At 46.6% G+C, this 72,089-nt stretch overlaps 2 protein-coding genes and 1 long non-coding RNA gene across 5 annotated transcripts; 1 reads left to right on the top strand and 2 right to left on the bottom strand.

Moving 5' to 3' along the window:
* Positions 1 to 16,397: 16,397 nt before the first annotated feature.
* On the bottom strand, positions 16,398 to 41,336 carry LOC135394314 (uncharacterized). 3 transcript variants are annotated; one of them, XR_010422830.1, is made up of 4 exons: positions 41,256 to 41,314; positions 36,985 to 37,143; positions 22,507 to 22,762; positions 16,398 to 17,667 (listed from the first exon to the last, which is right to left on the bottom strand). XR_010422830.1 is itself a non-coding variant. In XM_064625003.1 (3 exons), exons 1-3 carry the CDS (start codon positions 41,287 to 41,289, stop codon positions 17,505 to 17,507), a joined length of 453 nt encoding a protein of 150 aa, XP_064481073.1. In that variant the 5' UTR covers positions 41,290 to 41,336; the 3' UTR covers positions 16,398 to 17,504. The 3 variants fall into 3 exon arrangements, 1 of the variants encoding a protein (XP_064481073.1); XR_010422831.1 differs by lacking the exon at positions 41,256 to 41,314 and adding an exon at positions 37,313 to 39,147; XM_064625003.1 differs by lacking the exon at positions 36,985 to 37,143 and having other exon boundaries at positions 41,256 to 41,336.
* On the bottom strand, positions 34,255 to 35,592 carry LOC135395477 (uncharacterized). The gene is made up of 3 exons (XR_010423109.1): positions 35,492 to 35,592; positions 34,863 to 34,923; positions 34,255 to 34,454 (listed from the first exon to the last, which is right to left on the bottom strand). It is a non-coding gene; the product is annotated as an uncharacterized LOC135395477 (long non-coding RNA).
* Positions 41,337 to 41,399: 63 nt separating the features above from the next.
* Positions 41,400 to 65,693, top strand: LOC135394313 (23 kDa integral membrane protein-like). Its single transcript, XM_064625001.1, has 7 exons — positions 41,400 to 41,579; positions 42,308 to 42,508; positions 43,698 to 43,778; positions 43,830 to 43,928; positions 51,834 to 51,941; positions 52,621 to 52,704; positions 65,318 to 65,693. Exons 1-7 carry the CDS (start codon positions 41,439 to 41,441, stop codon positions 65,384 to 65,386), a joined length of 783 nt encoding a protein of 260 aa, XP_064481071.1. The 5' UTR covers positions 41,400 to 41,438; the 3' UTR covers positions 65,387 to 65,693.
* Positions 65,694 to 72,089: the final 6,396 nt, after the last annotated feature.

Genomic DNA, 72,089 nt, shown 5'->3' with positions numbered 1-72,089 from the left:
TGTTTTAAGAAAACAATTTTTTTTAAGTTTCTCCCTAGGAACTCGGCGGCCCTGAGGCGGCAAACCGGCACCAATTACCGGCTTCGTCCTGGCTTAGCCGCGCTCGTGGCTTGGCTAACGCCAAATCGTCGATGCGATGGCGGAAACTAGTGGGCGAAGGTGAATGTTTTGGTGTGTCCGTGATAATTGCTGTCGTTAATAGCCTCAAAGATAGTTTGCCGGTCTTCTTAACAAGCCTTACAGGATGGCCATCGTTGTGCAACGACGTGCCATCGTGAGCGGACATTCTGTGCCCGCACTGGTGCTTCATGCTACCAACAAGACCTAACACCTAACCTGTGACGTACACTTACGCATTCTCAATAGCTTTAGCAGCGCACTATGCCGGACTTGCTGCGCGTGCAGAAAGCACCACCAAAGCTATTGAGAACGAGAACGTACTCGAAGACGAAGTATTCCTTAGTAAGAAACATGATAATACGGTGCGGTGGTCCCCGATAGCTCGTGACAGCTATTTCAGCACGATATAGCGGCCATGACGGAGTGTAAACACAAACTGGTTTGCCAGGCAGAGCTGGCTAGGTGTGGCTATCCAATCTACGCAGTTCCAAGTATGACGTCACAGTGGAACCGCCGCCCAGTAGTTTTTCTCAATTTCTCACGAAGGAGTATGGAAATTTGGAAAGCAATGTGCGTTTATGAATAAAGTTTGGGGACCACGGTTCTGAATAATCACAACGTCTTCATACTTTCGGAACAGTCAGCGGAGCTGCACGGCCTTGCACAATGCTGAGAACGAAAGTTTTGGTGAGTTAGGAAATAAAGGAAGTTTAAGCCACATGTCCGAAATTTATGCTAAATGATTGACATGTATTTACACTGCAAGAAACACGTCGTGGTAGTTTGCTCATCTTAATTCCCTTTACCATTAGAGCGCGCGTCAAAAGGTTGACCCGCACAGTGGGTCCCGTCGTCACATCGATCTCGAATGAAAATTTGATGAGTTTGCTCCTACACAGAGAACAAAGGACGCTTAAGCCCCAAGTTCGGAATTCATGTTAAGGATTGATAATCATCTTACATTGCAACCAAACACGCTCGGCACTGTGCAGAACGGGGATTCCTGTAACGAGTGACTAAGTCGGAGTGCAATGGAAATTCATTTGGCTATTCACACATTAAGTGCACAGGCGATCGCAGGAGCATTACCGCAACTATATCAGACCAAACAGCATGCAGTATGACATAGAGCCAAGTACGGCATTATTAAAGCCAAACTCTGACGCTCTCGCCCTGCCGTTGTTACTCTCATAGGTCCCACTACAAAAAAATAAAAATAAAAAATAAAAATTTAAAAAAAACTAAGCAGTCCGCGGATCGAACCACAGACCTCGAAAGCTATAACCACCATCCCCACCAGTGGGCCAACACCGCCCATTGCTATCACCTTGACGTGATACAGACGCTTAGGACGCTTCGCAGGCCACACTGAGCTTCTCAACACTTCTTTTGTCGTGGGAACAACATTGCAGCGGCCCACAGTTGCTCACAAAGCATAGCGTAAGAGGACAACTTCGCCTTTCATGTCTGACATGGGCATTTTCTGCAGAACCCATTGTTTTGGCCAAGTACGAGAAAAATAGCACACCAATGCATTCTGACACGAAGCCAATACGGCGAAAATAAGTCCTCCAGGAACAAAACTGTGACGTTCTTGCGCTTCCACTCCACTTCTCCGCCATCGAAGGACCTCTCACGGCAACACCCTTCTAACAAAACAGATGGAATGCATTGCTTCAATAGAGGGCAGCGAGTACGCCGATCAAGCCAACTTTAAGAAGCTGTGCCCTGCACTTCTGCGAATGCTTTGAGAAGTTATCATCAGTGTTTGCAGTATAATTACGTCAACACGCACGTTGTGTTGTCAGATGTTCTTAAACCGAATGGCAATTGTCGATAAACAAAAAGTCTACTGCTAAAATTTCTCAAATACAACCAAACGAATTCATCGAACCAGCGAGGTCTTAGTAATTAATATGACAAGAGATTACACTTCAAATTTCGTGTTCCACCCGCGCGGCGCATAATGTGCCAATCATGCTCTCAAACGCCTATCTAACTCAAGAACTGAAGTCAAAACAGTTACTAAATCTAAATATGCAGCGAAAAGTTCAACGATCGCGTTAAAGGTAACTTCCCTGCTACACACCGCTGCAACGCAGAGAAGCCACTTTGACTTGTTTCCGAAATTTGGCATCTGGGTCAAGTTTGCCGCACAAGGGAACCGCAGACGATTGAGTGACTCTGCACTTCTTCCAAATGTTGAATCTAGTGGTACCCAACAACGCATATCCAGGGAATATTATGGTGCATCCTACATTACCAGAGATATTAAGCCGATGAAATCGTCTCCTGCGTGAAAATACCCATACCTCCCATGTATTCACGGATCCGAAAAGCGGATGTCTGGGGAACCAAAGGTATTTCATGTATAAGTGATATTTTTTCGTTTGTATAAGCTTAGAATAGGTGTCGAAACGTGTATTCCTCGGAATATTACGATACCTTGGATAGAACAGCTGCTACAGCACTTTTCTATTGTCTTTGCGGCAAGTTTCACTCAATGGCCGCGAGAGGGCGCAAGGCGTCGCTGTCCACGAAAGCTGGGAATGGGGGGAAGAAGGAAGAGGAGGAGGAGGAGGAGACGTCGACCAGGTCGACTAAATGTATATATGTATATAAAGTATGTGGTATATACTGAACAAAAATTTCCCTGTCCTTCTTTGTCTTCTCTCTCTCTCGCGCGCGCGCGCGATGATCGTTCGTGAGAACCCAGCTCAATAGATGAATACGAAACCGTGCAACCTGAGCATGACAAGTGAATATGGGGGGACCAACCCACAAAATTCAGTCACTCAGTCAGTCAGCCATTTAGTCTACCTTCTAAAGCTCAACCCTCAACGTTGTTCCGAAATTCACGATGAGGCGCTTTGAAAGTGTAATACAGTTGTTGAGGGGATATGGAGCCGTCGACTGGTGAGTGCTCATCATAGAAAGCTTTGTTTATTTATTTATTGAACATTTGCATAGGGTACACCATCCTGAGTATCCTGTCGCTTTTTTTTTTTCAACTTATGGATAACAACGACGTTCCGAGGGCAGTCTTCGAGGACTTTTTAGAGTTGCTGGTTTTCCCCCTTGGACAACGTCATTGAGGAGGCCCTCACCACCATCCTCCTCGCCTACTACAGTGCGGAATGGGAGAGCAGTGGTCTGCATCGTGACCCTGCAGATCAGGAGCTTTTCGCCAGTGTCCAGAAGCCTGGTGGATGACCTCACCCGACCTTGATGTCGATGAGGGCCACAGCACAGGCGAAGCGGACCCCAATTCGTAATCCAGTTAAGCTCTTTATTTTATTTTTGACAAGAGAGAAGTGAGAATCACTCTCGTGATTCTAATTAGCAGGTTGATGGTCCATGACTCGGAGGATGATGCGGAGGACGTAGGACGAGGACGCTAGGTTGGGATACTCTTTAAAGAAAAGTTGTCTTCCTAACGGTGCTTTTGATTTCATCCTAGACCCTCCTTTATTTTCTTATCTTTTTTTTTTTTTTTTTTTTGCACGTGGTAACGTGCTTCGAAACAACGGTCAAACACAAGCAACGTGATAAAAAAGGAAGTCACTGAAAAGGTTAGTCAGCTGCTGGACACGAACCCTCATCTTCTGTGTTCCAGCCTCAGAACATCAATTGCCATCATGTACAAGCAACGAGCTTCGAAACAATGGTTACGGCGACAACAACAACAACAACAAGAACAATCAAGGTGCTTCGAAACGACGGTTACGACAGAAAAAAAAAAGGTGGAGCCTTGGAACGCAAGTGTCGATTTCACTCCGGCAAGACGGAGAGGGGAGAGAAAGAGGAGAGCGGTGTCAACTATAAAGAGACAGTCTTCGTAGGAATTATTGCAAGCCCGCAAGGGCCATCCCTCAAAGACGTGGACCGTTTCGTGGAAAAAAAATGTAAGCCGAATGTGTTTGATGATTGCCATGCTTGTTCTAAATTTTGTACTTTTAGGGATGATAGTCGCTGACACAATCTTTCATCAACGCACAAGTTCTACAGAGGCACCGTCAACTGTGTCCTGCCATCCTTTTCCCCAACAACCACAACATCAACAAAAACAACTACTACCTGAAGTATTTCTTATCCAGAAGGAAGAGTGAGTTACTTTTTTTTTTTTTTCTTTAGAGGGGGAATCTCGTGTTGATTTCGGTTTGGTCGCAGTGCCACGCTGCCTCGTGTGCCAGTACGACCCCCATCGACGCCATGCTCGTGGCCGTAGAAAGAGAACACGAGGCTAGAATACATGAATCTCGGTAATAGCCCGATAGTCATTTCAGATGATGATGATACGACGACGACGAAACTGTTATCAGTCCGTCTTTTGTAATGAATCAAACAGATGATGACAACGACGACGACCAGCAACCCATAGATGGGCACGACAATGCAGACGAACTACTCATGTGGGAAGGGGATCAGTCGTATCCAGATTTCCTTCCTCTGTCTGGGTGGGTGAGAGTTGAGACACCAGATGCAAGCCTAGAATTTCGATGGGAAGATGACCCCGTGGAGGGTCGCAGAATCGTAGAATTACGAGGACATGTAGTAGAGAACCATCCCTCCGTCACGGAGAGACGATTCCTTCCTTCTTTTGTGATAGATGAGGCATTCGACGGAACGGCTACTAGGTACACGCTTCTCTGCTCCCCCGCACGACGACAACGTCGACGATTTGCGACTCTATCTACCGAGCAGTACGCAACACGAGCAATACCCAGCATAGTTCCTGTACACTCTAAATCGTTTCACACCTTTAAGGTGTAAAATAGGTGTATTAACAAAGATCACACCCCTCTCACACCCTACAACTTTGTTTTGGAAGTTCCTGAGGGTGTAACAATGGTGTACTACATCTTCAGGTGAAATATGGTGATAAGTGTGTCGCCTGGGTGTATAAAGGGAGTATGTTTATTTTCGTTCACATGAACAAAAAGTAAATATATACAACAACAGGGAACGGGGAAGTTACATTACAAAAGTGGCATGGCGTGGATTTACAACACGTCTACCATCTGATATATGCAGATTTAGAAGATCTGTTGAGATAATGCTTAAATTCTTAAAACACGTTGCTCCTCATTGCAAGACAGAACAAATACATGATAGTGCTCATCATACTCAACTGCAGTTAATGTTTGTATGAGAAAAATGTATCAGTGTTAATAACATACAGGGTATTTAAAAAAACGTGTCACTCGGACTTAAAAAAAGGGGGCGACGGAAAAATACGGCGTAAACGGCATTTGTGTGGCAACTGAATTTGCCATCTTGCAAAAATATTTTCATTTGATTTAATTAAAATAAATTGAATTTCTTTAATTGAACTCCAAAATTTCCAAAGTCAACCTAGCGTTTTTCTTTTTTCTTTTTTTTTACAGAATTAGAGAGCCCCTAACGAACTTCGTCAGATCCACCAAGAAATCCGCTCGATATTGCAAATGGCACTGCCCAAAAAAAAAACCCGAAATTGAGGCTTCAAAATTTCGGGTATTCAACGGCGCACCAAATCAGTCGCAAAGATGCGCAGAGAGCAGCACATGCTTCTGCCCCCATGAAAGATAGCAGGTCAAAAAAAAAGAGGGCGGGAAAAAGAGGCGGAATCATTTTTGTTTGCCGCTTATCAACGTATGGTGCAATGTCAACAGCCTTGTTATCGGCACGTCTTGTGCTGCACGACGGTTCGGCGATAAATTGTACTAGCTTCGTGGGGGGCAGGAGCATGTCAGGCTCTCCGCGCGTCTTTGCGACTGATTTTGTGCGCCGTTGAATACCCGAAACTCTAAAGCCTCAATTTCGGGACTTTTTTGGGGCAGTGCCATTTGCAATATCGAGCGAATTTCTTGGTGGATCTGACTAAGTTCGCTATGGGCTCTCTAATTCCGTAAAAAAACGTTAGGTTGACTTGGGAAATTTTGGAGTTCAATTAAAGAAATTCAATTTCTTTTAATTAAAATCAAATGAAAATATTTTTGAAAGATGACAAATTCAGTTGCCATACAAATGCCGTTTACCCCGTATTTTTCCGTCGCCCCGTTTTTTTATGAAGTCCGAATGACACGTTTTTTGAAACACCCTGTATATGCCTGCAATTTCAACGAACACGGGTAAGTCCTCCTCGGAAAAGTTCTTTTGCAACAACACAGCCAACAGCAAATGTGTTATCATTATCAACTGCACTTTTCATATAGACTATAGATTCTGCGTGAATATCACGGTCATGAATGTAACTCTGAATTGCTTCTGGGCATGTTGAAGTAGTATCTCCTTGGAACCATCAGTAGATGTGGCATTTCTGATGAAGGGCTGCGACCACACATACATTTGATCAAATTGATGTCTTCTTGCTAATGAAAGGGTTATGTTCTAAAAATTTCGAGTGTTTCTAGCAACATCTTTAAAATACTAGTGTTTCCCTTCGAAACGCGTACACCATAGAGCTAGGAGAGGACCAAACATCCTGATGAGTCGCTGATAATGAACAATGTAATGCATTTTACAGGGGTTAGATATTTGTGGGTACCACACTGCAAAGCCTTGAAGAAACGAATAAATGCAACGTTCTAAGTAATGAACATGCATATGGGGGAGGTGTCAGCTCATGAGAATGTCTACAATTCCACGAAGAGCTATATACGGCTGCCACGCTTCATTGCCATGCACAGCTGCCATGCCATACATGATTGTCTGTTTGTCGTCTGTGCATGTTTACACACATATTGAATCACCTTGATGTGCATACATATATGGACCTCAATGTGATTATATGCAATATGCTGGTAATTGTGAACACACAGTTACCAGCATATTGCCACGAACCCAGCAGTTTTATTCAGCGTTACACCCTTTACACCTCAATTGCCATGAGGGTGTTAAAATACACCTTAAAAGGTGTGCGCCATGAACATTTTGATTTACACCCTTTAAGGTGTAAAACGATTTAGAGTGTAATCACGCGCGTCCTGGAAGCTTATCCCATGTCTTTCAAATTTTGTCTGTGCTCGAAGGCGCTCATGGTTAAGGACGGAGCCGACGGGTTAACTTCGCACCTTCTTCACGTAAACCTTCACATGAGAGTGGTTCATAACCGTCAAGAAATCGAAGGCGCGTTAAATGCTGCCATCACAGAGTCCTCGCAACGCGTCGAAAACTATTCGAGAGAAGGGTCGGGCTTCGCTTCCAAAGACGTTCAATGTGTCGACCTAAAAACAAATACGTTCGAAACCGAAGCGGATTGGGTGCACTATCGAAGGATCCTGACAAACGTCAAGCTACCGTGGAACCAGGAAAATTAGTGTTTCAAGGATAGCGTGCTGGCGCTCTTACATCCACTAAAAAATAACCCCAACGATTTCGTCAGATACAGAAAATATATGGACCCTACGAATCCGGAGAGACGCGTAACGTACTGGCTGCCCTGCTTCCCAGTCATTTACGAACACATTTCCCTGTGGGAGAGAAAAAAACAAAATCTCCGTGTACATCTGCGTGTTCGACGAGCAAACGTCGACGGTCAGAAAATTTAGCACTTTCATGGGACGAAGTGACTATGTTTATTGCGAGAAATGCATCAAGGGGCAGCTAACGAGAGAGGCGTTGGAGCGACACGAACGCCTATGCGGGGACGTAAATGAAACGATTTTGGAAATGCCAAAAACGGGAGAAAGCGTCTCCTTCACCAAGATACAGTACATGCATCCCTACCCCTATTTCGCGGTACTGGACACGGAAAGCGTTTTGGAAAAGGACGCGCTCGTTAAGGACGCCGTGAGTGTGCACAGGATGAGCTCATACTGCATCGTTCTAGTGAGAAGTTGCGATGGAAAAATAATGGACGCAGATGGGTATTTGGGACCTAACGCGGCAGAAAAATGCTTGCTCGCGCTCAAGGGATTTAGCGAACAAATCGATGGGTCGAACCGCCTCCCCTCTCCGTTGGTCATGAGTCCGGAAGACCACCTTTGTCACCAATGCGCAACACACTGTAAATATTGTGGGGTAGAATTTAACCGTCACACGCGGAAGGTCTCGCATCACGACCACACCCGCTTCGTAGAGCCCGGATCCTCGAATTTTGTCGCGACGCTGTGTGATACGTGTAACCTTACGTGTCGTAAGACCAAAGAACTCGTCGTGTGAGTGCACAACCTGCAATACGATTTCAGCTCCCTTCTCCGCCACATGCACTTCTAAATCTGGGTGAACCGTGGATCTTAGCTTCGAGTTCGGAAAAGATAAGAGGGTTCAACATTGGCGATCTCCATTTCCGCGATACCACACAGTTTTTCAACCTCTCCTTGTCGAACCTGGTGGAAACGCTACTTACGAGCGGTGGCGAAAACGCCTTCCTTTGTACGCGCCAAATGTTTGATGACCGTTTCCGCTGTCTCCTACGGAAAGGCGTTTATCCGTACACCTTCGTCGACAGTTTCGAAGCGTACAATTTGCCCGCGCTACCGCCAAAGGAAGCTTTCAGAAAATGACCTGAACGATGAAGATATCTCGGACGAGGACTATCAGTACGCCCGTGATATTTTTGAATATTTTGAATGTAGCAACCTTGGCGATTACACGCGTCTCTACGTCACGCTCGAGACCTGTCAGCTCTGCGACGTCGTGCTGTATTTCAGGAATATTACGCTAGAGAAGGATGGGATAGATATCTTACGCACCGTATCCCTCGCCAGTTACGCGTGGGGCAGCGCTGTGAAGTTCACCAAAGTCAAACGCGAGCTCATCGTGAGATGTACGAAACGATCGAAAAGGGGAGGGAGGGGGAATCAGGGGCGGCATTTGCAACAGCTTCCACAGATATTGTCGGGCTAATCACGAGGGATGCGACGATTACGACCCTGCTCATGACTTGACGATAATGACCCCATGACTTTCCATATTCCGACAGGTGGTTTTGAGTGGGTCGATCCTTCCAGCTGGGGCGATATCGATTTTCTCAAAATTCCTCACGATTCAGAAGTGGGCTACGTGTACGTGGTAGACCTGTCCTATCCCGAAGAACTGCACGCGCTCACGAGGGACTTCCCTCTGTCACACGAACACAGAACCGTGGACGAGGGTGAAGTATCCCCCTACCAAAGGAACTTGAAGGAGACATTGGCACTGAACGCGCCACCCACGAGGAAATTGTTACTGACATGTCACGACAAAGAAAGTTATGTCGTGCACTATTATCTGCTCGCTCTCTACGTGAGGTTGGGCATGAAAATAAAACACATTCACGCCATCCTCTCGTTCCGCCAAGACAATTTTTTGTCTGCCTCCGTGCATGGAAACCTCGCATTAAGGAATGCCTCAACCACGAAATTCGAGCGTTTACTGTATAAGACCATAACAAATAGCACGTTCGGGAAAACGATTCAAAATGTGAGACCCATAAAGCGCGCTCAGAAAAGCTAGTTCCGTCGACTTCAGGCATTTCCACACCCTGAGTGACAAGTGCATCTTGTACGAGATGAGGCAGCGTCGCATCAAATGCACGCATCCCCTTTACGTGGGCTTTGCCATTTTAGAGATATCCAAAGTCCGAATGTACAGCTTCATTTACGAGTCGCTCTTTTCTCGCTTAACCTGTCCAGTGCAGTTGATCTATGGAGATACGGACAGTATAATTTTTGCTCTCACGTGCGAGAGCCTCGTAGAGCAGCTGATGAATATTCAGCACGAGCTAGATCTCTCCTCCTATCCACCGGACCATCCACTTTTCAACGCCGAGCAGACGAACCAGATGGGGTACTTCAAAGACGAAACGGGAGGAGGAGTTATTCAGGAAGTCGTAGCCATCCGAGCCAAAATGTACAGCATTCTCTTGGCCGGAACACACAAACAGATTGCGAGAGCGAAAGGAGTTAAGAAAGACGTGGTGAGGAGACACTTATTACACGAAGTGTACCGAGATTCTCTATTCAATGAAAGGACAGTCTCTCGGAAGCAGTGCACCATCCAGAGCATAAAGCAAACAATGTACACCATTTCGAGAGTCAAGAAGAGCTTGGTCCCCTACGATGACAAGCGCTATCTGGTCGACGCCGTACGTTCCTTTCCTTACGGCAGCTGCGAATACGAGGCTAAATTCCGCTCTTTGTGTCTCAATGCATTGTAACAAAACACTAAAAACTAAACTAAACACGAAACTAAAGTGCAGCGATGGCTCCCCGCAATCCAACATCTTTCTGGCCCAGGATGGGGCTGTGATCAGCGTTCCCTGCTCGCGGTTCACGCGGCATTGGTGAGGGCAACTGTGCTTTACAGCCTTCCTATTCTGCACAGGATATCAACAACTTCATTAAATACGCTTCGGTCCCTGTTTGCTCGAAGCCTTCGTCGATGCCTCGGAGTTCCAAGAATGGCTGAAACACGACAAGTACTGGCTGAAGCTGGTGAGCTCCCGATTGAAGTTCTCCGTGAACGGGAAACGGCTCGGCACTACCTCCGTTTGCGTGCTCACATTCCCCGCCACCCGCTACTCAGGAAAATTCGATACCGCCCTGGAAGCGACTTCTATCGAGTAGCGCAGAGGACACGCCAGACTCTCACTGGCTTCATAACTAAGGACACTATACCGCCGGAAGCCCCCTGGTCTCTACCGGTACCGCCCACTTTTTACGCCTCCCAAACCTTCTGCAAAGAAGAGATCAGGTCCCCCCTCAAGTCCTCCGAGCCCATTTTCATGCTCTGGTAGACGAGAAGTTTTCTACGTTTACGGCAGCATATACTGATGGCGCATCCCGAAACAACAAGTCCGCCTCAGCCTTCGTCATTCCATCCGAAGGCGTAGTGCACGGAAGACGCCTTTCACATCCAACCTCCTCCACAGCTGCGGAACTCTATGCCATCCTTTTCTTTCTACAACACATCGCTGATTTTCCACCCCGGGAATGGGCAGTCTTTACAGACTCCAAATCTGCACTTCAAGCAATTGAAACTTCCGGCATACGAGGCCCATCCGCACCCCTAGTCACAGACGTGTTAATGGCTTACCACACTATCTACGCCGCAGGCCACAGGCTAGTTCTCCAGTGGGTTCCAGCCCATTGTGGTGTCGTGGGGAACGAGCAGGCCGACAGCGCCGCAGAAGCAGCACTCTCGTCTCGGAACCGGACCCGTATTGTTCTGCTCAGAGGAGACCGCCGTTCAATTCTGCGACGTCTAGTGACACCCCTGGCTTCCCACCAACGGACAACCGACATTCTTCCCCCCTCTATGTTGAACAGAGTTGATCCCACGCTCGCTTTCCGCATGCCACGAAACACATCTCGTCAGGATGCTGCATTAATCCACCGCATGCGCCTCGATGTGGCCTTTACAGCTCAGTGGCGTGGTAACTGAACATTTCCAGGTATTGGTCTGAATGATAACGCGCTGATAGCGCGCTCTCCCTTTATACGGCGCTTCCAAATAAAAAACGTAAAGAAATGGGCGTCAGAACGAAAGCCAAACTACCAGCACCACCACCGTGCTCGAAGCGCATGCGCAAGACGTGAAGGGCGACGAGACCAAAACCGAAACGTCCGACGGCAGACGTGGCGGCGCTGCGAGCGCGCGCGCGTGTGACGTATGCTCCGCGAAGAGCAGTGTTGCCAAATTTGGGGAAAGTCGCTAAATTTAGCGGATTTCAGGGTCTGTCTAGCGACAAAATTTTGTATTTGGGATTAGCGGATTTTTTGGTGACTTGCTGGTATGTTCAGCGACTTTTTAGCGACACGAATATTCCTTCACGAGGTCGGGAAGAATCGTGATTTTCCTGTCACATTTCGGTGGACGACAAGCTCTGTCGAAGGATAATATGAAATCGCGCCACCTTTTGCCGGCCGTAACTGCTCTAGGGCCAATCCCATGTCACGGTCACGGAGAGCTCCAGCGGCTCAGCGTAGTGCAGTTTCGTTGCTGCTCTTCGCAGTGCTAGTTTCTTTGAGCTGTTGCCAGTTTGCCCCCTTTTCTGACGAGCAGCGTGGACTAGACGCAAGTGCTTTCCAAAATGCCTCCTAAGTAAGACCAGAAGTATCGCAAGAGCTTGGTGATGCTGCCAGTATTCAAGGGATAGTTTTGTCCACTCAAAGTCTGTGACAAAAGGGCCCTGCGCATCTATTGCAAGTGTGAAATTTATGCGAGTTGTCAGACATAAAAAAGCATAGAAGGTCGCAAAAAGACGAGAAGGCATCGGAACCTTTTGCAAGCAATAAACAAACCACGTTCAGTGCCTCCGATGACAAAACCAGAAAACGTTTTGCAGGAGATATTCAAGGTTCCGAATTTCCTTTACTTTATGTCATTCTTATCCACTCAGACCCATTTTTTCATGTCCTCTCTTGGCCATCTAGCACACTCATTCGCTGAAACATCCTGGTTGATCTGTCACCACATTGTTTCGCAACGTGCAACGAACAAAAATGGCAGTAGCGGCAGCGACTTTTTTAGCGACTTTCAGTTTCGATTTTAGCGACTTTTAGCGATTTTTCGGGACGCCACTAGCGACTTCCTGCGAATGACATTTGGCAACACTAGCGAAGAGGGCGCCAGATTTAGTTTTCTGTTTGCCTCTCGTCGAATGCGGACGTCCGGAGCGTCGCTCGTATCGTGACCGTTGATGTGAATGGTGAACTCCACACCAATAACCACAGCAGGCGGGCATGACACTACAAAAATGCTACGCAAAGGCGCATGCAGAATATGCAGCTCAGTTGCGGACAGCAATGTTTTGAGCTTCGCAAGATGGCGGCCGGTGACCGTACGGTTGCACCCTCAATCCGCTATCCAGCCTATTACTATAGAGATCAGTGGTGCAGACCCAAGATCGTGTCACTTTCCTACGCATGGCTGACCAGTACCAAGTAGGACGAAACAGCTGTACTCGGCTGGGAGTGCACGATCAAATTGTAAACATATGCTCAACGTGCAGCTACAGAGCTTCGGCTATTTTCACTTTGTATATGTACTTTCTGGCTTGCACTGCGGCCTCCACAGGTGGCGCTGTCACCGTGGAACATTGACGTTTCGCCGAGACACACTGTTAGTGCCAACCCAAGATCGTGTCACTTCCCTACGCCGGGCTGACGAGCAAAAGGACGTAATTCTTTGGTGGATAAGGGAGTGAAAGAGCGTCCTTTTGCGCTTCACCGCGACCAACCGCGACAAAATATGTAAACCGAAACCAACTAATTACTGCAACAAATGACCCACTTCGGTGGCAGATTTTTCTCTAAAAGGTGTCCACTGAAGGTCCCAAAAGGGGTAGTACCCATTTTAATGCCGGTAGCGCCCTGCTTTAGAAGTTACGTTTTTTCACGAAACTCATTTGAATTTTTATTTAAATAATGAGCGCCCCCCACTCACTCACACGGTGCGCAGCTTGTAGGTGGTATCGGACAGATACTTGTAAAAGAGAAAGTTCTTCGATTGGTGCACCCGTTCACGAATTATTTAGCCCGGGGATTTAACTGAAACACCCTGTATATATATATACAGTCAACCCTCGATTTATGAACACCCTCGGTTCCCCGAAAAATCGTTCATAAATCGCGGGATTCATAAATCGAAAATTCAGTTAACTGAGTACTATTGAGCAAATGCAACAGTATTTCCGAGTTGGGATCGTGTTTATAATGCCATATATTGTGTAATTTTGCTTTTGACCATGCCTTCTGCTGTATCAATCTCACAAAGAACAGACGTTAGCACATTAACACTCTGTTTATTATACAATACTAAATTGTTTAATTTTGCTTTGGACCATGCCTTCCGCTGTGTCAATCTTGGAAATAAGAGATGTCACCACATTCGCACTGGACTGGTCTCGGATTTCCTCCGGGATTTTTAACCTCCGTTTATTAATCTCCGGGTGACAGCGACCACCTTATTCATCAACTGAGGTCAGGAACACTTGGTCGCACCTTGTGCGACACCGGAAAACCCGTTTGTTGTTCGGATTTCGAGGAGTTAAGAACCGAGGGTGCAATACCTGGAAAACTGTCCGTTCAGGCGTCATTCATAAGACCACGGAATTATCCCTTTGAAGGTTTCTGTTGACCTCGGAACGATCCGTTCATAAATTGAGGGCAAAAACGCTGGGCAACTCCTAGGTTCCCAGAAATTCCGTTCATTATTAGAATATCGAGGTTCATAAAACGAGGGGAAAATGAATGGGAAAAGTTTGGTTTCCCGTGCTCGTGTTCATAAAACGAGGGAATTCATAAATCGGAGGTTTATAAATCGAGGGTTGACTGTATATATATACCGGGGGTCTCAGTTAAATCCCCGGGCTAAATAATTTGCGAATCGGCCTTCTTGGCCCCGTCTTGCACCCCAACCAGTGGGCTGTCACTGCCGCTCTCCTCGGTTTTCTCCGAGTCTCAGGACTCGTGAACTGCATGTAACGTTGTGCTAGTGTTTATTCTCTTCTTTCTTTCTTTCTTTTTGTTTTCTTTCCTTTTCCTTTCTTTTTGTTTTTCTTTTCTTCCTTTCGATTCCCCCTTTTTCTTTTTTCTTCCCTTCCTTTGTTTCTATTCCCCTTTTTGTTTTTTCTTTCTCCTTCCTTTTCTTTTTCGTTTTCCCCCTTCCCCCCTTTTTTTTTTCAGAATAGCAAGCCGGCTCTTTGCCTGGCTAACCTTCCTTTTTTTTCTCAATAAACATATCCACCCCCCCCCCCCCCCGTTGTGCTGGCTCTTTGCATGGCTAACCTTTCCTTTTTTTTAAGTAAACATATCCCCCACCCCGATGTAAACCATAAAACCAGCAAAAGTTCACAGGCTATACCTCCTCGCTACACGGCATTGGCTCCACGAGGTATTCGATTGATAAGTGAAAAGCAGTGCCTTTAAAGTATAATCCTTGATACTATAACTGCTACTGCTAACAAACATATTGAAGAGGCTTACTTGAGCACGCTTTTTGAAATTCGAATACGATGTGTGGGATGTACCGAGTCATCTTGGTTTGGGAAGGCAAAGAAGACACTATACATTCTCGTCACGTTTACCGCCTTCTCTCGAATATCTCGTCCAACCCAGGCCACACTGACCTGATTATCATCTATAATCATTTTGTACTGACCTGATAATTTTATAATCCAACGAGTGATCCTCATTGGAGCCCACAAGTGTGGAGGTGGGAGAGAAAATACAACGACTAAGTTTTTTTCCCGGGATACGCTGCTATGCTAACGACACGCACAAGCTGCATATAATAAACCCAGGATCGCGTCGTCCATGTCAGCTGAACACACTTTCCAACAACACGGCGAATCACCAGAGAATGACAATGCCATCTCATGATCCGAGTTTAGGCGAGTTTAGTTACTCTAGTATATCTATTGGCAGCAGCTGGGAGATAGCACACACGAAAAAAAAAAAGGTTCAAGGTCTTTTTCGAAGAATGCTTTCATGGTGAATGGCAAGACCGGAAACCATTGCAGCATTCATCATGCCTATAGTCACTAGGTAGGGATACTGAGTATCGCATCCCTTTTCTGCGCATGAGCCGCTGTTCGGTGTCCGCGATTGGGCCGATTGTGTCACGTGGTTTCTTCTTCCAAGAACGCGCCGTCCATGTTGAGTCCCCTCCATCCAAAACTGGTTTCCTAAGTTGCGACCTGGCTCGACTGTATGGGGAAAGCAGCATGAACATGTAATGGCGTTCGTGAAGTGTACAAAACAAAAACTTCTGAGAAACTTCGAAGACCTCTTCTGCAAGGAGTAAAGCAGCCTTCCACGCGGGTGGGTATGGCCAACGTTCATGCCGACCTACGGAGCGTAACTCCTGTCTTTGTAGATTTATATTTGAACTTTGTTTCCTAGTAAACCTTATACATCAGAACTTGACTATCTCAAATGTGATACGGAGCAACGAAGGGACAAAACGCCGCTGTCTGCCCTCGCTGTGCCCGTCACGAACCAGCCACGGCAGGTGCGCGCAGAAAGCCCGAAAACGAACTTCAGACATTTCTGAAGCGAAATCTTTTTCACTACGCTGTGTGAGTGCCATCATGTGCGAGGAATATGAACCACGTCACGTGTTGGCGAATATGTGAAATACGCTACCGAAGTTGCGAGTTTTTGCGTTACCACCACTCACTAAACGCACGTTAAGAAGTATGTCCGACTTTTGCCAACTATCTCATTTATATGAATGTGTGGAAACCCGTGTTTCCGCAAGCCCGTCCGTTCCGTCGCCGAGGAAGACAAAGCCAGTGAAAAGTGCTAACAACAGAGAAAGGTTTATTTAATACTTTACTGTATTACATACAGTAACTAGCGGCCGAATCCTATCCAACAGGAACTCCCGCCGAACACACGCGCACGACCAGCGTTTTCCCCCTTTTAAGCGTTTTTGGCCCCGCCCCTCACACGTGTCGAAACACAAGGCCCCCTTGCGGGGAGCTTCCCGCGATTACACAACTCTCCCCCACCCCCCAACCCAAAAAAATGTCCACAGTAGTCCGCGGTTCAAAATTCTTCCAATATCTCAATTATGACGTCTTCCGGAGGGGCTTCCCGCCGAGGAGCCTCCCGTAACAATTCGGGGCGTAGGCGTCGTAGGGTCGCCAACGCTGCTGACACATCTCCGGCGCTGTAGACACTGGCAGATTAGGTTTCTTCGCGACGTCAGATTTGTGGTTATTGAATCGCGTTCTAAATGACGTAGCTGTCTGTCCGATATATTGGGCGTTGCATTCATTGCATTAAAGAAGATAGACAACATTGGAAGAATTACAGTTAAAGTCGCCATTAATGTTGACCCGATAATTAGAATTGGTACTTTCTGCAGAGTTAGCGGCTTGCATTGATTTACAAATTTGGCATCTACTTGCATTACAAGGGTGGCAACCAATGTTATTTTCTGGAAGTTTGTTAATTTTGGCATTTACTAGTCTGTCTTGGATGTTCCGCGCCCGGCGATAACTTACGCGCGGTGGCTGTGAGAATATTTCCTTCATCCGATCAGATTGTGAAAGAATTGTGTAGTGGCAGTTGAGTATCCGGGTAATGTTAGGAACGCTGACATTGAATGTGACAGTGAGATTTACTGCAGAATTTCCATTGGCTCGAGGAGATCTTTGGAGCAATTGTTGGCGATCTGTGGATCTTGCACTGGCTATAGCGTCTTTCACAAGTTTGTCCGGGTATTCACGATCAATGAAGGTTTGTTCTAGTCGTTGGAGATGGTTGTCTAGACCAGCAGTACGGGCGACGTCGACCCTAGTCCTGTGTAGCAGACCTCGACGATGAGTCGCCCTGTTTATCTCTGGAACGTTGCACTGAGGGCACAGCAATCTTTGTTCCTCCTCGGGCAGGGGAATCGGTGGATCGTGAGGGTTACGGTCGGACAACCTCAGTCCCCAAAAAGACATAGGCTTCGAAGCAGGATCTTCACCCCGGAGGGGGCGTGGCTGCGACGACCATCTGGAGCGAGCCACCCATCCAACAGGGCGGTCCTCCGCCACCACCGTCCACCACGAAGCCGAGAAGGCTGATCCTAGGCGATGCCAGCTGCATCTTGCGGGGGTTGATGGTTAGGCCCGCCTGCATCATCCTTGCAAGGACGATTGACAGGTGTTAGAAGTGTGCCTGAAAATTTCTGGAAAACACTACGACATCATCCATGTACGCCACTGCGAAATTATACTTCGCATCTGCCAATACGGTATCCATTAGCCGTTGGAAACTGACGGGAGAGTTAGACAGACCAAAAGGCATCCGTACAAACTTAAACAAACCCCTATGACACGTAAAGGCTGTGGGCAACTTGGATTTGCAAAAACCCTCTAAACAATTCAAAAGAGTGTTTAATGGGACTCTGACCAGAAGTTCGACAAATCTTTCGTTGGCATCTATTACGAAGGTATAATATGCCTCCAAGCCACACGCGAAATATTTTGGCTGTGCGCGGCGGCAAAGTTTGCCAAACGGGGAGCTGAAAACCGGCTTGGCTTTTCCTCCTCAACTCGCACAATCGGCGCCCAAATCTAGCTTCTTTGCAGTGGATATCCGCGCATTTCCGTGTGCGTGACGAAAGCATGAGCCTCATGTTTCATTGGGCGCCCGGACCGGAAGTTCTGTTGTTAGTGAGTTTGCGAGAGCGGCGGCATCCCGAAAGCGATCATCAATATGGACGTCGAAGCAAGAAATGCGGAGACTTCGAGCCCGGAACTTTTTTCTGACCTTTCTGCGATCAAGAAGGAAATTCTGTGTGCTGAACAGTTCGGGAGCCTGGCTTTCGAAACGTCGCCGATGCCGCGAATGCGAGCCAAGTCAAAGCTCTACGAACATCGGTCACAGATGAAGCAAACAGCATCAGTCGCCTGCCTTCGACAGACAGGCAAGCGACGAGCTTTTTAACGGACACTGTGATCGAACATGTAAACATTCTCTGAAATTTCGTGTCCTCATGTTCAATGCGCACTTGCTGTTTAAGGTGCCGCTGCGGCTGGTGTGTCATAATGCCGAAGGCGATCGAATGCTTGTGCTGCAAGGAGCTCGAAAACACTGCCGAATGACTGCAGTATGAGTGCATTACAACCCACGAAGATTTCCAACTTCTATGCCTCAATACGACTGCACTGAAGGTGCTCCCTATTTCGAACTCCGTGGGCAATGCGAACCTATGAGCGACCATATTCACAAGGAAGTCACATGGTCACATGTGTCCTTGTCGAACGATGTTAAAATTTGGGCACTCAAAATTAGTTTGGACCTGCATTAAGGTCGCTAAAAACTCCAGTACAGCGCGCAGCACATAAATAGACGACGCAATACACAACTCTGACCTGGAGAAAAGCAATATAGGCAACTGTGTAATTGTCAGTGTGCTGTGTCTTGAGTCACCTTTTTATGTATTGCCCTGTGGTTTCATTTATTAAATGCTAATTAATGCTAATGCTCCCTTGCAGGAAATTGCTAATGAATCTGAGTGTCTTTTGTGGAAACAGGTTGTAACTGCCTTTCTATCCACCTTTCTTAGATGCCCTAGCAAAAGCAAATATTGCTGCACACAATATCTAATGCTGGCACACTAATTCCTTTGAGTGTTCTCAGGCTTCTGAAATGGAGCTACCTCGTGCAAACGCTGTGCCATCTTTGCAAGAACATAAATCAGATTGCCTTTACTTTTGAAATTGGCCCTTCAGTGCTTCATGTGACTGCAAGAATGGTATCCCCTAAACAATAGGCGGGTCATTCCATGCCATACGTCCCAGAGGTAACGCTCGACCCTCGTCGATTTTGTTTTAAAAATTCATACAGATTCATTCCTTGGGGAAAACCACTAAAACAAATGTTTTAGCTGCCATCGCATAATAATTGTCCCTAAGTGTCTGTTTAAAGTTAGGGGTTCAGCCCCTGACCACCCCTGCAGTCTACGCATGCCGCCGCCAAAATTAGATATCGCAATTGTTTTCATGTCGCAGTAAGGGAGAAGTGTCCATCTACCTATATGAGGGTCGCAAATATTCTGGTTTACTCGCTCTATGTATCCTAAAAAAGGTGTGAAAATTGCTTCGAGAAGCAAAGTTTCGCATTTTTTCTGGACTACAACGCTAGAAGTAAAGAGACAAAACTATTTTTAACATTGAGATACGTATGGATACTACAAGCCAAAAAAGTTTCGTTGAGAGGCTAAAGACAATAATATGAGAAAAAAATACTCGAAGAGGCAACTTTGGCGAAAATACGGCAACTTTGACCTGAAATAACAAAAATGGTGGAACGCAGAAAGAAGGACAATGAAAGCTGGAAGAAAGTATCATGCCCAAAGAACACAAGGAGTAAATTTAAAAAAGTATATTTTTTGATAGCCGAGAAAAGAATTTTTGAAGGTCGGGTACGACGCAGATAGCGCGCGCAACCGTAACAATGCTCTCGGCGACAACACATCGAAGGTGGACAAGGGAAGTACCTTCTGACTTGGTTGATTTGATCTTATTGACATGGTTCCACTCACAACGTGTCTGTGAGTTGACACTTCTTTGCAACTTTCCCCGTTATAGGACCCTGTGACTGCATGAGAGGGACGGCGAAACGCCAGCAATAGCAAGCTTGCAACGGTCCTTCAAATAGTTGATTCTGCGGGTGGGTCAACCGCAAAGCAAACCATAAATATCCAGAAAACGTCTACAGGATATCATATTTCGGACGTTGGGGTATCCCACGGACTTTGTCACAGAGCCCATTTACATCATCGAGACGTTCTGTGGACTAGCACGTTTTTGTCATTTGTAGGTTGTGGGAATAACGTGATCGCCGCCCCATCACTCGGGGTCGTAGTCCGTCTGTCCAGTATACGAGGGAGACACTCAACAAAGCCCAGCTTACCAGAAGACAGCAAGGTTTATTACATCTTACCGACTGCCAGACCAACCGCTCAGCCTGAGCCCCCACGGCAAAACACCCCAGGCAAAATGGATCCCTCCGCTTTTATTAAGTTCACCGGAGGCCACACCCCCAATAGGAACCGGTGGCGCACCTTGCCACAACAGGTAAACAAGATAAGCGAGATAAGTCCCACAGCGGGTGTCACATCCACGTGCCGGCGGTAAAGTCCCCCACACTCCCCCTCCTCAATCTCACAGGAGGAGATCATCTGCGTCCAGCATGATATCTTCCGGGTCTTCGGGAACCAGAACTGGAGCTGCACCAGGTCGGTCGAGTGTAGGCGGGACAGGTCCTCTCAGGAGGTCCGGGCAATGACGTCGGAGCAGAGTGAAGGCAGCAGCAATGTTTGACTCCACTGAACTCGAAACGGACCTCTGGGCCTCCGTGCGAGCATGGTGAAGATTTCCCCGACGGTGGTCGGTACGGTGAAGCTCAGGGACGCCACACAAAAGGCATAGGATACGCCTTTCCTCGTCCGTCATGGGCAGAAGAGGGTCGGCGGAGTGACGAACCTCCAGGGTCAGGCCTCGGAAGTAGTGATGTGTCGTTCGTGGACGAACCCTTCAAACTGAACTAGTCATTCGGGTGAACTGAACGAACTAGTTCAACAACAACCAAAACATTAGTTCCTCAATTCAGTTCATTGGGCCTCGACACCCACAACGCATACGCTTTGATACGCTTCCAAGTGTGACATCTGCGCCATCTAACGAACGTTTTGTAAAGCTAACAAAGCACATGCGCGCAAGAAGAAGGGCGGGAGACCACGGCGCATACGCTGTGGCCTTGAGTGGCTGTGACGCTGCGCTGAAGTGGACTGTGTGAAGGAAGAGAACTGGATGAACTAAAGAACTAAACGACGTCGCGACTCGTTTTGAAGGACTTGCAGAGCCTGCCGTTGCCTGTCAGAACTGCTGCTCGTCCACAGCGCATGCGCTTACGGAAGAGCGCGGGCGGTGCGGCGAGGCAGAGCCTCAAGTGGACATAGTGAAGGTGTGAAGGAAGAGAACTGGATGAACTAAAGAACTAAACGATGCCGCGGGACGTTTTGAAGCACTCGCAGGGTCTGCCGTTGGCCGTCAGAGAAGGTGTTAGTCCACAGCGCATGCGCTTAAGAAAAAGCGCGGGGAGGGAGAGCTTCGAGTGGACTGTGTGAAGGTGTGAAGGAAGAGAACTGGATGAACTAAAGAACTAAACGATGTCGCGGGTCGTTTGGAAGTACTCGCAGCGCCTGTCAGAACTGTTACTCGTCCACGGCTCATGCGCTTAAGGAAAAGCGCGGGGAGGGAGAGCCAGCAGAGCGGCTTTGAACGCCGTATGGATTGAAGTACTGTGGGCAAGTGAACTATGTGAACGGCGAACGCTGAACAAGAGTAAATCATTTAGAACTGATTGCGCTGAGATCGCTCTGAGCTCCTTCTCGCAATTGTGGACTGCTAGTGGCGCCGTTATGTTCCGACTTCTGGCTGACTGCTTGCGTGACTGGCACACCCTGGAGCGGGCACGCTATTTTTGCGGCAATACACTGCAAGCTTCCCAATTTTTCCTCCACAACGCTAGACGTTGTACTTTTCTTCAAGCTCTCTCATGCATTTGAATGAAATGAGTTGAAACTGCGGTTACTCTATCACACTTCTGTGTTCTCAAGTTCGCAGCAAGCAGACGTAAGTGATCAGAAATGCACGATTGTAACACTGAACGACGGTACCTTGCATATTGATCTGTGCAATACTTTTCTCGTTAAAAATATACGTAGAAAATTAAAGCAAAATAAAAAAGCGACCTAAAAGATTACGTTTGCTATGTTGATGTTCTCGAACCTTTGGAAAACTGAATTGCAAGATCATTTTGTTGTATCTCTCTTGGTCGAGCCACTTTAAAGTTTGGGACTATATTACTTGATTGTGTTTAATTGCGAACAGGTGAACGAATGAACTATTCTTTTAGACAGTTCAGTGGAGTGAACTGAACTAAATGAATTAGTTCACAAAAATGAACTGACTTGCCCATCACTACTCGGAAGAGATGCGGGATCTGGTTCGGGTCCATTCCCCTCAACGGTCTAGGTTGGGAACTCCAACGGGATCTCGACGCCCACGACACAGGGCGGCCGCTTTCGATGACAGTCCACGTGGCTACGGAATGCGATGCTCGTCGGGCAGCAGTGTTGACATCAGAAGTAGAAAACTGATTGCGCCTTCCACGAAGTTGACGGTGGGAGGAGCTGCGCTCCACTGCTTGGTGCCTCGGTGTCATTCCTTTTAAAAACAATAAAACAGTGAAACAGTACAAATGGTCAGAAGGAATCTCCTGGCGGCTAGGGTCTGACTAAACCCCGAATGCATCGTGAGTAACCGTGAAGACGGGAAACGCACGGAAAAGACTAAGTCGGATCCCAAGCAGCACAATGTACTTAAAGTCGAGTGCAATAGGGGTGGACGGGTAGGTGGAAGACCTTGAACAGACTCTTGAAACTAAAGAACATTGATAAGACACATACCGTCCACCCCTATTGCACTCGAGTTTCCGTACATTTTGCTGCTTGGGATGCAGTATGCACTAAAGACCGAGATAGTCAATGCTACTGAGCTACGTCTGCAAGGGCGTGAGCTACAGCGTGTGCAACCTGGTTCGAAATTGGAGCTGGTGCAAATCTGCATGATATAGCGGAAGCACGCAACTTGCGAAATCAAATGAAGGCACCGGCACGGCGCACCTGATTTCAATCTCGTCTGATATTTCTGTTGTCGCCTGATAAGGCAGGCTGCTGATCATGCAAGGCTGCGATCCATTCGTACAAAGTGCTTGCAAAGGCACATGCACGTAATGTCGCAGTGGCGCCTGCGTTTGCGGTGGCGATGTCAAGGCACTTTCCCCCCGACGACGCCACACTTGACAAGCGCTCTGTCGTACGGTGGTAGCAGATCGCGGCACTGCAAGTGCGCAGTCAGCTCTACTTTTCACGGGTCTGAATCGTGCACCTGCTGGGCGTCAACGGCGCTGCACCACGTGAAGTACACGCTAAGCGGTGTATCTCCCCGGCCCTGGGGGGCGGAGATTGGGGGCTGAAGCGGGTGATTAGGTGCGTGGCCGGAACTAGAAAACAAAAAGGACCGCAACCGAATTTAGCAGAAAATGAAAGCGTCAAAAAAGAAAACCTACCCACGGTCACGCTCTCAAGGCCGGCTATTTGACGTAAAACACGCAAGGAAAGAACGGATGAGGGCAAAAAGGGAGCACACCGGAAACCCGCGGTATAACTGCTACCCAACACCAACCCTCCGCGACCATCCAATCAGCGTAAACAAGATTCAAAATAAGAACAGGACGAAGGTACGACCCGTTATTAACATGCAGCAATTTGCGAAAAGGGGAAAGGAAGCGCGCTTGAATTCCGCAGCGCTGCCGCTATCCAACCACCCCGTCATGCCAATCCAAAAATCAAATGAGGCCACCAGAAATACCCTTTTAAACTTTTTGGAAACCTATTGGGTCTTCCTCGCAACCAGACAGACGAGCCGGTTGGGCGCCACTTGTGGGACAGATGTCCCATGTACGAGGGAGACCCTCAACAAAGCCCAGCTTACCAGAAGACAGCAAGGTTTATTACATCTTACCGACTGCCAGGCCAACCGCTCAGCCTGAGCCCCCACGGCAAAACACCCCAGGCAAAATGGATCCCTCCGCTTTTATTAAGTTCACCGGAGGCCACACCCCCAATAGGAACCGGTGGCGCACCTTGCCACAACAGGTAAACAAGATAAGCGAGATAAGTCCCACAGCGGGTGTCACATCCACGTGCCGGCGATAACGTCCCCTACAAGGTCCTCCGAATATCCCGGGAACTTCTTTTTAGGATATATGGACGTACGTGGGACATCATGCAAGCAGGTCCAAACATGCACTTGCTTTTAGTTTATACATATCTGACATGACAACACCACTCTGATATGTATGTAAATATATATGTATTTGCATACGTATTATGTACAATGTTAATTTTTATGTGTGTGTGTTGAAATAAATGCCTCGAACATACACAACAGGTCAAAAATTCAGGGAATGTAGGAAGCCCCGCCAGCGTTCGACCAAACTCTGACGCGCGGTCCACCAAGGCTGACCATGTTACCACACGTGCTTCCACTCTAAAAGGAAGAGCAGGCTCCCTTTTTGTCCCCTCCACCGCGTACGCGAATTTGATTTTAGGAAAAATCTTCCCCGAAACAACACCGCAAGCGATGCTGCCCCGACGACCGTTTTACGGTCCGCGCATTCCAAGACACGGCCCACCCGCGGGGCGGACCGCGTCACCAAGGCGCCCTTCTCCGGTATATGAGGGACCGGCTCCCATTTGCCTACCTCCACCGCTTACGCAGACCATGCCCCAACAACACCGAACGTTCGTCGGATGTACATGATAGATCCAAATGTCCACAGTCCGTAGCGTACATCAGGCGAACGTTCTTTTAAGCGCCGGGTCCGCCCAAATCGCTAAGCGCTTCCCCGTGCGCGATATGGCGCGCGAGGGAACGTCCAGACAGGATCTATTATGCATGTCTGGGACAAAAAGTAGAAAAGTGCAGCCTGTATAGGTATAGTAATAACTGAAGCTCAAATGCGTAATTTTACAATTCAAAACAAAGTGTTGGTTTCAGTGATGGACGCTTAATTTGAGAGAACGTCGCTGGTAGAAACATGGAGGAAGGAAACACAGGAGCGGCCCTTCGAACTTTTTGCCATTGGGACGGGCGTGCCAGCTTCGCACTGCATTCTGGGATGCTCCTGTCTACCATGTGACCGCTCACGTGACCCCAAGAGCATGCGCAGGCCAGCTCCCAAAGCAGACGACAGGAGTCGTGATTGCCTTGCAGTTGAGGTATCTGCATTGTGATGAACGCCGCGCGTCCAGCTTTATTTGTGTGTGTTCGGAGGTTTACTCTCAGTTTACCCTTCTACTACAAGACCGGTCAGGGTCTGCAGGACAACCACGCAAGACTAGAAACATCATTCGCGGCAGCGATGTTTGTGTGACGACGTGGCCGCGTTTTGTGTGTTTATTGCTGAAGTGCCACAAAGTGAAGCATGCCAGTAATCAAATTTGTACAACGATGGAGGAAATCAATTGAATCTGCAGCTGTATCACAGCGCCAGCTTGGAAAGGAACGATTCCAGATGACTCTCTCACAGACAGGGGTACGAAACAACCGGTCAAGTACGTGCTTACGAAGGAAACGTTATTCCCGTGTCAGAGCTGCTTTCTGTTGAACGACAGCCGCAACCGCGGTAAGAACACGTTAACAAAACGTTGTTTCCGCAGTGGTGCTCACATTTTAAGAGTAAGTGACTTTGGAAAAACATAAAAGCACGAAAAGCAGCGCTAGCAACAAAGCGTTTCCAAACCGAAACTTTAGAGAGGATCACGTGGTGGACAGGAAGTAATGGCGGTTTTGACAGGAGCGACCGCCAGAGGGGTCCCACGGAAATCTGCTCGCAACGGCCGCTCCTGTGTTTACTTGGCCTTCGGGAGAGGAAAATCAGTTGCGCTGCGCATGCGCTAGAAGTGATGTCACGTGTCTCTCTTTGCCGCCGCCGTGCCGGCCGTGCCGTCTGGTCGCTTCGCGTGCGCATGCGCTAGCACACAGGGGTTTGTTTGCTTGAGGATGAGATTTATGGTTTGTGGTAACGGTGAAGCAACTTTGCCAAATATTCCGTTCAAGTTCCTCGCTGGATGTCCCGCTCGTCCGTCGATGTTCAACAGGTGACGGGACGTTCCAGCAACGCCTGCGAGTTTCATGGTCGGTTCAAAAGGTGAGGGCGTCTGTACAAAATTGTAAAATGGGCCGCTCTGTTACTACAGATGCAACAAGTGCCAGTCCACTTTTTCTCAGCTGCACCCTCTCAGTTCAGGCAGTAGCAGTACCAGGTGTATGTACATAACTTCCAAGCCTTCCAAGTGAATTAAGACGCACGAGTGCAATTCTGAAGCTGGTAAGTACGTCTCATGCTACACACCATTCGCGTTCAACTTTCTTATTTTGCATGTGTTGTAGCAAATGATTCAGTGGCATAAACCGGTAGACTGGTGCGTAATGTACACCCATAGTGCCCAGCTGGACTAATTCTGGTGACCTGTTCGTAAAATCTGTGTAATCGGACTGTCTAATTGTCACCTGTTCTATGTTAACACCGAAGTCGCGGTATATGAGTAAGAAATATCGTGGTTTCGGCCAGTAATCTTTCGTTGTGCTTAATGATTCCTACTATTTTGTATTTGTGTTTCTACTTAGAATTATCATACTGTATTCTTAACTGGAGCAACAAAATTACGAAACACATGAGGATTGTGTTGAAACTGAGGACATTGCTTATTTTTACTGATTTCAGATTTTCAGGCATGGAGAGAAGAAATGCAGCCAAGAGTCATTTTACTAAAAGTACAGGGGTAAAAAGATTGAAAGATGGAGGTTTAAAGTGTTGTTATATTTGTAACTGATTGGGTGCCTTTACAGAGAAGAACATCAAAGGAAAAAGGTCCATAAAATCACAAGGTGCCGTCAGGCGTGGGGACACCTGCCTTGCTGATATATCTGCAATGTTCCAAACTGGCAAGGTCTCGTTTGTCTTCCAAGTTGCCTATTATACACATGATTTTGGGGCTGTCCCACACCCCACTTACAAAAACAGAGGAAGATGTAATAGAGGCGGCCCGTGCAGGGGGGGTATATGTTTATTCACACAAAAGGAGATGTCCAGCCAGGCAAGTGCCGGCTTGCTACTCCTTAAAAAAAGAAAGAAAAAAAAACAGGTGCGAGAGAAGCCGCGATGACAACGATGTGCTGCGGGCGTACAGGCACTTGTAAAACGCTATGTTGTACTGGAATGTCCGTTTTTTACCTTCAAGAAACTATTTGTTTATGTTAGGGAAACTACGTGACGGCATTGCACTCGGCGCACTATGCAGCTCAGTATTCGGGGTGTGCTGGATGGCACGTTTCAAAGGATCCAATTCACCTCACTACAAGGCGGTACTTGTACATCACCATGAGGGACTATAATATATGTTACGGTGAGAGGAAACACGACGACAAATCAAACCAGTGTTGCCTTGTTGGTCAGTTTTATCAGAGCACAAACAAACAGTCCAGTGCTTTCCCTCACACACAAAGGCAAGAAGGATGGTCCTACTGTCTTTCAACAAGGAAATACTGACTTATTGCAAGATGAGGATTTCTTGCTAGTTCTCATGACAGGCATGCAAAAACAGCTGTTAAGGCATTTGGGCACCAACAAAAGTGTGATGAACATAGGAGGAGCAGGAAAGCTAGCTGGTGTTGACTTGATGTTAATGCCGAAGTGTACACCTTCTTTTCACCCGGTCTCTCTTGCACTTTGTGTATTAAATCTTCATTGCTGGTTTGTGTGTCTATGTGTTTGTCTCGTCCCGTGTTCGTCCTGTGCTTTCCCTCAAACTCAAGGCAATGTTAACATCAAAAGAAAAGTGTGCATAGATTCTACACATAGCACCACAGATGGGTCATTCTATGTGATAGTTGTGTACTGCCACTTCATACATTTTGGGTAATGGTTCAGGTGAAACACTTTACAGCCATGCATGCTCTCCTGCATTGACAACTGAAGACAATATGCCCCATTTTGAGCTTGGTCTGGGGTATATTACAGCAGGTAAATACATTTAAGTGTGGTGATATACATACACATAACACACATAATTTGCAATTTGTATATCCTATAAAGTGCTCTGACCTGAGAAATCTTGTAGAAAAAATTGTGTTAATATTCTGCCAATAAGAAGTGAAATAAACTTTCCACTCACTGCACTAGGCAGTTTGTTTTATTCCGTGTGTTTATATCTCTCCAGTACTGAGTACTGTCTTGCAATATAACGAGACAACTGCCCCTGACTGATGGTATTGTTTTCTTCAGCTGCAACAGATGCTTTTTACCATGAAAATACTAACATCAGTTGGCATTGCATAAAACCTTGGTGAGCTCAAAGCTGCTGTGTGTATTCTTGTGAATGATTTATCTAAGGAAATGTACACCCTTCCAACAACCATCAGCAAACTCTTCATGACTATATATAACGCGTAATTATTTAATTAGATTAAAGGAAAAATATATTGCCATCACACCAGCTCAATTGCGGACTTTCGTTATCATCAAAAATATGGTGGCCGGGGTACATGACTCTCATCAACATTCTGATAATGTAATTCGCATACAATGCTCAGTCATTTTAAAATTCTTCATGCACATCAGTACGCCTTGTATATTCAAGGTGGCTTCTACTTTGTCTCATGCTAGTGTTGGCTATCCATGCGGTAGCCAGAAAATATTATGGGAGGTTCTATGGGAGGTTCTATGGGGACCTCCCAGATGCACTAATAAAGGTACGATCTTGGCTATGCAGTGCTAAACCTGCTGTGATACTGCGGAACAAAAATGCCAAACAACTCCGCTTTGTCTCAACAAAGATGCAAGGAGTTAAAACGGGTGCAGCTATGTGTTCGAACAGCTACTGGGAATTCAGAAGATCATACTATGTGCGTGAAAATAACTAGCACAATCACATATGTTTGTATGTTCATGTGTCTTGCCTCAGCAAATGAGTTCCAATGTATGCTTGATTGCATTTATTTAGCATTTGTTACAAGGGAGCAAAAGTCCTCAAGATATTGCAAATCTATATTGTAAATCTACTCAGTATTGGCCAGTTAGATCACACAACTTGGTTGATTCATTTTATCAAGCTTTGTTTCACACCTCAAGGAAACGTAGCTCTTCGGTAACCTCAGTGAGCCAAACACGCAGTCCAGGTCCAGTTTTGGATATTTTTACTGGTCTCGTTAGCAATACATCGTTCCAACATACCACAAATTCCAGCTGGACACTATATCAATGAGCCTGTTGCCTTGCACCTCATCGGAGCGGCCCCCTGCTGGCTAGCAGGAAGGTATCGAATAAGAAACAGGTGACTGGCTGTTCTGTCCACCTCTCAGTGTGTGTGGCCACTCCTGTTTGCTGCTAGAGTGTCACTCCCATGAAGAAATGCAACACCCTGGTCCTCCATAAACTTTTGTCCCAATCTGTTCGAATATTGATGCACAGATGGTGTGAAGAAAGCCATAGTAGCAGGGCAGTTTTCAACCAGATTCCAAGAGTGTGCCAAGCAGCAGGAAATACACCCAGCCAGAGGATTTCTGTTGAATTCATGTTTAAGGACCTTCACATCTACATCATTTACTCATGAATGCAACACTGTCATTTGACAACACATGACAGTCCATTAATGCTTTGAACATGAATTGAGCTTTACCCTCTGGTTGGGCATGAAACAATGAATCTTTCAACAGCTCATGACCCACAGTTTGAGAACCACTGGTGTACGCATTCGTCCTAACAATAATCTGGCATCCTTCAAAAACACCATCAAACAGGACTTTTCTGCTGATACGTAGGGTGACATGCAATTACTTTTTGATGATTTGCATTTCTCTTTGTTCATTTGCTATTTGTTTCTAATACTTGTCATGTGTTCTTGGTATTTCTGTTCCCCTCAAATTGTGTAGACATTTGCACTGACTGTGTCTTGGACTGTTCAACAGGGCTTGCCCACTATCAGTATCAGTGTATACTGTCATGGAATAACAATAAAAACCTGAAAACTGAAAAAAAAAAAAAGAACATCTGAAGCACATATGTCTGACTGATTCCTCTAACAACCTCCTGACAAATGCTCGATGAATGATAGTTCATGTCACCACTCCTTGTGGACAGAAACAAGCTGTAACAGGCCGAGGAAGTTTAGATGATGGTGGTGAACCTACGAGTTTGTTGTTGCCTTGAATGGGCAATCATCTCAGAGGTAAAACTTATTTATGTTGACTACTGCCTTCAAAGTCTAACTATAAATTCTTTGTTATGAACTTGTCTTGGTACACCGGAGTTCACAAGCAAGAGCAGCCTTTTGGGAAGAAATAGGCAGCGAAATCTCAAATTGGAACACTGACCTTACCGAGCAGTGTTTGTTAGTTGTCGGGGTTGTACGATGTGCAGCTTGGTACAAATCTTTACGGCCCACCATGGTGTCACATTTCTCCATTGGAGTGACACCCTAGCATCAAACAAGAGCGGACGCACATACTGAGAGATAGACCCGTTTCTTATTCGATCTTTTGCTGGTAGCTGGCAGGGGACCGTTCCGATGAAGAAAGGCGTAGTGCCGTGAACTTTTGTCTCGGGCTGTACACGCTGTTGTGTTGTACTCATACAAATTCTGAAATGCATGCCACTTCTTAGAGAATCTTTGGAAATTTGAAACCATTATGCCTTAATTGTCAGCTCTGATCATGAGCGAGATGGTAGGGGGCTCTTTTAGGAATGTCCCGTTGTGTCCTGGAACAATGCAGACGAATCATCAATGCAGGTTGCCCCATGCCTGACGGAACCTTATGATTTTATGGACCTTTTTCCTTTGACGTTCTTCTCTGTAAAAGCACCCGATCAGTTACAAATATAACAACACTTTAAACCTCCATCTTTCAATCTTTTTACCCCTGTGCCTTTAGTAAAATGACTCTTGGCTGCATTTCTTCTCTCCATGCCTAAAAATCTGAAATCAGTAAAAATAAGCAATGTCCTCAGTTTCAACACAATCCTCATGTGTTTGGTAGTTTTGTTGCTCCAGTTAAGAATACAGTATGATAATTCTCAGTAGAAACACAAATACAAAGTAATAGGAACCATTAAGCACAACGAAAGATTACTGATAACTGCCGAAATCACGATATTTCGTACTCATATACCGCGACCAGGTGACAATTAGACAGTCCGATTACACAGATTTTACGAATACGTCACCAGAATTAGTGCAACTTGGCACTATGGGTGTACATTACGCACCAGTCTGCCGGTTTATGCCACTGAATTACTTGCTACAACACATGCAAAATAAGAGCGTTGAACGCGAATGGTGTGTAGCATGAGACGTACTTACCAGCTTCAGAATTGCACTCCTGCGTCTTTCACTTGGAAGTTGTGTACCTACATTCACCTGGTGCTGTTGCTGCCTGGACTTAGAAGGTGCAGCTGAGAAAAAGTGGACTGGCACTTGCTGCATCTGTAGTAACAGAGCGGCCCATTTTACAATTTTGTACAGACGCCCTCACCTTTTGAACCGGGAGCATGAAACTCGCAGGCGTTGCTGAAACATTCCCTCACCTGTTGAACATCGACGGACGAGCGGGACATCCAGCGAGGAACTTGAACGGAATATTTGGCAAAGTTGCTTCACCGCTACCACAAACCACAAACACAAATCTCATCCTCAAGTCCTCAAGCAAACAAACCGCTGTGTGCTAGCGCATGCGCACGCGAAGCGAGCAAACGGCACGGCGGCAGCAAAGAGAGACACGTGACATCCCTTCTAGCGCATGCGCAGCGCAACTGATTTTCCTCTCCCGAAGGCCAAGTGTTGTTTCCACTGATCTCTATGTATAAAGGCTGGATCGCGCATGGGAGAGGGGCTCGTGGGGGAGAGGCGTGCCTTCGGGCCGCCATGTTGGTGGGCCCTAAAGTGCTGTGTGTGCCCATAGAAAACAATGGGAGGCAACAGAGATTGTGAGTATTTATTGCGCTGCTAGCATTGATCGTTGTTTGTCATCACACAATTTTGTAAGGTGCCAGTATACTGATGTATCCTAACAGTGTTTCACAGGTGTCCCGCCGTTCGATTCTTAATTACGTTATGTTTTGCATTCCGAAACTAGACCGTCACTGCAGTGCAGCGCTGGGGATTGTACTACAGTACGTTTCCCAGCCAATATTTCAATAAGAAACGACTAGAGGTTAACAACAACCATGTATATAATATCCCGTACTGCATTTTGGACAAAAATTGTTCCATAAAGAACGGTCCGGGAAAAGTTACACTCGCATGGCAGAAAGAGATCGTTCTGTAGAATCACAGCCGTTGTTTTAGCCGTGTATGCGTTTAGTATGATTTATATCAAGCATCGCCTTAGAAAGAGTCTTTTAGTAAACGACAGCGGTGCTTTGCCTCGCAAATATGGACACACTGAAGCAGCCCAAATAATTACTTCAAATCACAGATCACACTCGTTAGGACAGTTAATCAGGTTGTGATGTAAGCTTAATCATTTAAGTTACTTAGAAAGTGGTAACCCCTCCTTGAGACACAGGACTTATCTCTTTTTGAAGTACAGCCCTTCTATGTTTGTTTGCTTCTTCCTTTATTTGTTCTGATTATTTGCAGGCGCGGTTGTGCCAAACTGAATGTCCTTCTCCAGCACTCACATGCTTTTGTTGAATACAACTGCAGCGTGAGAAAAGCTGCGTGGGGACGGGGTCCTGCTATCCAGTGCTGACTTTGTCATGCTTGTTATGTGGAGCATGTTCCAAAAAATGCAGCTCCACGTATGGTCTTCAAATTGCAACAGGACTATTTGGAGCTTGAAACATTTGTGATTTTGTCATTTTGGCCCTCGTGTACACAGTCTGTGAAACGCAAACAAAAAAAGTCTAACACGATATGCTTTTGTAATGAAGATCACTGATGATGAGTATAGAGATTATACGAGTTTAAGTTTATTCAATATTTTATATCATTCATTATATTATTCAACATTTTATGTCATGTTTATACAACATCAAGTTTATTCAAGTTCAAGATTTATTCCTTGCACTTATGCGTTTCAGGATACAGTGAACGTGCAGGGAGGTCGCAAAAGACTACATTTATTGTTTTGTGACCTTGCTACAATGGCAATATATATTTTAGGAATGACAATGGTCAGGTACGCTCTCTAAATTTGTAGCACTGAATTTTAGGTTGGAATGAGCAATGAATAGCAACTTCCATCCTGATATTTTCTCATACAGTCAAGCTCCTTACAACGAAACTCAGGGACAGCAAAAAAAAAAAAAATCGCAGTAAAGGTATTTTCGTTAAAAAGAATGTCCATTATTGGACCTATAGGCTCCAGCGGGACCACAAAAAAAATTTGCAGTAGTTGTATTTTCGTTAAAAAGGTGTTCGCTATAAAGGAGTTTGACTGTATATGCTAAATTTTAAATTTAGTGCGATCGAATATGTGATAATATAATAATATATAAGAATATAATATGTGATAAATGAATGTGATCAACAGTAGATGTAAACAACATGAGTAGCCAGACAAGTGCATTCTCAATAAATAATTTTCTTCTTATAGCGTATATGTGCATGCCTATTAACTGAAACAATTATCAGAGTTCCCTGACAAGTTTTAATTTCTGAGAGTGTACTGTAGAGGCTGCTTAGATCTACAACAGTTCATACAAGGTATTATATATACGTCGAAAAGGGGAAAAATGAAACAATGTCAAGGAGCCCGCGAAGAGGGAGTCACACACGTAACATGAAAAACGGTTAGGAGCAACTAATATTTATTCGAACAAGAACTTTCGTGCAAGAGACTGCACTTCTTCAGGTTACACAACTAAGTGCGACACGAGTATATATACCAAGTAAACAGATACAATAAAACAGGTTTCCAGAACTAAGTAAACACAAAACAACCAGACAGTAATACAATGCATCACGTGAGCAACCGTCACATAAGAATCAGGAAAGAGAAGGTGTACGGGTAAATGAGACATTCGGAGAATTGGGGTTCAAAAAAGTTCAAAAGTAGTTGTGTAACCTGAAGAAGTGCAGTCTCTTGCACGAAAGTTCTCGTTCGAATAAATATTAGTTGCTCCTAACCGTTTTTCATGTTACGAAGGTATTATATACTGTGAATGCCTTTAAAAATCCCATGTGACACATATGCCTTTACTTTCTGGAGGTGCTGTGGTAGTCAAAGTTTGTGGGCATTACGCAGGTTCTGCACCCATTTCTTGAGTATGTCGAGGCAGCTGTGAAGTAACCTGCATTGATGGTGATTATTTCAATTTTTATGGTGCATCGACAACAAAGGAAATAATACATCAGAAGATTGGTTTGGGTGCAACCAGTTAAAAATGAATATGTTGTTTAATAAATGCATTGGACAAATGTTAAAACATCAGTTTAAAACATGGTTTACAATCCCTGTATCTTCTAAAAATTAAAAAGATTAAAATCTATTTTAAAAAGAATATGGGGAACTCTTCTAAAAAGAATTATAATCTCTAATTATTATATTGCTGGGTGAAGGAGCCTAAAGTGTAAGGTGTGTTTCTGATGTGAACATGTAAGAAAATATGCAAAACTGAGAGAGGCTAAACACAGTGTGCGCACTGAGGTTGTTCCTTCCTGTAAAGTAGAAACCAGTGAATGAGGAATGTGATACTTACCTGTACACCCAGCCGTATCACTCTGCACAGATTATTCACTGGGTAGCCCTCATGACGAAACCTGTATTGAGAGACCACTTTTGCCTTAAAAACTGCTACAAATAGCACGACGCGCTACAAATTATTACTATCGTAACAAGCTGACGATACAGCTCAGACACAAAGGCGTTATTCAAATCGTGCCACACCACCGTTACGTAGGATTCTTTGTCACAAATCAAACCAAGGCACGAAACTATACCAATACATGAAAAAAGGTGACAATCGTGGTCTCATTATGACGTAATACCGAACTTGTGCGTGAGGGTAATTCAAAGAAATGAATGTGGCACTTACTTCCGCAGGGAACACCGTGTACCATGTTAGCAATGCATGCAAAAAAGCGCTCGAGTGCTCGCACATATATTGATGACAACACTACCTGTGTAGTGTAACATGTTCTCTCAAGCATATTAGGCACTCAAACTGTATTTGCCGCCGGGTAAAATGCAAGTGTGCTCGATTGAACGTCGGAAGAGCGATCAAGCAACCTGCATCCAGTGCTCGTTTTGGGCAAAAAAACACTTCATAATGGTCAACTAAATATACAGAATGGACGCCTATTTATTCCTCGATAAAGAGTGACTCACCTGTATAAATTTAGGCCCTGTAACCTTGCCAGTACGGTTGGTACGACCGTAATTGCAAGAAGTTGCCATGATCGCTGCGGCGACTGTTGTGGGTACAGTAAGGGCCAGTTCTCACTTGTCGACGCCCGACGCGACGTCGCGAGCGGGCGGCGGAAATAGACGTGCATTTCCGGCGTTGGAAGAGGAGAGACGTCGAGCCAAAAAAATTGCCATGCCGGTCTCTTTCACGACGTCGGCGAGGGGTGGCGAGAACGATACACTGACGACCAATAAGATGACAGAGAAAGGCCACGCCTCTTCAGTTTTCGTCTGCTTTGGGCGACGGAATGCCACTGTGGTGGGAACATGAAAATCATGCGCCTTGACGGGGCGGCGGAAATGCCCGTCTACTTCCGCCGTCCGTTCACGACGCCGCGTCGGGCGTCGCCAAGTGAGAACTGGCCATAAGATGGCGGCCGGTTTCTTCACGCTCGCGCTCCCTATCCGCGATCCAGCCTTTTACAATCGAGATCAGTGGTTGTTTCCTAACTCCATGGGTAGAAATCTCTGACGGCATAATTTGAATCTGAACACATAGATGGCGTTAGCGTCAGCTCCTCTGCTCCTTCCCTACACGGCTTTATGTTGTGTTGTGGCGGGCTTGCCTTGCTGTTGTGCTGCATCTGCGTGTGTTTGATGACCTCATAGTAACAGAAATTCTGGTCGTAACTACAAGGCACGACACGAAAGGAACGTCAGCTACTGGAACCTAACATTTGGACATTGTCGTGCGAGTTACGTAGTACACTGCGTCGACGCGAATGTGGTACGCAGAGAGGTGGACGCGCATGACTCATCGTAGGTCTTCGTTTTTACCAAACGCTGCAACTAAAGGTTTGTCACACTTTGTCAAATGTGTGTGAGGAAGCTTCCAGTGGTTGTTCGCATGTTGTTTCGACGGCTTAGCCCACACCTGTTGACAAGAGACTTGGAGCTACAGGGAATGAGCAACTGGAGGAAACAACCGATTTCTACATAGTGCATCTTTTTGCATAATAAAGTAATGTCATCAATGCACGAGTCTGAAGTGTTTCTGGAGAAGTACAGAAGTGTGTAAATAATGTCAACATTAAGTTGGCCATCCGAAACAAACCGACAGAAATATAAAAAAAATACAATATACGTCCCCTACACTGCCCATTTCGATCCGTCAATGTCCGCACGGGACATCCCTGGGCGCTACAACGGCGCTATTTTTCTGTCTCATTCAGCCCTTCTCGCACACATAAAACGGACCTAAAACGGATGTACATGGGACGTCCGAATGTCCGTTCTCGGATATTTCCCGGATATCCATAGGCGTGCAATGTGTTGTTGGGGTGCTGACAAAATGCCCAGAGCTCCTAGGTGTTGAATAATAATGTACGCTAGATATGCTATAGCATCAAAAGTACGGTGATATACACACTCAATATGTGGTGGGGATATATGAAACCAATATAACACATTCTTACATTTCAAACTTTCTTGAAAAAGGCAGTCCAGGTCTGTCGGATTTGTCAGACTCGATACGAAGCCAGTAAGCACAGTGTGGAATGACTGTTTCATCTTTCGAAAGCAGAGGTGCAGCCACCACGACCCTTCGTCATCTCAATACTTCAGAGCGGCATAGCCTAGCAAGAAGCCATCAGAAGGGTCACATAAAGTATAACTGGGTTCATGAAGCGGAGGCTTCTGTGGGATGCGTAAGCATACGTGTTACACAAAAGCTACGAGAATGATCGGATGCACTTGCATGGTTTTCAGTGCGTAAACTTCGAACTGAAAAATAAATGTGCTAACCTTGTTGAAACTACTTTTCCGTCAGAAGCACACGAGAGCACACTTGGTTTCTTTAGATGAAGGTTCAAAGAATCAAACTTCAGCATTTGCTGTACATCATCAGGTCCTGATGCTCCTTTGAGATGCACCAGACAAAATTTCGCTGAGACGAGTGACTGCCGTTGCGGTTCGTTGCTTCGCAGCAGATCAAGAACAGTACGCCGCAATGATAGGTGAAACGTTCAGAATATGGCGAACAACTCCAACACCAACCCAATGACCCGAAATAGGCAGGATGAGCCGGGAATCACATAAGTTCGCAAGCTCGTCATGTGGCAACCATTACAGCTGACCGGATACGTAACCATATGGAACGCCATGCACAGATTGAAAAGGCAATCGTAGAACCTACTGCAGGTGTTAAATGCAGGGTATATTTTTCTTTTTGAGACTCCGTAACAAAAACATATTAACATATAAATGCCATTTCATGAAGGGAATTGACAGGGTATTGCGTGACACGCATGACGTGTTTGAGCCAATTCGGGGTGTTGCCAGTGGCCCTCATGTCGACGTCATTTGGATGGTAGGCTGGGGTGGATATTCTATATAAACGTATGTTTTCTCGGTTTGACGCTAGGCGTGCTGCACTCGGATGAAGTCGAATGTTTAAAATTCGAGTTTAGAGAACCCGTGGGGTTTTAATGCATGAATTTTCGCATGAAGAGTCCTTGTTGGGTGCTTTATCGACTGCAAGTACGAAAGAGCTCCCACGACTTCTGGTCAGAGTCCCTTTAAAGACGAACAAAACGATGTTACATATGTTAACCTTCTGGTATTGGTAGAGAAGCAGTTACGCGCCGAAAAAGTGCGATTTTTTGCAAATGAGGCGACTTTACGATTGTTTATCCGGACCGACAAAAGAGAGACGGCGCAGACAAGCTGGTGCATACTGAAGGCTGGAGCGGGGCAAGGGGCCCTTGCCCCCTTTCGGAGGTTCTTGGGGATATCAGCGGTTGGTTGTTATTAAACCGTTGCTGTGTAAGAGAAATTTTGTCGTCTCCGTGTCTCCGGTTCCAGCCTTCGGTTTATCCGGACACCTGCAGAACGTAGAACCTCATAGATAGTGCAAACGGTGCTGCAGCACATGGGCAATAAGTGTTGAAAAAATTAATTACGTGACCTTAATGGTTACGAAGACACAAGGCCCAATAATTGCGAGGAAGCGCAGTGCTCGAAATGGTCAGTCTTGAAGATTATTTTTTACAAACTGTCAGATATTTTCAGCTCTTTCCTCCGCCAATGTACTTCCTAAGCACTAGACTTCAATATGTATATAGGAAAATTTGAGAGGTCGACAGGACCACCCTGCCTGAACCTGCTTGTAATCACCCTCTGCGTAGCAAGTAATTCCTCCCGTCGGGGTGTCAGGATAGCACACTTTCAACTCAAGTTTACTGATACAACACCAGCGGCAGGCGCAAGGTTTCGGCGAGTACGTCTGCTGTTCAGTCCGCCTGGGCTCCCTGGATGTCACATTAATATCTCTATACCTCCCGCCGGCAGTCAACTACAATGTCGATGATCTGGCTGCGCTCCTCGCCTGCCTTCCCCCGTCTTACGTGCTATGCGGCGATTTCAACGCGCATAATGCCATCTGGGGTAGTACCCACACCGATGCAAGAGGAGAGGGGCTCGCAAGCTTCTTTGCAGACCACAGTCTCTGTGTCCTCAACGACGGCTCACCCACGTTTTAGTTTTAGTTTTGTATTTTAGTTCAGTTTTTCTTTTCCTTTCCTTTTCTTCTTTTTCTTTCTTCTTTTCCTTTTCTTCTCTTCTTTTTCTTTCTTCTTTTCCTTTTCTTCTCTTCTTTTTCTTTCTTCTTTTCCTTTTCTCCTCTTTTTTTCTTTCTTCTTTTCCTTTTCTTCTCTTCTTTTTCTTTCTTCTTTTCCTTTTCTTCTCTTCTTTCTCTTTCTTCTTTTCCTTTTCTTTTCATTTCTTCTCCTTTCCTTTTCCTCTGCTTTGTTCTTCTCCTTTTCTTCCCGTTTCTTTTCTTCCCCTTTTCTCCTTCTTTCTTCCCCTTTTCTTTTCTTATTTTTCTTTCCTTCCCCTTCCCTTTTTGTTTGGAATAGCAAGCCGACCCTCGTCTGGCTGACCTTTCCTTTCTTTTTCTTAATAAACATATTCCCCCCCCCCTCCGCATAACAACGGAATTTCACAAACAACCTCGGAGCAGCACTGTACAAATTTATCCCTGTGTTTTATGTTGCATTGGCTACCCCCACTCCTCGTCTAAGCGTTCACAACAGCCGGAAGAGAGGACAGCTTCTTTCCCCCTACAGAAACCACTCTCACCCTTTGCCTCTTTGCCATTTTCTTTAGATTATACGAGATCTTATGAACGTATGGGATCACCGACACCCTAGCAAATTCCTGTTGGGAGCGAGGACTCCCAGACCCCATGTGCTTCAGAACGTTAGTGCAAACTCCCACGATAACCTTCCTTGGGATACCCTGCATCCCGCTACCTCTTCAACTGTAGCTCAAACCCACTTTGCAACTCGTGAAAACAAGGATGACCTTACGAGGGCCGATTTAACTGACACCCTGGGGGGTCAGGTAGAATATTTATCTCTCGCTTTGATTCTGTCCTTCTGACTTTAATTTATAGACTCGTATTGATAGCTTTAAGGAACGTTTATGATATGCTATGATATTGCATGCTATGAGTATGTTTTCGAATAATATGAACATAGTGCAAAATTTATGGTGAGTGTTGTGCAATTATTGCTCGCTGACTTATTCCTTACACGTGTGGGTTGGTTGAATTCAATTTCATTAGGATAATAAAAATATTTTCGCGTGTACAACTCTGTATGTCTATTCTTTGCATGTTGACGCGGATGAGAAGCGCAGGTGCGGAGGGAGGATTTGTTCGTGGGGGATGATCTAGATCGCGCTGGCGAAGGAGTCGGTTGAGCTACTAATACTATCTATAACACTCTCCTTTAATCAAGCCTTTAGTTTTAGTTCACCTTTTTGTATGGCGCCTCGGTGGCTCAGTCGGTAGCGTGTTCGCCTACTGATACCAAGATCGCGGGTTCGAAGCCGGCCGAGAACGGTGGCTATTTGGTGGAACGGTAGAAGTTGCCCAGACACGGCGTCATCCGCGAGGGACGTTGAATGTGGTGTGCCGTGTGTCTGGATTTCGGTGCGTGTTAAAGAACCCTCTGGTGGGCAAAATTAATCCACAGACCCGACCATTGTGACGTCGCTCATGATCGCAGTTGTCTCGCGACGTATATAACGCCCGAATTATTACTATTATTATTGTATGGAAGGCATGACTGACACAAGAGGAACAGCAGATGTAAACCATGTTTTGAAATATCGCCTTAGATAACTCTCGGAGAACATGGATGTGGAACACGATGTGGCACATCATCACGATATCACATATTCCCGTCCACTAAGCCAAAATAAGTTTCTTCATGCTGGGTCATTTTACATTCTTCTCTGCACATAACTACTCGTAGCTAAATCAAAGCGCTAATTACAACATTCTTCGCTATGTTCTGAGTACCATGTTCAGTATCTCTGCACTGGCGGGTAGCGCACAGGTGTACATTGCTTATGTGCTGCGACGGAGCGGGTCGTTCTCATTGTTAAAGGAAATCAAGCAAGTTCTCGAAGTGCAATGCTAAGTCATTTATATGCTAACCGGGTTGCTGATTGTGTTGACGAAGCCAGTGCCGGTCAAGAATAGGGTGTGAAATTTGCCACCTAAGCAGAACAGGCAGACCTCACTGCTTTTCGTATTGAACGTCACCGCCCCTTCCCCCGCGCTCTTAATAATCTCGCGTCACGAGAGAATGAATATAGTGTTCACTCGTGAATGTCTATCACAAACACACCATTATAGATTTGGGGAAACATGCAGTACAATGTGGAAATGCAGGAGTACCATGCTGTGTTGACTCATGCGGACCTTCTAGCATGACAAAGATGACGAACGGACCTCCCACACAGCCTAGCAATGTTTGTGACGAAATCAACCCCGTTTCTCTTCATATCTGTAGCACACCTGCGCTGCGCTCGTCTGATAAAGAAGGACTTTGAATCTAGGCGCGACGTTTCTTTATTTACGATGCTTGCGGCCGTTCGACACGTCCGCAGGGAGTTGTCGGGTGCCGGTGGATCCCATGAGGTGACGGTTGACACCAGGGTCACGGAGATGGGGTACCGGTGGCTACGGTTCACTCTCATCGCCACAAACGTCGTAGTGTGGGTAAGAGATGCCATATCAGTGATGAAGACGACCTATATATATACCGCTATCACGCACACGAGCTCAAGGCGCAAGTATTGTATGAAAAAAATTCAAACGGCGCCGTGGCTTTGTGTTGTTTGCTTACTAATTTTGCGAGTGAGTGACCGACGATTGGTTACAACGCCTTTTGAGATCTGCAGTCGCTATGCGTCTTCAATAATGACGTGCCGGTTTCATTTCAAGGAACGTTGAAAAGGGATTTTATTTTCCTTGTTTCCTACGCGAGAAGGAAATAAATACGTTGAAGCGGAAACGTAAATGTATTCGATACGCTCTTTTCATCATTAATATTGTGAGACTGATTTTGAACAGTGCCTATTATAAACGAACGGAAAGAATGTTACTGATCGTATCGAAAGAGCTTAGAGAAAGATAGTCTGACGATAACCAAGTTGACAACATGTTGGCATCCATTTGTTAGCAATTGGCATTGACCTAACGCTGGCATAAGGAGAAAGTACCTGAAATCCTTTAACTCCCCTATACAGGCTGTCCACTCTTTAGAATACGGTATTCACAGAAATAATCTCCCTGTATAACTCATCAAGAGGTGCCACGTGTCCTTAAGAGTAATTATATTACGTGACAATTACAAATACATGTATACTGTATTGGTCAATAGAGTCTATCCACTAAAAGTAAAAAAAAAAAAGCAGCATGATGTATGCTCCGTTCTCCCTTGACAGTTGCTTGGGTTGTCGCTCCTCGTGGCTGGCTGTCTCCTCATAGTGGACCAAGACGTCAAGGAGGTCACACATAACTTTGACATTTTTGACAACTACCGAGTGGCAGGGGTGTTTACGATCGTCGTTGGCACCTGTCTTTCCTGCGTCGGTTTTCTGGGCTGCTGTGGGGCCCTCTTTCTGAACGGATGCCTCCTGCTCACGGTAAGTCCACATGTTTCAATCAGATCTATTTAGTGATGGGCAAAGCACTTTGCAATTGCAGCTAAAGTATGGTACCTTTGCATGGCATCATTGGTACTTAAGGTACAGTACAAAGTACTGCATTGCAAATGTAAAATATAAATCACTAAATATAAAATATAATCAAAATATAAATCACTGTTGTTTAAAATATAGTTGCCACGTCGATTACTAATTTAGTTTGAATCAGTCCATGCGTCACTGTTTGGTGGTCGCGGAAACTGAGAAAGTAATAATGTCTCAATGTTTTAGAAAAAATTTAGCGAGCACTTTGGCATGTGTTACTCATGAAGCTCCGCTGGCGCACTGCTTACTCGATAACAGTGACTGAACCAGGCAGCGTAAATTGCATTTGCATGTGCACACGCTTACCCTTGTGCCAGTGCAAGGTACTATTATGTCCTGACCTCATCCATATGCACGAGATGCTTTCAGATAAAAAAATATACAAACCAACAGAGTTTACACATATCCGAGCACAGCTCCATTCGGAGAAGCACGTAGACTTCTCTACACTACACTAAGAAAACTTCAAGTGTTGGATGTGGTGGCGAAGATGCCACCAGAAACTCTAAAGACAGAACTTCGTCGGATAACACACTTAGGACCATTCCGAACAATATCATTCTCTTTAATAATTTGTTGAAAACGGGACATTGGCTGGCGCAGAGCGTGTTCTGCGGTGAAGTTCCGATTTGTACCACCACAAAATTAAACTGATCTGCGACAAAAAAAAAACAAATCCCCTGTCAAAGCCTCCGCTGGCGACGCCGTCCTTTGTTAAGACACCGTAGCACTCTAACCGAGGAAGACTTGCCACTGTCTCGGACGATCAATACAAGGTATGTACTTAAGAAGGCTTCATCTGTTAAGCACGACATCGACCGGTTTGTTTTAGTTCGTGGAACACAGACTGACATCGTATATGTCAACAAGCCATCGCCCCACCAACCGCTTCACCCCTGGTCATGATTCTTACTGTGGTTTCTCGTGAGTTGTTGTAAAAGCAGGGGGCTTTTGATAGAATAAACGCTGTGCGCGCGCATCACGTGTTTATCCAATTTACAATACCTTATATAACGAAATGAATTAAAGTTAATAACCAAAGGCAGAATTGCACTTGTTGCATCGGTCTTTCACTTCTCCACAGTACATCATGCTGATGGCCGTATTTCTGGTGCTGGAATTCACCGTCATGGGACTCGTATGGAAACACGCCAACGTTTATGAGGTATACCATCCTCTTCACTTTATTTCCAGTGTGTAACAGAAAGCTTTTCAGCTGGAAGAGAACGTGTCTGAAGCTTTCCGCAAGCTCATCCTCAAGTCTCGCAACGGTATCTTTGCTGTGGAGATGTTTCTCGACCGGGTGCAGCAGGATGTAAGTCCATTCTCACTGCAGCGTTTCAGACGAAATTACGGGGCTGCATATCGCTTGTATTCGTTCGGAGTTATTTTCCTTGGAGGGGCGCCAATCGCACCAATTACTGCTGCAATTAATAATTTCCATATTGTTTGAGTTTAGTTTGCCACATTGTGTTTTTCAATAACAGCGAGATAGTTGGTTGGAGGTATCGGCAAGAAGGCAGCATTACTCTTTTCTTACGTATAGATACACTCGTTTTCTATCGTGTTATCTGCAGGCATGTACAGACTACACGCATGTACGTCTGTACGTGTTGTCTCTTTGGCACTCTGGGCGCCACAGAAGATAGGCACTCTCGTATCCAACACTTTTCCTTCTCCATTTTGTTTCCTTCCTTCTTGGTGGCAGCAGTAAATGTCCCATAAAGAACTGGTTTCTTCATGATGATGACTGCTGCCATGATGACTGGCAGCAAGTGGGTCTGCTTGCCTGGTTTCGTGTGCTACATGTGGTGTGCCGGTTAAAGACCTGCCAAAATTTCGTCGGGCCTTTACGTGAGTTTGATATTCCAAACCGAGTGCGACCTTCGTAGAATATTTATTTGACACCCGCACTGATGGTTATGGACCCCGCAAGGAATGTCGGATCACATGACGCGAGTCGAAAAATTCTTGACGGAAGAAGTTGACAGCACTTATCTGTGCGAGTTCTACAGGGTGTTTCAGTTAAATCCCCGGGACCGTCAGGAATTTTTTTTTTTTTTTCGTGGCTGGTCGCAGTGAAGCGCAAAAGGACGCTCTTCCACTCCCTTATCCACCAACGCATTACGTCGTTTTGCGCTTCGCCGCGACCAGCCCCGACACAAATATGTAAACCGAGACCAATTAATTACTGCAACAATTGACCCGCTTCGGTGGCAGATTTTTCTCTAAAAGTTGTCAACTGAAGGTCTCTAAAGGGGTAGTACCTTTTAATGCCGACGGCGCCCTTCTTTAGAAGTTATGTTTTTCACGAAACTCATTTGACTTTTTCTTTAAATAATGAGCGCCTCCCACTCATTCACACGGTGCGCAGCTTGTAGGTGGTATCGGACAGATACTTGTAAAAAAGAAAGTTCTTCGATTGGTGCACCCGTTCACGAATTATTTAGCCCGGGGATTTAACTGAAACACCCGTTATACAGGGTGTCCCAGAAAACGTGTCATTGAATTATAATAAAAAAACTACGCCACCTAGAATCATGCAGTCAACGGCATTTGTTCTTATTAGGTTTCTGCCACCTCCTGATATGAATGTCATGTATCTTAAGTTTAATTATGTAAATATTTGCGAACTGAACTCTGAAATTTGCCAAGAAAAGGTCACTTTTTTACCCCATCAATATGAAGAGCGTGCCGAATTCACTCAAATTCATGATAATTGACAGTGATATTTACGAGCTATCCCATTGGAAAAAATAGCTGAACATCATGCTTTTCGGAGCAGCGGATCATAACGCGCGATGACTTTTTGAGCGCAATCGCGCTTAGTCCGACGAAAGTAGGTTCCAAAGCCAGCCCAAAGAGTGATAGTAGAAAAAGTAACAGTTCCTAAAATTGGGAGAGGGAAAGCATTATCCCAGCGAAAGTCGGACGCGATAAGCCATGCCTGTGTTATCTCTTTCTGCGATGCCGGGGTGGGCTGGGTTTCCAACCTCCTTTCGTCGGACTGACAAAGGTTGCGCTGAAAAATTCATCGCGTGGTATCCTGAGGGAGCTCCGTAGAGCATGATGTTCCACCAGCTCCGGTGGCGCAGCGGTAACGCGTGCGCTTGGAGACTGGGAGGGCCGCGGTTCGAATCCGCGGGCCGGCTGTGCCGTCTGGGGTTTTTCCTGGGTTTCCCTCAGATGTGTAATAGGCGTATGCCGGCACAGTTCCCCTGAAGTCGGCCCATGGACGCAGCTATCCTCCCCCCGAGCGGATTCCGCTCGGTCTTCCACTTCACCCTTTCCTCTCCTCCTCTCCACCACCTTTCCCTTCCCGAGAAACATGCCGCCTAATCAGGCAGGCAGACCTCTCGGGTTCCTCCCAACGACACTCCTCCTCCTCAGCATGATGTTCGGCTATTTTTTCCGATGGGATAGCTCCGGAATATCCCTGTCAATTATCATTAATTTGAGTAAATTAGACACGCTCTTCACATTGGTGGGGTAAAAAAGTGACCTTTACTTGGCAAATTTCCGACTTAAGCTCGCAAAAATTTACATAATTAAACTTACGTTACACGGCATTCACATCAGGAGGTGGCAAAAACCTAGTAAGAACAAATGCCGTTGACCGCATGACTCTACACTCTTAGAAATGAACTTCACCACATAGCACGGTCCTAGCCAACCATCACCTCAAATGACAACGTTCTCGCCCTAGATTTGTTGAAAACGGGAGGAGGAGCCTATTTTGTTCCATTATGCACGGCACAAAATAGGCTCCTCCTCCCGTTTTGAACAAACCAGGGACGAGAACGTTGTGATTCGGGATGGTGGTTGGCTAGGAGCGTGCTATGTGGTGAAGTTCATTTCTAAGAGTGTAGGTGGTATAGTTTTTTTATTATAATTCAATGACACGTTTTCTGGGACACCCTGTATACAAAGCGAAAATAGCCGAAGACACGTATATTTGGTCGCTGACCTGCTCTGAAAGTCGCTAAATCTGGCGACAAAGTCGCTAGAACAGCAACACTGATAACCACAGACCTAACAAAAACAAAGCGCAAATGACGGCAAAAGTTCCCAGAAGGTAATTGCCGAAAGTCCCACAATCATCCGGCGAGTACGTCGCCAGTTATAATTTTTTATCACTGTAGGTGAAACACCCTGTATATATTGAGTAATACATGTTACCTAGGAAAAAGAGGAAAAACAATTAGAAACGCCTGCAGCCAAGTAGCGCAAACAAAGCTTCATCCATACGCAAATATGGCTGCAGAAATCCGCTGTTTCCAGAACGAATCATAGAGCGCATTAAAGGTTGCGAGACCTCTTCTGTGCGTTCGGAACTTAGCGAACAGATGTTCGTGGCAGAGATGCTGCCATTACCCTCCGAATATCACCATCTTTCCTGATTTTCGTTGTCCGCTAAGTTCATGCGGAAGTGTGCAGAGGAACCCCCACATTGGGGCACCCATGCAAGTGTAGCTTCCCCAACAAGTCGAGTTGAAAAGCTTGGAACTTCAAAAGAACCTCACAGAGCTCAGCCATAAATATTGCCACGAATCATCATCGCGAAACTTCCAGGGCAGGCACTAAACGGTACATCTCATCCCGGCGCATGCTAAAGAAGAAGCAAGAAGCTTCCAGACACGTCGCCTGCTCTCTGGCAAACGCACGTGCTGTTTCTAGACTTTTCGGCGCGACGCTTAAATGCTTGTGCGCTCCAGGCTGGAGCATTCATTCTTTGGACTCAGTTGTGTTCAGAGAGCTATCACTCTTGTGTTTTGCTACCAAGTAGTCTAATAAACCGTTCGCTGTTTATTCGACGACTCGCCGGCCCATTTCGCTTCGTGACATTTCTGGTGGAGGTGCGGGGCACTCCTTGTCCAACGGCCTGGAAGACCAACTGCGACAAAGCAGAAGACAGCTTGGTCTGCCTGCAGAATTCGGTCCATTAGAACCCCCTAAACGCAAGAAGAAGATGACTGCGGAGACCAGTACCCAAGTGGCGCAACCTGTTGCCACGCCCATAGCCCCTGCACGGTCGCCGAAGACATTCAGCGGGGAGTATTACGACGACGTGGACGATTGGGTCGACCACTATGAGCGGATCGCCAAGTTCAACAACTGGAGTGACGACCAAAAGCTCGTGAACGTCTATTTCTCCCTGGAAGGCACCGCGAAAACATGGTTCGAGAACCGGGAGACTTCGCTCACGTCCTGGGACGTCTTCAAAAGCAAACTCCGCGAGGCGTTCGCTTTTCAACAACGAGCTGAACGCGCTGAACATCTGCTCCAGAGACGGATCCAGCTGCCAAACGAAAGCGTTACAGGCTTCGTCGAAGATGTGTTGCGGCTCTTCCGGCGAGCTGACCCCAAAGCATCCGAGGAGAAGAAGGTTCAGCGGCCCATGAGGGGCGTGAAAGAAGAAATTTTTCGCGCCCTGTCCTAGGATCCACCCGCCACGACCGACGCTTTTCTGGACGCAGCCGTCCGCGTTGAGAGGACACTGCTCTCTCGCGCTACCGTCAACGAACGACAGCAGGGCTACGAGGCTTTCTCCACGACGGCTGGCCTCGACGTCGGATCGCTCAGACAGCTGATTCGAGAGGTGGTACGCGAAGAAGTACGAGCTCTCCTCTGTCCTGAGAAGGCTCAAGACCCTTTGTCTTCGATCGGTGCGATCATTAAGGACGAGGTCCAGCAGGCAATCCAGACATCGTCAACCGCCAACCCCGACGCCGAAGTACCGAGACCAGCCTACGCCGCCGCTGTGACACAGGTGCCACCTACTCGTCCGTCGTACTACGGAAACCGTTGGACGCCTCCTCTGCCTGTCCAACCTACTCCGAGCGTCCCGCCACACTCTCAGCCGTTTCGCAAAACGGACGTTTGGCGGACTCCTGACTTCAGACCGCTCTGCTACCACTGCGGAGAGGCCAACAACGTCTATCGCCGATGTCCCTACCGACGACTTGGCCTTCCCGGTTTTTCACCCGACGCCCCCCGCCCCCAGCGCGGTAGTCGCCCCGCCGCAATTGAAGACTATCTACGGCAGCAGAATGCTTCTGCTGGCTCGCGACGCGACCTGTCCCCGAGCGTCCCCCATCGCAGCAGGTCGCGAAGAAGCAGCGACCAGAAGAAGCCCGCCAGCTGGCCAGACTACGGATTGGTCAACAACAACGCGTCGATGAAAGAAGATACAATTTGCGCCGACGAGACGTACGCTACAGTCCAGGCGACTTGGTATGGGTTTGGACGTCGATTCGACGACGAGGCCTGAGCGAGAAGCTACTGAAGCGGTACTTCGGTCCCTACAAAGTACTTCGACGCATTGTAGACCTGGATTACGAAGTGGTACCTGAGGGCAGCGTTCCCTCTCGACGACCCCCGAGGACTGAAATAGTTCACGTCGTTCGACTCAAGCCGTACTACAGCAGGTAGGGCTGAAGACTGGCTGGAAGGAAACAACATGAAAAAAAAGAAAGAAAGAAGAAGAAGGATAAGAAACGGCATCGAGACGATGCCCCGTCTACGGAGGGGGCAATGCCACGAATCATCGTCGCGAAACTTCCAGGGCAGGCACTAAACGGTACATCTCATCCCGGCGCATGCTGAAGAAGAAGCAAGAAGCTTCCAGACACATCGCCTGCTCTCTGGCAAACGCACGTGCTGTTTCTAGACTTTTCGGCGCGACGCTTAAATGCTTGTGCGCTCCAGGCTGGAGCATTCATTCTTTGGACTCAGTTGTGTTCAGAGAGCTATCACTCTTGTGTTTTGCTACCAAGTAGTCTAATAAACCGTTCGCTGTTTATTCGACGACTCGCCGGCCCATTTCGCTTCGTGACAATATGCATTTAAAAGCATCACCATAAGAAAGAGAACGTACTGCTCCCCAATGAAGAGCAGTGTCAGCAAAATGTGCTACAGGAATTCTTCGATTTTCAATGCGCCCTTCTCATGGCGGTAGGTAGGTGAGGGTGTAGCACGATTTCCCCGTCTCATTTCCCCCACGGCGTTTTTCACTTGTCAGTAGCACTCTCCTTTTTGTGCTCCTTCCAACCGTGTGAATCTGAACCGAGGGTGAGATGTTGCAGCACTAATGAGATCTCTCCTCTCCCAGTGATCGTCGAACCTACATGTAAATGTAACAAAAAGTTTTCACGTGCCTTCTTATCAGTATAACGCTTGGAATCTCACCTCTTCTTCAATGCTCGCAACAATGAATCCATCAAGGGCGTGCAGTGCAGCATCTGGGGGAGAGGGCCCCGAGCGAGAGTATCACACATAACCTAGCAACACGCACGCACGCTAGTGCACGTCCCTGGGGTAGAGTCCCTAAATAAGCTTCGCTTCAGAGTATCGACACTGAGGTTCAAGGGAGACCACGAGCGCCATCTTGTTTCCGCACCACATCGGTACCATCACCAGTTGAGGATCAAAAACAGGTAACATAATGCCCGCTGTGGGATAGAGAAGCGTGCGATGATTGTTGTGCTATAATCCATGTATTGTCCACCAGATCGTCCCGAGGATGTCAAGGTTAGTTCAAGGCCGTCAACCTTGATGAGCTGCTTGCAAGATAAAAGAACATTTCACTCGCACGCTCGTGGCTACCGTGGCGCGGAAACAAGATGGCGCATGCTCGCTCTTGGAACTCAGTGTCGATACTCTGAAGCGAAGCTTATTTAGTGACTCTACCCTGGGTAGCCTCCTGTCGAGGTCAAACACGCAAGGAGGAGAACATGACGCGTGCCTACTTCTTTTATGTGCTTTAGTACCTGGAGTGGAGCAACAGAGATTCATTGTGTCTATGTGTTTGTCGTTCGCTTTTTTCGTCATTTTGTAGTCTGATGGTGACAGCCCCACATTCAATGGAGTTGTGAAGTAAATGCAAAGTGGGGAAATGATCGTGAAAATCTACAATTTTGAAATAAAGTAACTACTTACTGAGAAAAGTACCTAGTTGCAGTTACAAGTTACATTTTCAGGACGAGTAGCTAGTTACAGTTACAAGTTAAGTTTTTTTAACTAGTCACTGTAACTAGTTACTTGTAGCTCAGTTACTTCCCAGGTGAAGCCTGCTTTATGTTTTGTCCCGAATTGCTGGGCATAATAAATGTTTCAATTTACTCAAGCAGTACTGATTTCCTTTCTGCCTCATTCTTCACTCACTATGGTGCGGTCACAGCTTACCGTCAACCCCACCCCAAGCCGTACTCGCGGCTTGCCCCCTCCCCCAGGCAAATGGAGGCGCTACACTCTTAGAAATGAACTTCTCCGCATAGCACGCTCCTAGCCAACCATCATCTCGAATGATATCGTTATCTGGCCTGATTTGTTGAAAACGGGAGGCGTACGCCTTTTTTGTCACAATTATGAACAGCATAAGTGTCACAAAAAAGGCGTACGCCTCCCGTTTTCAACAAATGGAGCCAGATAGCGATATCATTGGAGATTATGGTTGGCTAGAGGCGTGCTCTGCGGTGAAACTCATTTTTAAGAGTGTACGCCTCTGCCGAGAAGGTTCACACGGTCCGTTCATGTCGGGTTTGTTAAGCAATAAACGTTTAATCGTACACTTATAGAGACTTCTCGTTCCGTTTAAGAACTTTGTATGCGTGGAGTAGGGGAAAAGAGAATTACATTAAACAAAGTTGAAAATTGCACGCGGTGGTCCTCAATGGCGTGCAACCAGTGAATTATTCAGACCCTCCCAACACCCCCAACTTTTTGGTGACAACCCCCTGTTTTTGTATAACATAGCTGTAATGATGACCCCCCCCCCCCCCCCTTGTCTGGGATTCTGGATAAACTACTGCGTGCAATTAAGTTTGCGTTTGAATGTTCCAAAAAGAAACGAAACGTGCAACGTCATTATTTAAGGTTGAATGTCGAACGAAGTATCTATAATGCCGACACCTCTACCTGGACACCCTCGGGAAACACACCCTACAGCACTTCACCGCATAACACTCTCCTAGTCAGCCGTCATCCCGAATGACATCGCCCTCTCCCGTGTGACACTTGTGTAGCTATGTTAATTGAAAAAGGCGTAAACAGAAAGCGCCTTGCAAAAATCAGGACTGATATAACGGTATCATTCTATCCAATGACCTGCTTCGAGCGTATCATGTGGTCAAGTTCTGTTCCATAAGTGTGCATAACAGCTATCCACGTTGGTATTTCTAGCGCTTATTATACGAGAAAAACTTACACTTGTCTCATGTAGCTCAAGTGTTGCGGTGGGCACGGCCCGGATGATTACATCCTGCTAGAGATGGACCGCTCAGCGGGATGCTTCTACTATACATCGGGCGAAGTCGTCACATACTCACAGGTGCGTACTGTTTACTCAGAGCCCAGAGCTGAACTACCGCGTAAGATTAAAGGACAAATCGAGCCACACGAAAGGCTCCAAGGTCGGTTTATGAACATTCAGGGACAAAATCCCCCCCCCCCCCCGTTTGTGTTACTGCACGCCCAGGGGTAGGGCCGGCGACGGGGAGGCAGAGCCTCTGGGAGGGAGTCTGGGACCGGGATGTAGGATGTGCTGGCCCAGTGCAGGGCTGCTGCTGATGTGTAGACCTCTAAGACGTCGTCGACCACTTTAGTAGACAGTCTGTGCCTCCGGTGTGTATCAATGCTTGGTAATGCGCTTTTGGAGTTGATGTATAGCGGTGGTTCTCAACTGGGGTTCCGCGATCCTTAGGCTACGTGAACACGATACTGTGGAGCTCCGCCACTGATTTATGAACTCACCCCACACCTCCCAAAATGTTTGACACCTGTTTTCCTCGCGCATCCCCTACAGGGGGTCTTTGTTATTTCAGCCTGAGGTACATGTTGAAATACATACGCGTTTAAACCGGAATGTTGAACGGTCGATGGGCGGGCGGCAACATGTTGATCTGTTGGTTGTGACCACTGTGCATCGCATACCCCATTGAGCATGTATTTCCACCCCTGAAAAAAATGTGTGCAAACAGGTAATCGAAATAAAATTTCTTTTTCTTCAGGGCTGTGGCAAGGCGGTGAGCGATTTCCTTATGGGGAAGAGCCTCGCCATTGGACTGGTCTGCCTTTTCATCATACTTATTCAGGTCGAGGGAATCTTTTGCAAATCACTACGTCACTATAGTAAACAGCAATCGAAAAGTTCAAAAGGCCAACCTTCAAAACTCACGACCATATCTTCTCATGGGTTCTTCTCGTGTTTTTCTATTCATTTGGATCGGAAGACCAAACAGTGTATGCAAGTTTATTTGTCATGCCCAAGATTCGCGGACAAAAACTTAAAGCGTGCTTCGCCTGCATTACACCCATAGACGCAATGCATAAGAAACGTAAAATTTCATTTTGGAGGCAACGTTGACACTTTTCATTGGTTGCACACTGGATCCTGTGAGATCATGTAGAAGAAATTATGCCGAAAAAGAATTATCCGTATATCTATACAGGCTTTTGTTCCCCCGGCGTTTGAAATCTTGCACATTGTACTCAATGGGACACAAGTAGAATTCGCGCTTCATCGTGATTTCGCTGTCTTATGCATCAAAAGCTATCCGCTTTAGGTAGTTTTCCACTGCAGTTTCACAATTAGGGGGACCATGTTTGGAACCTAAAGTGAATGTCTTGGTTATGCAGCGAGCAAATTTTGTTCCCGAGAGCATGAAAGTGCGACAAAAATGTGAGACATCACACTTAAAGAAGGCTCAGCCTAACGACCCTTCCGCATGTAGGAAAGCCGACTGTGCATTTGAGCACGTGTAAATGGGAGGAGGAATGAAACTCGAAAGGGAGGGGAATTATCAGAGTTCAGCGCACATTCTCCTGTGATAACCAGCACGCCAAGACGGGTTTGATAACAAATCTACAAAATAAAGGTGTGCTTTAACAGCCAAAGAGACTGCAGAACATTTCTGGTGACTTCTGCTTTAAAAACAGAAAGAACAACGCTGCAGATACTGTGTTCCCCTGAGGTTCGCGTTTTGGGAAATCGAACGCTCTCTTCTTCTTAGTATCGTATCTTCATGCGTACACTTATCTCGGTGACAGCATGCTTAAAGTGTGCATGGCCGAGCCGTTGCGCCTGCGCTGTCCTACAGCGTCATTCACGAACAAAATGTAAATGTCATCTAAGTAAGACATATGCCTCTATGTTCAACTCATTGAAGTGGATCGTATACAACTGGGACCTGGCGCATGTAATCGTGTTGTCTCAATGTTCTCTTGACTTCAAGCCGATCATGGAGACGTACCTGTGCAGAAACTTGACAATACATTGCCAGAAGCGCGTTTTGATCCTTGCTTTAAGCAAATGCTCGCAGATATGCATCGTTCTGTGCAACTGCCTGCTTATTTTAGCGGCATGTTTTGCGCGTGAAATAATGCACCCTGGGCGATTTTTGCAAACATTCGAGGCAACGTTGTACTTCGCCTTCGACAAAGTACTGTCAATAGCCTAAGCTAACGTCACTATACAGGGTGTCCCAGAAAACGTGTCATTGAATTATAATAAAAAAACTACACCACCTAGAGTCATGTGGTCAATGGCATTTGTTCTTAGTGGGTTTTTGCCACCTCCTGATGTGAATGTCGTGTAACGCAAGTTAAATTATGTAAATTTTCGCGAGCTTAAGTCGGAAATTTGCCTAGTAAATGTCACTTTTTTACCCCACCAATGTGAAGAGCGTGTCTAATTTAGTCAAATTAATGATAATTGACAGGGATATGCAGGAGCTATCCCAACGGAAAAAATAGCCGAACATCATGCTGTACGGAGGTCGCACAGAATTATGAATTTTTCAGCGCAATCTTTGTCAGTCCGACGAAAGGAGGTTCGAAACCCAGCCCTCCCCGACATCGCAGAAAGAGATAAAACAGGCACGGCTTATCACGTCCGACTTTCGCTGGGATAATGCTTTCCCTCTCCCAATTTTAGGAACTGTTACTTTTTCTACTATCACTTTGTGGGCTGGCTTCGGAACCTCCTTTCGTCGCACTGAGAGGGATTGCGCTCAAAAAGTCATCGCGCGCTATGGTCGGGTGCTCCGAAAAGCATGGTATTCGGCTATTTTTTCCGATGGGATAGCTCGTGAATATCACCGTGAATTATCATGAATTTGAGTGAATTCGGCACGCTCTTCATATTGGTGGGGTAAAAAAAGTGACCTTTACTTGGCAAATTTCCGAGTTGAGTTCTCAAATATTTACATAATTAAACTTGGAGTATATGATATTCACATTAGGAGGTGGCAAAAACCTAATTAGAACAAATGCTCTTGACCGCATGATTCTAGGTGGCGTAGTTTTTTTATTATAATTCAATGACACGTTTTCTGGGACACCCTGTATATTATTCCCATCACCATGGCAATATCTCATCATCCTTTCTTTTTCTTTTTTTTTTTTAAGTGTACACTCGGGGTGCCGAACTCCTTCGTGTCCGCGGGCCGCATTCAGTCATGGAGGGACTACGTGGGCCGCCTGCTTCTGATACAAATGCTCGAATTCACTCGGGAGATCACAAAGCCTACAGGTCCGTTTCTTTTAGCTTTGAAGGCACCAGGGGTGGGCATAGATACATTTTTTTTGTTTAAATATAAATACAAAATACTTTGTTGAAAGGGGTATTTAAATAATCTTCCTAAATACTTTTCAACATGAGTATTTAATTACAAATTATAAATACAGTATTTAAATACCGTAACTACTACCATAAATACTGTGAGGAAGGTGTCATCAAGAATTACAGAAATAACGATGATCATAAGAACAAATCAGCAAAGAACATAGCATTTATTTGTGAGATTATCATGGCGATTTTAATATTAGAAGTTTCTCGAAGACTGCTTCTTTTAGGCATCTTCTGTTCGGCCGTACAATCAGATTTGCAAAGGAGAATAGCATCTCCACAGGTGCAGATGAACAAATGCTTGTATTAAATTTGACAAAGGTGCTTCGTAGAACAAGATAATGGGGTAGTCGCGACCGTTGTTCCCAACAACAGTGAAAAACTCGCCATCTCAAATTGTTTGTCGCATGCGCATGGTAGCGCAAACCCGGCATAATTGCGCCCCAAACTCGCCCTTCTTCCCGTCAAATGCAGGGCAACTTTAAGATTTGAGTCAGTACATTCTGTATTTAGGAGTATTTATAAATTATTTACAAGAATAAATACCCAAAACTTTATATTTAAATATAATTATAAATAAATTTTTCGAGTCTGCATTTAAATACAAAATATAAATACATGTATTTATATTTTAAATGATATTTTAATTACAATGTATTTAAATACTGCCCATCCCTGGAAAGCACTAATATTACAAATCAAATCGGCCATGCAGGTTTTGCTCAGAAATTTGGTAGGAATGTACTACTAATACTAGTTGAGCAAAAATCTGGCGCAGAGACAGGTTTAGAGGCCGATCAGCCAGGACGTCGAAAGCAACACAGAGGCAAGCAGGAAATGTCGAACTTTCAACTTTTTGTCATATGATTAGAGGTTGAAATCACTTTTCATAAGTTTCTGCGCAACGCGCATCCCGCGTGACATTCCTGTAGCCCTGGAGTCGTCGGAAGATCCAGCTCTTGATGATCCTTTTTCGCTAACAGAGATGATGGCTGCCATCCGAAACTCCCCTGCTCACACTTCTCCTGGACACGACCAAATTACGTACAAGGCGCTTCAGAACTTTCCTCCGATTGCTCATGAGATTCTTTTGTCCACGTACAACGACAGTTGGCAGAGTGGCACTGTCCCAAGCGACTGGAAGCTGGCATTGGTTATGGCTGGCAAGTCGCCACACAATCTGGACGCGTTCCGACCAATAGCCCTTACTAGTTGTGTTTGGAAAACTATGGAACGGATGGTGCACTCACGGCTGAATTGGTATCTCGAGTCTATTCGATTTTTCCCGGAAGTTATCGCTGGTTTTCGTCAAGGTCGGTCTGCGACGGACGACATCATCGACCTAGTGGCGGCGGTGCAACAAGCGAAGTCCGAAGGCAAGCTTACCGCCGCGGTCTTCCTTGACGTGAAGAAAGCTTACGACAGTGTTTTTCACAGCGCTGCTGACGCGTCACTTCAAGAGGCCGGCGTGGGAGGTCGAACGCTCCTCTGGGTTCAGGATTTCCTCACTGACGGACAACTTTTTGTGCGCACTCTTGAGGGTGATAGCGCCGTCTACCCTGTGCAGCGTTGCGTCCCACAAGGGAGCGTTCTGAGTCCACTTTTATTGAACGTCGTCATGGCTTTACTCCCAGCACAGCTACCTAGCCATACCCGTATCACCCTCTACACAGACGATATTATAGTTTGCAGCAAGCTCTGGACACCACGGTCTCCTATCTCGCGGAACGTGGTGTCTCCATTTCGCCAAGTAAGATAACAGCGATGGCGTTTACGCGCCGCTCTTTCCACAGGTACCCAATATTTGTGGAGGGCTCTGCTCTGCAGTTTTGTCCAACACGTCCGCTATCTTTGCGTGATAATTGACCGCGGGCTCACGTGGGCACGGCAAATTCGCGCAATTGGTCAACCACAAACAAGTTTGTCAATGTCATTCGACATCTATGTGGATCATCCTGGGGCCCATCCAGTGCTGACCTCCGCCAGGTCCACTCTTCGTTGGTCCTCGGCACCTGAAGATACAGTCTACCAGTGTTGCACGAGCTCAGTGTTTCTGGTGACAGGACATTACTCCTAAAGCCTAAAACAACAGAGACCTCTGTTTTGGCAGAGGCGCGAGAACCTCTAGCCCACATTCTGCGCCACAACGAAACTCTTGGTGTTTACGCCCGATTCGTCAGCCGACATATCCATCATTACCTGTGAGATATCTGTGTAACTTCCCCGTCGTCCGCATTCTGTCGTGCTCTGCTTCGTCTTAACAGCTACATCCCTCACAGTGCCACCTCTGCTGCATACGCACCACCGACGTGGACGCTGAATCAGCCCATCGTATATGAGTCTGTGCCTGGCATTGATAACAAAAACAGCATACCACCTGTCGCTGCATGTCAACTTACCCTGGACCACATTCATGCCTTCCATAGCCATCGAACGGAGGTGTACACTGACGGGTCAGTGCGGCAAGGTTCGTCGATGGCGGCGTATTATGTCCCTAGCGACGACTTCGAGCATGCGTGTCTGCTTCCCTAAGAAACGTCATCTGAAGAAGCTGAGCTGTATGCTATCTTGCTGCCTTGAAGCACATGTCTGCTTCTCCCCCTGGACGGTATTCACTGACAGCAAAGCGGCCCTAGCTATCCTGACACCTTTCTCTGTTAAGATAGTCTGCGACGTGCATACCCTGACCCTCGTAATCTATAATGAGCTCCTGTCCTCGGGCAACACTGTGTGGTTTCAATGGGTTCCGAGCCGTGTCGGCATTTCTGGCAATACTCGCGCTGACGCCGTGGCGAAGCGTGCCCATGCGTTAGAGCCGGTTGGTGGAATACGCATCTCGACATCCGCCTGCCAACTGCAGCGACGCCGCTACCTTATTGTCAATACCAAGCTGTTTGCCAAGGACGCTGCCAGGACCAACCCATTCTTGAGGTCCATTGACCCAACGATGGACTACACTATCTGCGACCGTGTCTCAAGGAGGGAAGAAGCTGTCATTAATCGGCTCCGCCTCAACGTCGCTCGCACTCCGTCACTGCTGTTGAAAATGGACCAGAAAGCCACACCCTTATGTTCTACCTGCAACGTTGAGGCAGATATTCGTCACCTTCTGCTCGACTGCCGCCTTTCCAAGTTCTTCCGCGACAACCTCAAGTCTCGCCTGACCAGCCTCGGGTACTCCATCTCTCTCGCAACACTACTTGGCACACGGAGCAGTGGCGTAACCGCGGCACTTCTCCACTACCTGAGTGATACCGGTCTCCTCAGCAGCCTGTGACATCGTGTGTGGGACGGCGGAAGATCTCTGACCCCCCACCGCCTTACTTTTAACTACCGCAGGGCTAACGCACTAACGAATCATTTAATAAGGAATAGCAAGGCGTCCATTCTGGCTGACATTTCGGGAGAAAATAAATAGATCCCCCCCCAGAACGAAGAACAACAACAGCAACTTTATTTCGAGATAATGGATGAGGAGTTTTGTAGCGACACACAGCAGAAGATGAAGTGGATGCGCCACCAGCAGCACATCGCAAAGCGCGAGTTTTAAAATTCTTCGACGGTTTTGGCCGCCATGAGGCTACCCAGTCTGGCTCTGACGGCCACACAATAAACAGCCTTCTCCGCTACCGTTTTGGGATTATTCACTTGGGTTTCCCACAGTTTCATCGCCAGGGGCGATACTCTACCCCATTGCTGGTGGCGATGCGGGGAATGAAATAATGCGCCCCTTCACAATATGGATCGAAGTCCGATGGTATCCAGAAAGGTGACGAGACCTTTGAGAGCAGAGCGTTGGTGCGTTGGATGTGGCCAGGGAACAAGCAGTTTTGTGAGAGAGGGGGTGGGAGTCTAGCTCGTTGAGGGATCCGGAGAGTACGGTTCGGGAAGGTTGATAGTCTGGCCAATGGAGAAGAATGTGCTATAGATCGAATATAGATCGAATGTGCTATAGAATATGCTATAGATAGCATTAGTTTATTGAACGCGCCTCGATATGGCTTTTACAGCGCAGTGGCGTTGCCGCTTGAGGCAAGTTGACTCTCCCCAATGCAGTTACTGCGGTGCTGTAGAAGATCTTTATTTATTTTTTTTTTTATAAATAAAAAAATAAAGATCTTCTACAGCACCGCAGTAACTGCATTGGGGAGAGTCAACTTGCCTCAAGCGGCAACGCCACTGCGCTGTAAAAGCCATATCGAGGCGCGTTCAATGAACTAATGCGGCATCTTGACGAGAGGTATGTCGAGGCATGCGGAAAGCGAGCGCTGGATCAACTCTGCTCAGCATGGCTGGGGGAAGAATGTCAGCAGTCCTTTGGCGAGAAGCCAGAGGAATCACGAGGCGTCGAAGGACTGAAGGATGATCTCCTCTCGGCAGCGCAATACGCGTCCGTCTCTGAGACTGAGAGCTGCTTCTGCGGCGCTGTCGGCCTGTTCGTTACCTTCGACACCGCAATGGGTTGGAACCCATTGGAGAACCAGCCTGTGGCCTGCTTCGTAGACAAGGTTGTAAGCCATCAACACATCCAACACCAACGGTGCGGATGAGCCTCGAATGCCAGAAGTTTCAATTGCTTGCAGCGCAGATGTAGAGTCAGTGAACACGACCCATTCCCGCGGGGTAAAATCAACGATGTGTTGCAGAAAGAAAAGTATGGCATAGAGTTCCGCAGCTGTGGATGAGGTTTGGTGCGAAAGGCGACGTTCTTCCACTACGCCTTCGGCCGGGATGACGAATGCCGAGGCGGACTTGACATTTCGAGATCAGTATATGCTGCGGCAGAGGTAGAAAACTTCGCGTCTAACAGAGCATAAAAATGGGCTCGAAGGACTTAAGGGGGAACCTGATCTCTTCGTTCCTCGAGGGGGTCCGGAAGACGTACGAAGGTGGGTGGCAGAGGCAGAGACCAGGGGGAGTCCGACGGTGTGGCGTCCTTAGATATGAAGCCAGTGAGAGCCTGCGTGTCCTCTGCGCTACGTGATGGAAAGCACTTTCAGGACGGTATCGAATTTTCCTGAGGAATGGGTGACGGGGAATGTGCGCACGCAAACGTAGGAAGTGTCGAGCCGTTTCAAGCTCACGGAGAACCTCCACTGGGAGCTCACCAGCTTCAGCCAGCACTTGCCGTGTCTCAGCCATTCTTGGAGCGCCAAAGCAGCGACGAAGGCTTCGGGCAAACAGTGTCCGAAGGGTATTTAATGACGTTGTGGAAATCCTGTGCAAGATTGGAAGGCTGTAAAGCACAGTCGCCCTCACCAAAGCCGCGTGAACGGCTAGAAGGGAGCGCTGATCACAGCCCCATACTAAGCCAGAAAGATGCTGAACTGCAGAAAGCCATCGCTGCATTTTGGTTTCAATGTGCTTAATGGCGAGCCCAGCGCAGGTCAGGGGTCCATGACCACACCAAGGAAGCGACGGGAACGTACAGGCTCGATCTTTTTTGCACCAACCCTAAGAGGGAAATTTCCCATAGCCTTGCGGGTGAAAGGGAGCTCGACGCACTTTTCGAACGAAAGTCCCAAGTCGCGTGAGGCGCAGATGGACATTATTTAATGCGGGCTGCAAACGGCGCTGAATGGCTGGTCGTGACTTGCCTACCGTCCAAAGGGCAACGTTATCGGCATACACAGAGGATGCTACTTTGCGAGGAATTATCGACTTTAGGCATGCCATTACAACATTGAAGAGTGTAGAACTCAGAATGCTTCCTTGGGGTACGCCTTGGTGAACGGGATGCGTAGGGCTTTCGCCGTGGGATGTGCGCACAGCGACAGTCCGCTTCGTAAGGAAATCGTGAAGTCAGCTGAAGAGTCGACCAGGTACTCCAAAGAAAGCGCAAGGCGTGCAGCACACAAATGTGCGAGACGGTATCATAGGCGCGCTTGATCTCGAGGAAAACTGATACAACGATCCGCCGATGTGCACGAGCATGTTGGACTGTAGAAACAAGGTCAAGAACTGGAGCCATGGAGCTTTGGTGGCGACCAAAGCCTGCCATTTCGTGAGGGAACGCACCTAGCTTTTCGAGCCACCACTCGAGACGATGCAAAACCATTCTCTCAATCAGTTTCCCTCTCTCTCTCCATCAGTTGTCAGGCTCACAGGGCGAAAAGAGGACAGGGCATTTGGTGGTTTGCCTGGTTTCAGGACGGGAACGACTAACGACGACTAACGGGAACGACTAACGACGGGGAACGACTAACGACGGGGAACGACTAACGATTTCTTCCAGGTAGATGGTAGGGATCCCTGTTGCCAAGACGTGTTATAAACATGAAGGAGAGCTTGGAATGACCGGCCGTCTAGGTTTCGCAGTGCGGCATAAGTGATATGTTATCTGGTACCGGGGATGAGCCCACATTCACAAGTTTCAAAGCCGTCTTTAGCTCGATTAGAGTGAAGTCGCGGTCCATACCCTCGGGTGGATGGGGCCAGTCTTGGTGAATTTCGGCCGTCAAGCTCTGGACAAAACTGCTGTGTACCGGAGTCATCCAGGCCGCCGCCGGTGTCCTTAGGGCGACGGAGAAATCTGTCGCTAGCGAACGAGAAGCAGAGCAGAAGGAAAAAACCGTTTGATTGTGTATCGTTTTTGTGTGTTTGGATCGTTTTGATCAGGCAAACGGAAAGATTCCCTGACATCGAATTTGTGAGATTCGACCCCTCACAATGCCTGTGTACAAATAAACGACGCTAGCATGAACCGGTACACCGTAGCAGATCAGCGCTGTTTTCAGAAACGAACCGAACAAACGGCTCGCCTAAGGTGAAGTAATTGCGTGCTTCCAATGACTCGTACGCTTGTATAATATCAGCAGTGAACTGGCTCGGCGAAAATATTAGATAAACTACAATACGATTGTGATCGGCGGCATATTTTGTGGCTGCTGTAAAGCCGTTGCTACCGGCTTTTGTTGGCAGATCAGTCGTACCCAGGTCCCCTCCGTGGGTCTTTTCGATACCTACAATCTCTACTACCATTCCTGGGTTCAAGAGCAAGAGGAATCACGTTGCAGCACCCGTGTTGAAACAACTTGCGTTAGACATGATGCAGTGCCGTTACCCTTCGCACACTGCAGTATTCACAGATGGGCCGACCAACTTACACGGCTCCTCTGCTGCCTTTACAATTCCGACTATGTCGTCGTGCCACGCATACCGTCTCTCGCACCGTACCTCATCCACGTCTGCAGAGTTGCATGCCATTTTGTTCTTCCTCAAACACATTCCATCCGCCGTAATCAGCAGCTGGGTGATATACTGCGACTCCAAGGCAGCTCTCCAGTGTATAGCGAACATGGGTATTCGTGGATCACTTGCGCCACTGGTTGTGGAAATACTGGAGGAACTAAGCCGTCTTGAGATCAGCGGGCACTCTATATACTTCCAGTGGGTTCCTGCACACTGCGGCATCCGCGGCAATGAAGAGGCTGACGAGGCTGCAGCAGCTGCGTATCATTCCCGATCAATCGTGCGGATTACCCTCCCCAAAGGCGGCAGGCGAACCTTCCTAAATGATGTGGTGAGGCCTCTCGCACATGCCCAATTGTCTCGTGACGTTTCATCAAGAGTTCTGATGTGTGAAGTTGACCCTGACTTTGGCTTCACCATGCCTTCTCGTGTGCCTCGCCATTCTGCGTCGCTGATGCACAGGCTTCGTCTCGGGGTTGCATTCACCCCCCATTTCAAGCATCTGATCGGCCGCTCCGACTCTATGCTCTGCTCTCGCTGTGCTGTTTCGGCGGATACCAAGCATGTGCTCCTCGACTGCCATCTTTCCACCTCCCAAAGAGCAGCTCTGCAGTGTCGCCTGCAATCGATCACGGCCGCACAATACAGATTGGCAACCATCCTCGGCCCTTGGTCTAACCAGATCGTCCATCGCCAAGCTCTTGAGTACTTCAAGATTTTTCTCCGGGACACTGGTCTCCTCTCTACCCTATATGATGTGCCTGCGGACCTGTGTGCTGCGTGTGTGTTTTTGTGTGCTGAGGTTTTGCCTACCGTTCTGATGTCTTACTGACTGCACTGACTATCGACCCCTATTTAGCATCGTTCATCACCCATCATCAGGACACATCTCATCCTGCCCATTGTGCCTTGGGGTAGTGGGCCGCACCTTATGTGGCGAATTTCCCCATTCATTACCATTAATTTATTTGTTGTTGTTGTTGTGGCTGGGATGTCCAGTTGTCGACGTGTAGCGCAAAGAGATCGTCATGTTGTATACCGTTCATAAACAACTTGGTCGTGTAGCGACACCTGTCTGATTCCTTCATAGCTGAAAATTATTCGGGTATTGTGGAAAGAGACATTCGAGAGCGGTGTAGCAGTGCAACACTGCCGATGTCTCACTTGCAGAGAGCATTCGCACGGCTGCGCTCAGTGTGTTTTGCCCACACCAACTCCGCGCATGCGCAGATGGCGCCTCTTGTTCGTAAACAGTAAAGTGGTCTATTAATTTTGGACGGACGAAGACATCACTTCTTTCCGTGCGCGTTTGTACTGCTGTCGGCCGGTATTTCGAAACTTCAGGCGCGCTTTTTTTAAAACCGGGGGAAAAAAAAGAACTGAGAGGAGGTACATAATCACGGATAAGGGAATCGAAGACCCCCTTCCCGCTCTCCGCCATTGACAGTTTTGCTATAGTCCCTGCAGTTAAAAGGGTCACCAATTAATTTCAATTAATTAATTAACGAGGAAACAAAAAGTAGACTATCTCTGGGCCAATACTAACATTATACGCACTAAGCCTCGTTAAAGTGCAATGCACCATTTTTATAAGAAAAAAGTTTGACGCCCTGCAATAATAGTGAAAACAAAGTGTCGGAGCTATGATAGCATTGAGAATGCCATTTGTACACCAGCGATACTCGTCTAAAAAGAAGTCTGGCATTTGAAAGCGATGAAACAGTTTGAAGAATCCTTATCAAGCTCGTCACCCAGTGCCCGTTATCACCAATCATCATCATCATCATCGTCGTCGTCGTCGTCGTCGTCGTCGTCATCGTCATGGCATGGCGTCAAATGGCTTTGAGAATGCCATTTGTACACCAGCGATACTCGTCTAAAAAGAAGTGTGGCATTTGAAAGCGATGAAACAGTTTGAAGAATCCTTATCAAGCTCGTCACCCAGTGCTCGTTATCACCAATCATCATCATCATCGTCGTCGTTGCCATTATTATCATCATCATCATCATCCCTTCCCCCCTTATTTCCATTTATGCGTAGCATAACTGGCGGAGGGCGGCCAAAAAGCAGCTTATGCTGCTTGACTAGGGCAACACCACCCTTACATTTGGAGTCTGCGGCAGCACACGATAACAAAACCATTATACACGAACAGTAAAAAAACATGCAGGTGTACACAAGCACATAAAACATACAAAGGTATCAAGGCCAATAAACTCAACATCACTCAATGTAATGTAATCGAAAGGAAGTGACCCGCGATAAGCGTTCGCTCTCTCCTGTCCTCCCCCTTCTTTTGGGTTTTCATGCCTCCTCTCACGTATACACGTGTACAAACGCAAAGTTGTCTTACTTACACAACACGTGCTGTTAGGCTAAGCGCACTTTAGGGAGACATGTCCGCGACCTTGGGCATGAACCTCTTCCGCACAGACATGGTGGATTGGATATAGGAGTTAAAAATAATATGAAGATTGTGGCTCCACAAGTATGGAGTCCACTACTCGAGTACCACTAATTAATGACTAATCGCACAGACTACCCTGGGGTTGATGGGATTAATGATGATGTGATGGATGCATAAAGAATGAACCAGTGAACATGATTACGATTAAAGTAGTTCGTGGGTGTACAAGATTTCCATGGGTATGTATAACCTGCCTTTAGGTCACCTGCATGCAATTCTGTGAACGAAACAATGTTTCATTACCAGCCATGTCTTCAGTACCAAAGCGTTACAGGATCGCTTAGGGCATATCTCTGATGAATGTTTAAATGCGTAGGGAGAGCAACAACGTAGCAGTTTCCCATACAGCAACCGATTTCCCAGAATGAGCCGTTTGTAAAATATGCGTAGTCACTGAAGTATGTTCTACTTTGCTTGCAGCTTTTCGCAGTGGGATGTGCAGTGTACTTATACTTGGACCAGAGGAATAAGAAGCCCACTCCCGTTTAATGCCATGACTAGAGGTGTGTGCGGGTGCGGTTATATCTCCGGATCTGCGAGAATATCTGCATGACATCCTGGTTTGTGGATAGAAATATACTGTTTTGAAATCCGAGTGGATATCTGCGGATCTTATATATGCGCGGATAGCGTGAGGATGTGGATGTCAACGCTGTATCTGCGTCCGAATCTACCCATGACTCTTCATTTTCTCTCTACATGGTCTACATGAACCAGTAAAGGTCTCTACGGGACAACTCTCCAGTTATGTGACACAGTGTACACAGTTTGTAATAAACTTCGTGACGAAGAAGTCTGTTACGTGAGCTGCGTCATTATAAGAGGATTTCGCTGCAAGAAGGATGTGCGGTTATCACTTGAGGACTCCCTGGAATGTCCCTGAAACGTCCACCGGACCAGAATGAAGTAGCAGACCACAAAGATGCGCCAGTAACGAACACAGCGAAAACTGACTAGGGTAGGGCTGTTGGCTGGGATCGTTGACCCTTACACAAGCTTATGAGTGCAGGAGTCCTGACAGAAAAGAGCGAAGAATCGTTTCGTACTGAAGGTACTGGAACTAGAGGCAACCCGAGTGAAAAACGTAGTCTTAGTGCTAGGATTAGAGGCCCAAGAATAAACCCAAACGACGCTGCAGCGAATCTACTAGAGTTTCAAGTACAAAACGTGCTTATTACATGCTATTTATGATGCAATAAATCAATTCTAGCTTGTATTACTCCAACTTTCCGCGCCTTTTTCTGTTGTGTCTGACATGACGGGCATAGGTTAGAATAGACATGTAAATCAGATACGTATATGGGATCAGGTTGTTCCTCGAAAACTACCGTTTTCAAGTGTTCCACAAACTTGCTTTTTTGTGTATGTGAAAAACGTGAGCGAGAGCTCCCCATAGAGATCTGACACACTTGCAAAGCCAAAGAATTCGTGTTTAATTTACACGCTTGTAGATAAAATACCACAAAAGCTGGTTTGATTAGGCAAAAATTGCAGCCAGCTTCGGCGAGTTCTTGACAAAATCCTTGTCTCCACTTGGCCACCACACGCGATCGGGCCTATACTTGCGCGCTTTGGGTTTTATTGAACGTCAAGGAATGGGGCCTGGACATACAATCGTTAGCACAGAGATGTTCTTTATAGTTCGAATCCTGGGCTACAAAGAACATTTGAAGAACAACAAATTTATTTACGCAAGCAAGTTAATGCTCTAGTCTCGTTCTGGACGATGAGTATCGATCGAATGACCATCGGGTGTGGAGGGGTGACCGTTCTGTAGCGGCGGCTGGATCTGTCCATAAGGAGGCATGATGAAGATTACCATAAAATCATCTGCTTCTAGAGTGTGACGAAAGTTAGAAGACGTTTGCTGGCGAGATACATTGCGAACCTTTAGCTTCACCCTAATGTCAAACACCCCTGAGATTGTGCAATATGCACTCTGTCCTCACTCATGTTGACAGCGTCACGACTGTAGCCGGGATGCGATGAGAAAAAAGGATGAAGGTCGAAAGTTTAGATCAGTCACCGACCCGTCACAGTCCCATGAGCAAGTAAACGCTGAGTTTTCAGGTGAGTCTCGTTTCCTGGAGAGAGCAGACTAGGCTGTAAGTTTTGGAGAGTTTCTCAGTGAAAGAGCCTATATGAGATGTAACCCCAGGCCACGGAGTAAGAAGACTAGGAGATGAAACTTCACTCTCTCCCGCGATCAGAGAATGTACCAGGAGCGCGCGCTCCGCAGCCCGGCCCGCAGTGCCATCTGTTGCACGAGGACGCAGAATTTCCGAAGCATGCGGTCACGTGATACTGTCACTTGTCCGGCGGCGTGACTAAAACACGTGAAAGCACGTGAATTAAACGCTAGAAAAGAAGGCGATGAAACGCTTACTCGATCATCGTGCTCCTGTCGTCTGCTCAACAGAACCGAGAGGCAAGAGAATGAAATTGTTTTCCGTTGGTTTCGCTAAACAGGAAGCACTATGTAGTTGACAAGCGCGACCTTTATTGCAAAAACAAACATCGTGCACGTTCATCAGTTTGTCTTCGTCCGTAGAGGCTACCGTACGACTCGCGAAAAGCACTGCTTTCCCCATAGCCTTCCATGTAAAACCGCAAAATGGAAGACAGTGCCGCCGTGCCATCTGTCGCATAAAGTCAGCAACTGCCTTTTTTCTCTCCACCAACGTGACAGTCTCTGGTCGCGCGCCGGCGCTTGCTTCTATGGGCAGTTTCACCTCCTAGTCTTCTTACTCCGTGCCCCAGGCAAAATTTGAAGTGGTACCACTTCAAAGTGGTTTATTGGGCTCCCACTTTGAATATAGGACCACTTAGTAACTCGTTGGAACCGTTTCAAGATGGGTCTATTCCCCAAAGGTACCACTTGCAACTTGCCAAGGAGCAGTATTACATGCAATGGATTGTGAGTAGTGGCATGGATCAGGGGAAAATATGCAATGTCATTAATTCTGCCCTAAATCATCCAACTAAACTGTTAAGAATATTGCAACTTAGCGGCAACTTAGCGGCTGGAACCGCAGAATCAGTGCCAAAAGGTGAAGACCGTGTTGGTTGAAATTCCTCTTGGTAAAAAAAAAACGCGCAGGGACAAAGCGCACACACGCACGGACAGCGTTCACTGAATCAGGACTGAAAACAAACTTATTTCTGTATACGTGAGTAGTATGGGATGGACTCTCATAGTGCACAACGCTCACCTGTCCTGAACACGATTTAATTAGCAATTAGAGCTAATTGGTCCCCCCACATTAATCAACACCCTCCAGGGAGCCACCACACTAATTGGGGAGCATCTAACTCGTGTCCAGACCAGCTAAGCGTTGTGCACTACGAGAGTCAATAAGAAAGAAAAAAAATAGATAGAGATAGAGTGGAGAGAAGGCGTTTAGTTGAAGATCAACGACGCCATCTTGAAGAAAGCAGTACGGAACGGCCGCTGACCATCGCCGGGCGACGGAGCACAGAGGCAAGTTGCAAAGCATCGCAGCTATGACCACCAGTTCCCGACATCCTATGACGTGATCATGGCATGTCTGGGCAGGTTAGGACAGCTCTGGACATACGGGGAGAAAAACAATCATAATACAGAGGCTGGGAAAGCAAGAGTAAATATGCAAACCATTAATAGCTAGCAACAAAAAGAATGAGTTACACAACAAATCATTCCACCACAACAGGAGCGGAGAACGATGTGACTGCTCCATCCGAGCCAGCAGAGAACTGACTCATAATGGTTTTTTCTCCTGTATAAAGCTCCGCAGCTGCACCCCCTAGCGGTTACTTTCTCAACTAATCTCATGACAAAATTATTAAGAATCACGCCAGCCCTACTCCCGTTCCCAAGGCAGAAGATAGAAAATGGCAGGGATGCCCGCACAACAGCAACCAGCACTCGACGTGCACGGGCATAAAAATCGCAAACAAAGCGGGGACAAAGTTGGCGAAAGAATTAGTTACACAACAAATCAACCCACCACAACAGACCGATGCGACTGCTCCATCCGACAGCCAGGCAGAAACTGAGCGAGCGCAGGGACTGCGGAGCAACCGAGCGCACGTCTGCTCTCTGCGACAGCCAGCGAGCAGCTGACTGGGGCGCCGCGGCAGCTACGCATGCGCGCGCGCTCTTAGCGCCCTCTGCGGCGACCACCTGCGAGAGGCTAAGAGAGAAGAGCATTCCTGCGCCCTCTTCTTGCATTGCTCATTGGTCGTGACGTCATCCCATTGTCCCAAGGCTACACCGTTTTTTTCTTCACACGGTCGACACAACTGGACAAGGTCAATCAGCAATGAAGCCATGGCATGACGTCATCATGCACCTGCATGGCTCAAGGACGCATACGCTCTAGACAGGGGACCAATTATTTATTGAATCACTATCCCAAGATTATTTCCTTTATTCTTCTATAACGATTGCATAAGAAACTATTGCAGAAGAGCACCATACATGAAAACTGATCGTAGGAATTCCAAAGTCTTACTAAATGAGACTTGTAAAAGAACAAAATATCCTAACACGTAACTCCATCAATGGCTAATAAGAGGACTAGTCACTCAACAAATCAACACAGAGTACGGGTAACAAGGAGCGCAGAACGATGTGTCTACTCCATCCGACAGCCAGGCACGGAACTGAATCGTAATGCTTTTTCCCTCTATAAAGTCATGCATTTGTCCCTCTTGCGGTTGATTTCTGAACTAATTTAATCGCAAAATTATTAAGAATTGTTCTAGCACTATTCCCATTCAGGGCAGCACTATCGACATCGTCAAGACAAGAATGTTCCTTGTCAAAAAGAAAAAAAATACAAAGCGTCAACAAAGGAAAGCAGGCATGTTGGGGCATGTCAGGACACGTCAGGACAAATCGCACGACTGCTAGGCAACAGAGGATAACAAACACAGAGAACATGAACAGAGAACATGAACAGAGTGAAAAGACACTCACCATCATCGGACACGTACACTACATTCCCTCATTGTAAATCCGCTCGTCACAAAATCCACCAGCATCGTCGAACACCATTCGCCAGTGACGAACCACACATCTACACCCCATCAGTGGCAGACAGAACCCCACCTAAGCTACGCTCTTCCACTGACGGCCAACGCAATTGCTAGGAGCAGAATTAACGTGTCCACACCCACCAGTGTCCAAGAGAGAAGTGAATCCTTGCGCCCGCTGCAGGCCGTTCTCATTGGTCGTGACGTCATCCTATTGTCTCAGGGCTACACTGTTTTTTTCCACTAATGCTCCTCTGGATAATGTCCACCTGAAACAATAGTGTCGCGGTATGACGTCATCATGCAGCTGCGTGGCTCAAGGACGCGTACGCTATAGACAGGGGACCTGTTATTTATTGAATCACTATCCCAAGATTATTTCCTTTATTCTACTATAATGATTGCATAGGGAACTATTGCAGAAAAACACCATACATGAGAGGAGATTGTAGGAATTAAGCATTTCAGTCCCAAAGTCTTATTGTACAGGAAAACAAAAATAATGGTTCAACAAGACATGTTCATCCCATCCGAGAGCCAGGCACTAACTGAATAATGATGCTTTGTTCCTCCTGAATAAAGTCACACACCTGTCCCCCTCACAGTTACTCTCTGAACTAAATGAATCGCAAAATTATTAAGAATCGTTCTAGCTCTACTCCCATTCAAGGGAGCACTATCGACATCGTCAAGAATGTTTCTTTTCAAAAAGAAAAAACTACATGTAGAAGGAAAGCATGTCAGAACAGGTCTGGGCATGTCAGCGCATGTTTGTCAGACAACAAGGGGGAAAAAAGTAAAACACTTGAACAAAGCAGAAAACCAACATCAAACTATTCTAAGCAAATGCACTCCTCTTATTCAAAAACAGTGCTCATCATAAATCCGTCCAGGACAATACACACCATTTTTCTATTGCTACACTTTTTCCAGTAACGGTCAATGCATTGCTACAGACTGCATGACGTCATACATCCTGTCTGAAGAAGACAGCGGCAAAGACAAAGACCCCTATTATTTATTGAATCGCAAGAGTGTGGGCATGTCAGGACATTGCTCAACGAACACTGCCACGCCAGGAAAAATCACATGTTTGTCAGCCAACAAGGGGAAAAAAGTGCAGAGAAACACTTGAACAAAGTGGAAAACACACTCTCCTTCATCAAACTATTTCTAAACACACACACTCCTCTTATTTCATGGCTGCCACGGAGGAGGACTATCCTTTGCCAAGAATGAAACAAGAGTTCCCTCGCATCCACGAGCTCTTTCCCCGGTTGAACACTGCGGTACCTTCCTGCCACGCTTCCAGCGCATCGGTGGAGCGACTGTTCAGCTCAGCTGGAAGAGAACGAAGATCACTGAAGTAAATTTCGAGTATCAGCTTCTTCTGAAGTGCAATTCCTCATTAATCAAGGGTTGAAGGCAAGTGACGGCATGTTTGTTGGCTCCTTTAACTATGCGGCGGTAACGTAAAAGTAACTCGTTACCTGTGAGCAACGAGAACTTGTTACTTTTGTATGTTGGTAACGAGTAACGTATTTAGTTACTTTTTCTGAAGTAACGGGTAACGGTATTTAGTTCCTTTTTTTTTGGTAACATGCACAAGTCTGCATACAGTGCAATGTTAATAAGTGGTGCTGGTGGTGGCTATGATATATGCTGGTCATTGTCGGTGGACCGTTGAGAGGGCCATTGGTACCTACAATTGGCCACAGTTTTGCTGCATTGTGTGGACGTTTACCCCTCGCTCTCAGAGGACCCCTAGGAGTATAGGTCGGCATTTCCCGAAAAATTCATTCAACATCACATCACGTCCGGTCCTTCCCACAGCCCATAACATCACATCACCATCACAGCTCATCACATCATAACTAATCATTCAACATCACAACTCATCACATCATTACCCATCATTCAACATCACGGCCCATCACATCATAGCCCATCATTCAACATCACAGCCCATCACATCATTCAACATCACAGCCCACCACATCATTATCCATCATTCGACATCACAGCTCATCACATCGTTACCCATCATTTGACATCACAGCCCACCATATCATAGGTCAGAATTCAACTTCAGAACTCGTTCTGAATCCAACTTCATTTTGAAGATGGACTCTGAAGCTAAACACCAGGGACCGATTATGAGATCGAAGGCGTT

The sequence above is a fragment of the Ornithodoros turicata genome, chromosome 5 (assembly GCF_037126465.1).
Source record: "Ornithodoros turicata isolate Travis chromosome 5, ASM3712646v1, whole genome shotgun sequence".
Classification (NCBI taxonomy): Eukaryota; Metazoa; Arthropoda; class Arachnida; order Ixodida; family Argasidae; genus Ornithodoros; species Ornithodoros turicata.
The sequence above is the reverse complement of the archived record's forward strand: the minus strand, read 5'-3'. Positions and strand labels throughout refer to the sequence as shown.

Excerpts from the sequence above, each read along its gene's own strand:
- LOC135394314 (XM_064625003.1), bottom strand. The coding sequence starts at position 41,289 with ATGCTAGAAGGTCCGCATGAGTCAACACAGCATG. Across the intron at positions 22,763-41,255 it reads GCATGAGTCAACACAGCATG|GAATGACACCGAGGCACCAA; the intron begins GTACTCCTGCAT and ends TGTTTTTAAAAG. Across the intron at positions 17,668-22,506 it reads TTCCGAGTAGTGATGGGCAA|GATGATGCAGGCGGGCCTAA; the intron begins GTCAGTTCATTT and ends CGTCCTTGCAAG.
- LOC135394313 (XM_064625001.1), top strand. The coding sequence starts at position 41,439 with ATGCTTGCGGCCGTTCGACACGTCCGCAGGGAGTTGTCGGGTGCCGGT. Across the intron at positions 41,580-42,307 it reads CCACAAACGTCGTAGTGTGG|TTGCTTGGGTTGTCGCTCCT; the intron begins GTAAGAGATGCC and ends CTCCCTTGACAG. Across the intron at positions 52,705-65,317 it reads TTTTCATCATACTTATTCAG|CTTTTCGCAGTGGGATGTGC; the intron begins GTCGAGGGAATC and ends CTTTGCTTGCAG.